The 72089-nt window shown below is 45.1% G+C and overlaps 1 protein-coding gene and 1 long non-coding RNA gene across 2 annotated transcripts; both read left to right on the forward strand.

Moving 5' to 3' along the window:
* Positions 1-270: 270 nt before the first annotated feature.
* On the forward strand, positions 271-27627 carry DPT (dermatopontin). The gene is made up of 4 exons (XM_006112211.4): positions 271-616; positions 9520-9645; positions 19381-19488; positions 27326-27627. Exons 1-4 carry the CDS (start codon positions 312-314, stop codon positions 27390-27392), a joined length of 606 nt encoding a protein of 201 aa, XP_006112273.1. The 5' UTR covers positions 271-311; the 3' UTR covers positions 27393-27627.
* A 27989-nt stretch (positions 27628-55616) lies between these two features.
* On the forward strand, positions 55617-60685 carry LOC112547255 (uncharacterized). The gene is made up of 3 exons (XR_012901130.1): positions 55617-55858; positions 55982-56336; positions 58851-60685. It is a non-coding gene; the product is annotated as an uncharacterized LOC112547255 (long non-coding RNA).
* The last annotated feature ends 11404 nt before the right edge of the window (positions 60686-72089 follow it).

A 72089-nucleotide genomic window follows, 5' to 3' on the forward strand; every position in this document is an offset into this window, starting at 1 on the left:
TATCCATGTGTGATACATATGTACAGTCTTTATAGATAGTAGTTTTACAGTAAGGGATTGTAGAAGGGTTAAAATAGGAAGGTTTACTCAGTTCCTATGCTCTCAAGAATTACTGTGTTTGAAGAATTCCACCTTAAAAGTACTTGAAAGTGTCTGCAGCCAATATTTTAAGTCAGAGAACTTTTGTTAAACAATGACACATTGCACTTGGCTCTAGATATGAAACATCTGGAAGCCACATGTTAGAGGCAATATAAAAGGGCCAGCACAACAAACCAGTGGGGCATTTCTAAGCCAGAAACATAGTCAACATGGACCTTGCTCTTCTCTGTGTCTTCTTGCCGTTGGTGACGATGGCCTGGGGCCAGTATGGCGACTATTACTATCAACCCCAGTATGGAGACTATGGGGGTAATGATGGGTGGGTCAATGTGTATCGTCAGGGCTTCAACTTCCAGTGCCCCCATGGCCAGGTGATAACGGCAGTAAGGAGCACGTTCAGCAAGAAGGAAGGCTCTGACAGACAGTGGAACTATGCATGCATGTCTACGCCCCAGAGTCTTGGGGAACCGACAGAATGCTGGTGGGAAGAGATCAACAGAGCTGGAACGGAATGGTAGGATACTGTTAAACTACCTTTTGAAAGAGCAATTGCAATGCCCAGAGCTGGAAGGTGCATATTAGCTGAGTTCGAATTATGCAAGGGCACATTAATTATCTGCTTAGCCATTACAAATGACTGTCTCAGTAATTAGTAATGATGCTCACTGATGATGTGATAATGATCCTACTTTATACTTCTAGAGCACTTTCCCACTGGAGGAGTCCAATTCATTTTGTGGACATTAAGTGATTTAGCCTCACAGCCTCACCTCTGAGGCGGCTTGGCAGTGTTGTTGATTTTACATGAGGGGAAACTGAGGCACAGAGAGTGAATGCAACTTGTCCTGGATTAAAGAAACAGTCAATGGCATAACTAGGAATGGAACCTCAAATTTCTGACTACCAATCTCCTACCCTAATAATTAAAAAAGTGCCTTTTCCATGTGGCATTGTTTATTCTCTGTATCTTTCTGTTGGTGAAGACTTTGGCTTGGTCCCAGCATAGGACTGTTTAGTACTCACATCAGTATTACAGGGGCCAAACATGCATGCCAATCTATGATGATGATAGTGAATATTAATTATATGATCATGATTGAACATGTTATGGAAAGCCTAAGAGGATCAGCTTTAGTTCATCATATATAATATTGTGCTTGTGAGAAGCACTCTGCAAAAGTGATCAGATTTTGAGAGTGGCAGGGGGCAAAATTTCATAGGAATATCAACGGCTGATCACGGCCCCACACTTTCATTTTCTTATGTTATTTTCGTGAAATGGAAAACCCATGTTGAAATGTACATGTAATTCAGTTGAAATATTTCAAACATTTTAGATTGCTTGGCTTAAAAAACTAAGCGAAGACCAAAATCTTTGCAGGTTTTGCATGAGACAGAAACATTTTCAAAAAATTCAAAATGAAATTCAGAACCCTTGATTTTCAAGCAGTTTGAATTGTGCTTTGAATGATTCATGTGCCTCTGTTCACCCTGTGATAAGTTCCTATGGCTGATGCAATTGCTAAGAAAAAATATTGATCGTTTAGACTCACTTTGGAATAAGACTGAAAAGAAAAAGGGGGGGATAGGAAGGAGAAAGAGATAGGAAAATAAGCAGGAGATTGACATAGTTATGATAATGTTGTATTACCCAGTCCTTTTAATACTTTGATGTAAATTGCATTTATTGCATAATAATTTTGAGTGAGTTCCTTCTATTGTTTAAAAATAAGGGAAACTTATTTTCCTCTCAAACAATCCTTGACAGTAATTGGTAAAGTTATTTCTCACAAACAGGATATTGTGCAATTCTATACAAAATGTTTTCTTGTGCCATCAGAACCATTATTCATCATCAGAGCTCTTGTACCTCGGTTGGCTATACCCTCTGAATATCAACCTTGACTTATTTTTTTCACTTAGATCTTTCTATTTTGTATCTCACACTTTCTCCTCTGTATCTTTCTTTTCTCTCTTGCTTCTCTTTTTTCCTATTAGTTTTCTGTCTTAGATATTTCTCTCTCTCTCTCTCTCTCTCTCTCTCTCTCTCTCTCTCTCTCCTTTTCTGTGTTTACCTACCTTATCTCTCCATCATTTATATATCTTAGATATTTCTATTGAATTGTCTTTTCTGTCCTTCTTATCAGTTTTGGAGTGCCTCTCTTAACTAACGTGTCCTGTCTAACACTTTTATCTGTCTGTTCTATCTTATCTGTATAGTGTGTCTTTTCTCTTTTCCTATGTAATTCAAATGGGATTTTCAAACACACCTAAATGACTGCTGAAAGTCCTGGGGACTTCTGCTCCTATGTGACTTTCTTCGGGCATTTGACAATCCAATGCTTCTGTCTTCTTTCTATTTATCAATCTGTCTCTCTTCTCCAGCTCTCTACCATGCACCTCACCCTGGTATTTGAGTGCCTGACCTAAAAATACATTCTTTCAGGAACTGTGTAGGAACACAAATAATAATAATAATCTTTAGTACAGTGGGTCTCTTTCTGGTGATCTCTGTGTCCCTTTTGGTCTACTGATTGTTCAGTTCCGCTTCTAAGGGACAAATTAGATTCATTTTAATTGGCAACAATCTCTGCAGGATTAGCTAATCCATTTCACATTGTGGCAAGATGATTTTTATTATCCCTACATCAGCCCTGAGAGATGGGTGTCTGGCCTCCCCTTGCGAATCACCAACAACAGAGATTTCACAGCTTCCATTGACAACCTGCTCTATTGACAAACATAAAGCTGCAAAGTTCTTCCTAATATTAATCTATATTTTCCCTGCTGAATCTGATGCCTATTATTTCTTACCTTGCCTTCACTGACTAATGAGAATAAATTATAGGTTAATTGTAGTAGCACTCAGAGTCCATGTTGACTATCGGTATGCCTACACTTCATTCCTTTCTCTCGCTCTCGAGAGAGAGGAATGCAAATGCAGACACCCGAAATTGCAAATGAAGCGGGATTTAAATATCCCGTGCTTCATTTGCATGATCACGTTATGGCACTATTGCGAGAGAAAAAATGGGGTTATTTAGAGATAAAACCCTTCCCTCGAAAATGAGGGAGTAAGGGTTATTTCGAGGGATGGGTTTTATCTCGAAATAACCCCGTTTTCTCTCTCGAAATAGCGCTATTTCGCAATAGCGCCATAATGCGATTATGCAAATGAAACGCAGGATATTTAAATCCCCGCTTCATTTGCAATTTTGGGTGTCTGCATTTGCATTCCGAGAGAGAGCGAGAGAGAGAGAGTGAGAGAAATGAAGTGTAGACGTACCCTATGTTTCTGGCTTAGAAATGCCCCACTGTGAATCAGATGATTCGCTGTCTTCAAGCTCTGGGAGGGAGATTAGTGGGGATGGAGCGTGAATCAGGCAATTTATGGGGCTCCAAGAGTGCTGGGAGGGAGGGACAGGGAGGAGGCGCAGGTAAGTGCGGAAGGTCGGGTGCCCCAGAGCATGAGAGGTGTAGGGGAAGGAGGCATAGAGGCCGCAGTGCACAGGCCGCAGTTGGAACCCCAGTGGCCGCAGGTTGCCCACCTTAGGATTTCAATCTTGTGGCCCACTGAGATGAAGGAGGCCCACTCACTAATCTTGGTTGCCCATCACTGGCCTAAGCATATTGCTGAATAGGGATGGACATAAGCTCAGTACAGGAGTAATAGGATGAAATTCTATAGCCTGTGATATACAAGGGGCCAGACTAGATGATCCGATAGGCCATGGGTTCCCAAACCAGGGGGCATGAAGAACTTCCACGGGGGGCGTGAGGCAACCCAGCCCCACATACCCCATCAATCCCACCCCAAGTTTTGCTGCTATTTTTGGAGGGCGGAGGGGGTGTGAAGGTTTCTCAAAAATCAAAAAGGGGGCGTGATGCCGAAAAGTTTGAAAACCACTGAGATAGACCCTTCAGAGCTTCAAATCTATGCATGTGTTTAAATTTAAGCATGTGCTTAGGGGCTTTGCTGAAATGTGGCCTATTTTTGAAGGGAAAGATTCTGACACCTTTACTCATGCTGCCCCTTACTTCATAAGTGGCTCCCCTGGCTTCTCTGGGACTGTCTGGGAACAAGAATATTACTCAGTGCTTGGGCAGCAGAGTCTGGCCCTTAATGACTGGTTGGTAGACACTGGCAAGGCATTGGAGTAATGAGAAGTCTGGGGGACAGTGTCAGTTTCTAATAATTAATAAGTTAAACCCTGTTTGTCTTCATTGTGGCACTATACAGTGATGTGTTTTGAACAGGGATGTGAAATCTAAGGGTGATGAATGTCCATCCTGTTCCTTTTACAATGGAGAAGGCCCTGGGAGTTCTGGTTTAAAATTTTTCCACCCAAATGAAAGGAAGTTTTGGGTGTTTTCTCTGCATCTGGTGATGTTCACATCTTCTCTGTCCACTTCTGTGTCTTCTCTGGCAGAAATGATTTTAAAAAAAAATTAGGAAGAGCAACCGTATGTATGAAAGGAACTAAATTGCATCCAATGGCAGGGATTAAAATAGCCAACCAAACAACTGTAACCTGGGAGGGGAAGACCCTTGATGAAGTCTTCAACCCCCAGGCCCTCTTCATATTACATAGACTGATTGCTGTGCCTATCCTCAGCAAACTCAGTTTATTTTTCAGGAACAGTGTACAAACTTTTCTCACAAAAGTGTAGTTTAATGTAAGTTTGTTGCCGCTATTTCTGAGGATTTTGAGAATCTGTTTTAGTGAACAGATTCCCCAGTTCCCCCCCCTCTCTCACACACACACACACACACGCACGCAGAGGACTGTTTTTGGGCAGACTCTATGACCGATTCTTGGGAAGCATTAGATTACACAAACCCAGGAATCAGACTGCCTGCCTTTTAAACTGCCCTTTACAAACGTTCCCATTTGCCCTAGCTGCCATAAGCAAGCTGGTTTTCCTCACAGTTGTAGCTTTATTTTAAAGGACAGCAGGGTGCATTTTTACACAGATCCACTGTATTGAATCCTGTGCGGTTATTTGGATAGATGGAAACGGGAGCCAGGCTGCTTAGATCTGTGTATGGTTCTCACCCGTTACCCTGAACAAAGTGTGAGGCTGTGGGGAAGGGGAGCTTGCCTTCTCAAAGGGCAGCGAGGCTGTGTGAGAAACAAGTGGGTCACGTGAGGGAAGCAGGGTTGCTAGTGGCAGCAGGCCAACTGAACAGCCTTGTTGCCCATGGCCACAGGGAAGTGCGTGACAGGATTCCTAAGGCCTTAGAGGAAATGGATGGTGGGGTTTCCTGCAGCCCTGGCAGAAGCAGATGACAGGAAGATGTTGCATAACCTCAGTGCAGCTGAGTAACGTGAGAGCCCCTCTTGGCCTGAGCTGCAGTGCTTCTCATGCTCTCAGCTTTCCCTCTGGCGCTTACCTTTCCCTTCTTGTTCTTAGTGGGCAGATAAAGAATCATGATGTTGGGCCGCATCGCTGAGGTAATGGCTTTCTGTAAAACAAGGTCTCCATCAGCCAAACCAGCGGACACACAACTCTTTCCTACTGCTCCACTTGTAAGAAATCTTGCTTGGGATATTAAAAAGAATAGATCTTTGTGAAGTGCCACTGCAGGAAAGAAAGTTTTTTTGAAAAACAAAGTTACTAAGGCCTGTCTTTTTTCTTCCTGGGAAAATACTGTCCTTGATAGAAGAGAATCCGCTCATCTGCTCATCATAGGCAGCAGTTCCATTATTCTAGGCTGCGACCTCACCTGCTAAACTGGGTCGGGCCTGTTCCCTGCTTGAATGTCTGAGGTACTATAGGAAGTGGAGCCAGGGACTGAGAATGTGGTGCTTTTCCTACTGCGCTAGTTTGTTGTGACTGACGTCTTCCTGGTGAGCGAGTCCATCTTTTCTAAGCTGGCTCAGAAGAGCGGGCTGCTGATGGTATTCGGGTATCAGCTGCTGTACAAGGAAAGCTGAGTTGTTCTGTAAACAGAAGTGGTCAAGGGGAGGGCTCCCTGATAGCTTCTGGCCTATGATTTGGGTACTTACCTGGGATGTGAGAGACCCCTGGTTCAAGTTTCCACTCTACCTGATGCGGAGATGGGATTTCAGTGGGGATCTGCCACTTCACAGGATGCATCTGACAAAGTTTGTTCCAGCACACAGAAGCATATTAGCACTCCAGTCATCTGAAGAAGTGGGTTGCACCCACGAAAGCTCATGATGCCATCTGCATGTCTTGTTAGTCTTTAAGGTGCTACTAGTCTATTCAGTTTTTCCTGTTACAGACTAACTTGGCTACCCCTCTGAAACTTTTGAACAGAAGTATATCAGAAGTATAACAGAAGTTAGTCTTTACAGGACTCCTCATTCTTTTTGTTGAAATAGACTAACATGGCTACCCCTCTGAAATGAAATACTACTAATAGTTCCATTGGAGAAAATGAGGTTGAGAAAATACTAAAGTTAAATGGCTGAGCACTTCCCAGTTGGAATAGACCAGATTTACAGGAATGAGGAGTAACGGTAGTTCAAACAGGAAGCCTAGTTCGAACTACCTAGTTCGTGCCGCGTGTAGCCATGCGGCACGGGGTTCGAACGAGCGGGGATTTTAAAATGGCGGCTCCCCGCTTATGCAAATGAAGCCCGGGAAATTCAAATCCCGGGTTTCATTTGCAATTGCGGTATGCCTACATTACCCCGCTAGTTCGAACTAGCGGGGTAGTGTAGACATACCCACATTGATTAGTTCCCTACTACATATATAGCCTCTTGGCTCTCAAAGATTATGTTCTAGACACTTAAGCCTATGTTCATTGAAGTTAATGACAAAGCTCCCTTTGACTTCATTGCTGCAGGATCAGGTGCCATTGAAATAATACAACAGTTTATTCCTAATCAGTTCTAAGAAGCAAATGATGTACATTACAATCAACACTTCATCTGCTTCTGGATTCTGTGTGCAAATGCTTCTGGGACACACTGCAGCAGAGGTGGTATGTCTGTGATTTAGAGAGCCTGTATATTCCATGAAAAGGACTTTGATTTATTTGCTAATGAACTAAGGGCTGGCAGTCAGACCACAGAGCACAAACAGCATATGCAGCAGGGTTTGTTTCAGTAAATTTAGCAAAAGTTTCATTTTGTAAATCCAAACTTAAACTCTTGAAGTCTTTTAATCCCCAGTTTCCCCCCATGCAAAATAATATTGTAATATTGTTATCAACTCTTGGGACTTCATTGCACAATATTTGATGCTTCTGTTAAAGCTCCAGTTCCCGGAGTCAGGTGATTACATGAGAAACTCAACTTTTCTTTTAATCAGTCAGTTTCTAGCCCACAGGGTTGCAGAGGAATGCTTGAAAATGTGACCCTCCCTCCCCCGAGAAACCTAAATGATCAGATACCAGAGGGAAAAGAAAAAGAAGCATTGATTGAATGTTTTAAAGCCCATCTTCACCTGATTTGTGTTTTTTAAATATTTTGGGTTAGCAATGCTGATATCATTTCCTTGCCTCATATGTGATAATTAGTTAAGTGTTTGCTCAGTGCCTTAGCGATGTAAATTGCTATATTAGTGCCACTTTCTTTTTTAAAATATAACTTAATAATGTACAGTAAGCACATACAGTGTTTTTAGATATAGATCTACAAAATTCATATATTCCGTGCCCCAGGGAGTCTCCTGCTGTAAACAGGAATTATGCTGAACGATGCCGCACAAAGTAAATTCACAGGCATGCTCATCGCTTTCAGCATGCTTGTGAGTTAACAGCAGCATTTTGAAAGAGAAGAGGCAGGGCATTTGAGTCTTGTCTGTATGGAAGCTATTGGAACTCATATTTCAGCAACGACAGATTGGACCTCCCTGGTCTGGCACCCTGGGGACCTAGCTGGTTCTGAATGAGGGAGTTTGTCAGACCCAGGGAGGTCAATTTTGGCCCCCTGCTGCTAGCCTCCAGGTTTTCTTAGGGGAGGAGGTGCCGGCAGCCTCCTGGCTGCTGGGCTTCCCTTGCAGCTGCAATCCTGGCCAATGCTAATGGCCCTGGTTGTCAACCATGGCCATGCTCCTGGCCCCAACCCTGGCTGCTGGCCCCAGCAATGCTCCCAGCTCTGGCTCCGGTCATGGTCCCAGCTGCGGCCCTGACCCAGTTGCCGGCCCCGACTGCATTCCTTGCCCTGCTGCCAGCCCCAGCTCTGCACCCAGCCGCCGGCCATTCTGTCGCTGGACTGCTGGTCAGCCTCGGTACCCAGTCACCGGGATTCTCTGGTCTGGCAACATCAGTGACCCTGCCAGACCACGGATATTGCTGGAGCAGAAAGTCCCGGAGCAGAGAAGTCCTATCTGTACTCGTAACGATGCAGCTCCACCTGTGGGAGCAACGGGGTAAGCGATAATGGTCTTTGTTATCAAACTACCTTGGTAAAAAAAAAATCCTCAGCCCTGTCAAGCTGAGCGCTAAGATAGATTCTCCATAGATGCACCATTGATAGCAGTTGCTGGAATGAATGTACTAATTGTTCTAGGGTAGACAGACTTTGGGAGTATAGCTGTGAGGCTGCTAAAAGTGAAAGGGGCAACATGGAAGAAGCACTCACTCGGGAATGGAAGGAGAAAACCCAGGGAACCGTTGTGATGGAGGCACGTGAAAGTGTTTCTCAGTAATGCCTGGAGCAATGAGTTCCATAGGTTAATGCCATACCACAGACAAAAATGTATTTTTGTGAGTCAATTTTTTATGCATTGCTGTCTCAGCTCTCAAATCCCAATTCTTTTCCTTCTAGGAAAGAATGTGCTTGCTCTACTGCAGAAGCAGAGAGTGGGGGTGAAATTTAGGTTCCAGTAAAGTCAATGAGAGTTTTGCTATTGACTTCAGGAAGTCATGATTTCAGCCATGGTGCTTCTGTAGAAAACTTCCTGAACAATGACACTGGTTAATGTCTGACCCTGCTCACAGGGATGTCAGTAACAGCAAAATTCCCATTAGGGGTCTTGTTTACACCTAAGGCCCTATTACTCCACTCTACCAATGTAACAGGGGTCACCTTCGAATCAGGTCACTGATTTCTATGGTGCAGCATGAGGTGCTACAGTCACCAAGGGGAATGGCGTTAGCAAATGGATCATGGGTGATGCCCAGACTCACGCAACACCAGCTCTGAATTTTGAACGGCATTAAAGGAATATCCATGACACCAGGTACCTCCATTATCTAAAACTAGATTGGAGAAATCATGGGTCAGTGTCCAACAGTCAGGGTACAGTCCAACAGTGTTGGTTTAGGGGGCTGGACTAAATACCACTTTTCCATCTCTGATGTCTTTGTCTTTACAATTTCCCGTTTCCTGTCTGTTGGCCGAGCGGTGCATCAATAGGCGAGAGCGTGGGCTTCAGGAGGTGCTTGAGGATATCGGGGAACTGACGTTACTTATTCTTCTGTTTTGTTTTTCACAGGTATCAGACCTGTTCCAATAATGGGCTGGTGGCAGGATTCCAGAGCCAGTATTTTCCATCTGTGCTTGATCGGGAGTGGCAATTTTACTGCTGCCGCTACAGCCGGAGATGCCCATATTCCTGTAGGTGAGTCCCATAAGATTTACTACAGCCCAAATCCGCTCAACTCTTGCTGCAAAGCATTCAGAAGTGTTGTGTGGCACAACTGACCATTGGGCCCAGGAAGTCAAGAGCTCTGTTGTCTGACACACTGAGAAGAAGTTGGTTCTGTATACCGAGGTGAACCACGTATATTTCCATTCTGACCAAGTAGTATCCCCTGGAGGCTGCATGGCTCAGTGGATTTGGGACTGGGGCAGGGAACTTGCCATTTCTAGTCACCTTACTCAACTCATCCTCCACATTTTTTGTAGTACATGAAAATTGTTCCCATGTGAAAGCCATTTGGGTGCCTCTATGGAAATGAATAAGTGATGACAATACCAGGCCTGGTGAAGAGATGTCTACCTCTCAGAAAAGATCATCACAGCTGGCATTTGCTGGTCTCCATGCTGGCAGTCTCATCAGCAAGGGAGACTAAGGACTAACAGGGTCATGGTGTGGTCCTAAATCAAGGTGAAAGCTTATGAACAGAATTTTAGAACTAGAAGGCAAGCTTGCATTGCTCCTACCTGCTCTGAGGCAAAACAGGGGACTTCCATCTCCATGTTAATGTTAATCCAACCTTTTTTTCGCTGGCACAACCATGTAATTCTCTGACATTTTTTTTAAAGAAACAGTGTGCATATACTTTTGTATACTGAACTAGTTTTTGAGGTGCATTCTTCATTGAGAGGCATGTGAGATGTTCAAGGCTAGCAGGCCTTCCTGTTTGGCTGGCTGGCTATCGACCAAATGCAACAGCAGTGCATTAATTTTCAGGATCCAATCTTCTTGCAGCAAGGAGGACAAGAAACTGCACTTTAAAAGCCTAAGTAACAGGGACTAGAGCAAATCTGTAAACTCCCCTCTGTGCCCTTCCTACTTTCTACAGTCTGCAGATGCTCTGAGCTCACAAATGGTCCTAGCAGGCCAGGCAAGTCTAAGGGCACTTGCCTTGATTAGATCTCATTTTTAGGCAGATTTTAAAGTCTCTGACTGGCAGCAGGAGGGAGGAAGGGAAGGAGAGAGAATTGTAGCGATAAGACTGATTATCAATGACTCTCATTCAAACAGTCTTGATATTGCTAGCCACATGGCTAATCTGAAGGCAGATTAGCTCTAAAATAATAGTCGTGGGTTCTTCATGTCTTGTGGTTCTTTCTTACACTGAAGACTGCCTACCTATTTGAAAAAGACCTGGCATTCTCCGTTTCTTGTTGTCAGCTGTTGTGTATTGTTGATTGCACTATTAAAGAACAGTCATATCCCAATGCAGAAGTGGAAGCATTTTAAAGAGGATGAAGTACTTCCTCCATAAACTGGGTAAAATCCTGTTCGCAGATCTATGCAACAAATCTTAGTTCCCTTTTCTGTTCTGTTCTCTGTGCTCAGAGTCCCCAGGGACTGTGATTAGAGATCCAGAGAGCCCTGCATGGATACAAAATCCTCATCTGTATCTGCAAAAATGAGCCCCGAATATCCACATCCATATGCACGGATGTGGATACCTGTGACTATTAAGTGGATATCCACTCTAGAGAGCCATTCATCTAAACAGAGCAGGGACACAACAGTAGAGAGAGACTGGGCAGACCTGCCTGCAGTTTACTAAAGAGCTTTGGGATCCTCCAGGGGAACAGGGATGATATAAAGATAGCTCTGCAAGTCTGTCTCCTGCCTGACTCAGTGCTTTCATCTCTGGTCATTCACTACAGGGTTCGATTTACTCTGTTTAAGCTACATGTCTAGCCTCCTACTTTCATGTCTTTCTTCCACTCTTCTGCCATCTCCCATGTGGCTCCCTCAGCCTGGAACCCCGTCTCAATCCAGTGTGTCATGCCCACTGACACACTGCTCCTTAATGCTCCCTCCTTAGTTATGTTTTCCCCCAAGTGGCCTATAAGCCCTAGTTCTCCCCTCAAAGTAGTGTTAGCCAGACTGATACAAGCTACAGTAATAGAAGAATCCCACAGAACCAATGCAAGGGCCTTGGGAATTGATGTACTTTGGTCCCGCCTGTCCTCTGTAGCATGCACTAGCTTAATCTCCTGAGGGCTGTAATACTCAGGTCTAATTCTGGGTGTTGGCTTAGTGTGGGGGTGACTAGATGACATTTAGAGGCCCGTGATATGCAGAAGGCCAGTCTAGAGGATCGCGGTGGATCTATTAACCCTCTGGGGGGAGTTATGGTCCTGTGGCCAAGTCAACAGAGCTACCCTCGCAGGCATGGCAGTAGGACCTTATAGCCAGAGTCGGTGGCCCCACCATTCTGCACAGGGCTGTGTGGGCTGACAGCTGGGCTAAAGGAACCCAGACCTCCTCTTCGCTACCGGGTCCCAGTCCAGGGCCACTTCTTACCCTGACTACCTGCTCTAGAGTCCACAGGCTCTCTGGTTCTCTGGGGTAGTTGGCAGGCAACGCTCTAGACAGCTCCTCCTGATAGGCTTTCACAGCCCACTGGGCATTCACCTGTATCTTGGCATGCCTGGCCTCTGCTGTCTGGAGCTCTGGCATCCCGCAGAAAGGAGCCTGCAATGCACATCCACTTCTCAGTCATCAGAGCAGGCTGAGCTGAGCTGCTCCCTTTTATACTCTGGTTCCAGTTGGAGCATGCCCAGCCGCGGCAAGGGGGCCTGGCTTCCTTGGTCCATAGAGTAGGGTTAATCTCTTCTTGCCTGGAGCAGGGCAGTGCTACTCCATCACATCGCCCATTCTGGCCTTGAACTCTATGACTCCAGCAGAAAAAGTGAAACTAACAAGACCCCGCTAAACATCACCGCTCAGCCACTTGTTTTTCCTTTTTTTTTCATCCCCCAGCCATTCGGACTAATTTAATGCATTTGATGCAGGACCATATCTTCTGAATTATCCATGAAGCATCTCGCCCACTGTTGGAGCTACTTAAGTAATAGTAATGATAATGCAAAATTAATTATTAATTTCAATACCTGCCCAATACTGATTGTTTCTCTCTGTAGGAGGCTCCTAAACTGTGGCCTAGTCAATGGAATAAATTCTGGCTGTCATGTGGAGAATTAACTGTTCACATGGCTCCTCCTTCTTGCTTTTAGTTGCTCAATTGCATTAAAAGGCATCTACTAATGCAGGCATATTTTCCTAATACTCCTTTTCCATGTTTTCCATGTATAAATTGCTGCCGCTGCCACATGGACAATGTGCGAGCCACAGGAAAATAGGGTGCACATCCCCCCAAAATATCTGAGAATCCCTCATCTACTCACATCTAAATCAAAATGAACTCTTCACTATGGTACCTGAGCACAGGGAGATCTCTAAGGAAAACTAATAGGAACTAAAAATTCACTGTGTAATTTGAAAATTAAGGTTTTCTTATCTCATTTGCCTGACCCCCTCCCTACTCGAAATGTTTCATGCCCATTTCTCCATTGTACCTTGCAAAGCTATAAGCAATATGTCTATCGTTCATATTTTGGGTTTCACTGTAGACTGCAGCTGTGTTTCACCTGAAGGGGAAAATGATCAATAATCCTATCCTATCCTATCCTATCCTATCCTATCCTATCCTATCCTATCCTATCCTATCCTATCCTATCCTATCCTATCCTAATGCTTCTTGTGAAATGAAAAGTTCTTTCCCAAAAGGAAAAGAGACAGAGTCCTCCCAATATGTGTGAGGCTGGCACACAAGTTGGTAGAATCTTTCCAGCTTCTCAGACCACATATGAAGTTCACTTACCTTTCACTTCTTTGGATCATATACACACCCTATTAGAATACTTGTTAAAGCACCATTGCAATAACTTAGGCTCGTGCTTCAGTGCTTTGCCGACTAGGGGTGGACTAAAGCACGGGCTTAAAGCTGCACTTATGTGCTCACCACCAATGCCCAGTGAAACACATCCATAGGTAAATAGGGTTAAGTTTAATAAGGACAAATGCAAAGTACTCCATTTAGGAAGGAACAATCAGTTTCACACATACTGAAAGGGAAGCAACTGTCTAGGAAGGAGTACGGCAGAAAGCGATCTAGGGGTCATAGTGGATCACAGGCTAAATATGAGCCAACAGTGTGACACTCTTGAAAAAAAGCAAACATGACTCTGGGTTGCATTAACAGGAATGTTGTGAGCAAGACACAAGAAGTCATTCTTCCACTCTACTCTGCGCTGATTAGGCCTCAACTGGAATATAGTGTCCAGTTCTGTGTACCACATTTCAAGAAAGATGTGGAAAAATTGGAGAAGGTCCAGAGAAGAGCAACAAAAATGATTAAAGGCTTAGAAAACATGAGCTATGAGGAAAGATTGAAAGAATTGAGCTTGTTTAGTTTAGAAAAGAGAAGACTGAGGGGGAACATGATACCAGTTTTCAAGTATCTAAAAGGGTGTTACAAGGAGGAGGGAGAAAAATTGTTCTTCTTGGCCTCTAATGACAGGACAAGAAGCAATGGGCTTAAATTGCAGCAAGGGAGGTTTATATTGGACATTAGGAAACACTTCCTAACTGTTGAGGTGGTGAAACACTGGAATAAATTGCCTAGGGGTGTTGTGGACTCTCCATCACTGGAGACATTTAAGAGCGGGTTGGATAGACATCTGTCAGGAATGATCTAGATGGTGTTTGGTCCTGCTCTGAGGTTAGACTTGATGATCTCTTGAGATCCCTTCCAGTTCTAGTGTTCTATGATTCTATGCACCCTTTGCAAGCTCCAACCGTAGCCTGTTCCATTCTCAGATTTGTTAACTTGATATTTTTTGGGAGTTCTTGTTTTTTTCCTTCCATGATAATCCTTGTGCTTGGATTGCATGCATTTCTACCATACTGAAGATAGTTAAATTGATTACAGGAGATGGAAAAAACACAAGTAACTTTACCTGCCTAGGAAAGTGCTATAAAAGTAAAGTACATTTTGCAGTGGGAGACCAGTTGTCGGCCATCTCTTTGGAAGGAACCAAATATAATTTTACTGGAAAGGCAACAAATCCTTTGCAGATGCGGACACGTCATCACTGACTACTCCCATTAGACTTCATATTTTTCTTTTTGCAGGGTAATTGAAGAGTTTGACTCGATACTCTCAAAAGCAAACACATGTCACCAGAACAGCCAAAAATCTGCACAGACTGTTTATGCTTGTTTCCCTTTTCCAAACAATCAGCATTGCTAAGTGCCAGAAGGTTTGGCTTGTGCTGTGGCTGCTTTCTCTCCGTTAGACTGACCAGGCAACGACACCATTTTCCACATGTTTATAGTTTATGAGCCCTAAAAAAAGTGTCTGTTTCCTTTACCCAAGCTGCAATCAAAACCATATGCTCATTCGTTCATGGGGGCTTTGACTGACCCTTCTGAGATTATGAGTAGAGCAGTTGAGAGTCAGAAAAAGATCTCTGCAGAATTGGAAACCCCATTCATGCTCTCAATACCTTCCGGTTGAATGAGGTTATTTTCAGCCAAAAGTCAAGTCTGGTTCCTGACATATATCCCAGTGAATGCAACCTGACACTTCTGTCCTCAGGGCTATCCGTCAGCCTCCTTGCCAGAGAGCTTGACTCGCTGAACATTGAAGAACTACCTAATCTGCTTCCTTCCCCCTTTGCAGAATGGACAGCGATGCTCAGATCACACAGAGGTTTGACTCCTACTAGCAGGCCTTCAGCTGAGACGGTGACTTGCTGAGTTAGACACTGTGCCTACTGCCTACACATTCTCAGACATGGTTCCTGCGCCAATGAATTTATAGTTTAACTAGACAAGCGAGGGGAAGTAATTTGCCTACAGTAACCCAGCAGATCTGAATACAGGGGCAAGGATTCCTGATTCCCAATCCAATGTCCCAGCTATGCTGGCCCCAGAGAAGGCTTCTGTCTTTGCAGCAGTTCCAGGTCCTGGATAGCTCTTGAGATCTTAGAAAGCATTCTTCTCCTGGAGCTCCGCTAAAATCATGGGCTAGGCTAGAGCCTCTCTTGAAGCATTACTGAAAGGAGACCTCCCTTGGCTTTTCAACACAGCCAGCTTGCTAGGAGGGGATATCCATAGTTCTCAACCCTAAAAGCATGAACATCTTCCTCTCTGTTAAACAATTACCTCTCATTTTCTGCAAACATGCCACAAGAAGCCATCGCTGCTGGTACTACAATATTCCCCGGAGTGAAACCACATTATGTTAGCAACTACACATGGCAGCTGAAGCAACATGACCATCCGAGGGCGGCTACTTCTCCTGAGAGATCACAAGGATAAGGTCAAAGTTCATGTGCCCACATAGAATAAACAGCCCCAATTTTTGGTCATGGCTCATTTGGAGGAAGTTCTGCATGATGATGAGAAAAGACCAAGTTAAAAAGCAGCTTCTATCTCATTCACTGGCCATATGGTTGTATAATAAATCTGCAGTTTACAAGATAAGACACCATTAGCCATATAGTCACTGTTTGGAGGGGAGCAGGGAGTCTGTGCAGTGGATAGAACTGTACAATGTGAGTCAAGGACTCCTGATTATATTCTCTGCTTATATTAACTGACTCTGCTATTAACTCTGTGTGTGCATTTAAGTGAGCCATTAAAATCCTTGTGTCCTACTTTTCAAACATGCTGCACACCTGCTGTCCCGTTGACTTTCCTGGGTTTGTGGGTGCTCAGTACTTCTGAGGATCAGGCCATCATCACTATCACATCTACAAAATGCAGATAATGCTTCTGACCCAACCTGGTAAACTGCTCTGAGATCTGTGGATGAGACATGCTAGTAATTATTGTTTGCTATTACAGAGCTCTCCCTATGTCGAGTAAAATCACATTACCTGTATTATTAGCCTCTTCTGCGTTTATTTTTCGTCAGGGAGAACAAAACCCTACTTCCAGACTAAAATAAAAATCCTGTTAAAGATACAGATCTTTAAACATGCTTTTATGCAACCTATTTCCTGGCCCACCCTAAGACTTGTAGAATTTACATCACAATACACCAAAAACAAGCAAACTAAACTCTAGAAAAATATCTGTATGGTAGCATGAAAGACACAGAGAAAATCCATTACAAAAAATATATTAATCTACTCCTGCCATGCTGCACATACACATACATACACTGTTACCTGCTTTTTTTTTGTGCATTTCTACATTCTAACACTGTCCCGGAGATGGATCTCTCTCTCTCTCTCTCTCTTTCTCTCTCTCTCTCTCTCTCTCTCTCTCACACACACACACACACACACACACACACACACACACACACACACACACAGAGAGAGAGAGAGAGAGAGAAAGAGAGAGAGAGAGAGAGAGAGAGAGAGAGAGAGTGGATATCTTTAGCTCAAAAATTGCTAAAAATACCCCTGCTAAAGATATTAATAACCCCTGAAAAACAGAAGCACTAGATATATATTTTAAGAGCATGAAGGCAGATGCCCCTAAAGTAGAAATAACACAGTGTCAGCTCTCAATCACAATAATAGTCCAACAGCATTTGCCTCGGTTTACAGGGGATGCAAATTATGTCACATAATCTAAGACAAGCTGTCATCTCACTTGGGGATGACTGAAAAGAGATTTGCCCACATATACTGCACTCACATTTGTTCAGTCTGGACTGGAGGGGAGGGGGAAGCATGGATCAGCATTTATATCACACTCCCTGTCAGTACCCAGCCCAAGCTGGAGAAGCTAATGATCCAACCAGGGGACCAAATTCACTGATGCACTCTTGAGTAAGTGTCACCTGAGACATGTTGCACATATGCTAAGACTCTGGTCCTGATCCAGATCCCACTGAAATTGGAGAGTCTCTTTAAGGAGTACAGTGGGAGGTGGATTGAAGCCTATCGCCCAAACTCCCTCATCCACAGGGAACATCTCTGTCTTCTTCCTTCTAGCAGAAAACCCAGCTCAGCAATCTCCATTCCTTCAACTGTGTTGTTTCTCCTTTCAAACCAGTATTCTGTTTAGCTCTCTGCAGCAGTTGCCTGTATTAGTGATGACATGGTGTTCTCCATGTCTCACCACTTAACAACATAGCACCACAGAGACTGGACTGATCACCAGCTCCGTGGCTGGAGCACTGACGCTGATGCTGTCACTGATGCTGTCACACTGACCTGATCCCCACTTCCCAGATAAGACGAAGCAGTATCGCACTTATGCTGCAATCACTCATTGGTTTGATGGTGACGTGGAGTTAGGTGGCAGAAGAATGCCTGTGGGGTACAAAGGAATCAACTCCTGATGCCTGTAGGGTTTTAAACAGCAGCATCAGAATTCTAACTTGAGTCTTATTTTCATTTGCCTGGGAATAATATTTTGCCAACTATGATGTTTCACTGGTCTTTCCCTTTCATTTTCAAGAGCAAAAAATGACCTGTAATTAACGCACATCTGCTATGTACAGAGAAAATAAACAGCCCAATAATATGGTAAACAAAGTAATGTAACATGCTTTTAATTATATAGCCACTGGTGATAATTTCAGTGAATTTTTAATCACAGAAACAGCTCTGGAATAAAGCAGCCAAAGATAATATGTGAACACAATCTTTTTTTTTTTTTTGAACAATCAGATACATTTGCCTTAAAACAGTTTTTCAATTTCTGATTGTTCCAATAGTTACAGATTAGTGCCCTGATGCATCACGTAAGCATGTTCTTAATTTTAAACATGCAAGGAATCCCAATAATAATATCCCTATTCAGAAAAAAATCATTTAAGGCTATGCTTCAATTCCATTAACTTTAATAGATTTCAAGCACATAGTTGAGTGCATTGCTAAATAGGGAGGGGGCTAGTTATATGTGTGAGAATGTGCTTAAAGTCTGTGCTGAATTGGGCCTTATATGGGAATTGGGAGTTAGAATTCATGGGGTGAAGTCTTGCTCCTATGGAAGTCAGCAGTAGTTTTGCTATTGACTTCGATGGGGCCAAAACTTCACCCTAATTCTTCACTATGTTACTCCAGATTCACAACAATGTAACTCCACTTACACATGCATAAACCCAGTGATGAATTCAGCCTCTTGTCTCCATTCCTAACCAGAGTCTTGATGGGTGACCATAGGCATGCTACCTAACTTCTCTGTGCCTCTGTTTATTCATCTGTAAAATGGGAATCATAATACTTTTCTACTTCCCAGAGAGAGTTGCTTGTAACTATTATTCAATAATGTTTGCAGAAGCACTTTGAGATCCTTGGATAAATTACACAGTTCACATTTTATCCAGGTCATTCTCTCTTAAAGCCTGAATACAAAGCAGGAAGAAAGAGAAGAAAGAGGAACACAACAGCTGTTACGTTCATAAGCATAAGTCATAAATGGACCGGATTGTATTTATTTGACTTGGCAATATTTAGGACACTTTGCAGTAGTAAACCAAAAAAAACTGATAGGAGGAAAGTGAAAATCCTTGCGACAAGCTGAAGAAATAGACAGGCATTACATTCTAAATTCAGATTGTCTTTCTGTCAGAGTTGCTGCAATCTTTAACAACAGACCTGCTCCACATAAGCTAAATTCTTTGTAATTACCCAAAGGATTCCAAGAACAAATTGCATGCAAGAGAAACAAAACCATATTATGTGTAGGACTCTGCATTATTATGTTGTCAAAGAATAAAAACTTTCAAAGAGTAAAAACTTTCAAAGAAATAGAGGTGAAGATTCTGGCATTTGAGCTGCACTCAGTCAATTCTGTTTCATTCCCTGTTTCTACCAAAAGGTAAATTGTGTTTTCTTTTCCCTTGGTATAAAGCATGACAACGGAACATCCAGGACACTATGGAGAAGATATGGACATGATGATGTACACTTATGATCATTACATCCGGGGAGCAACTACTACTTTCTCTGCTGTGGACAGGTTTGCTTTTTGCTTTGTGTTGTTATTAGAAGTTGTAGAAAAAGTGGGGTCCCTCCCATCTGGAATATAGGACTGCCATACTGGATCTAACGATGATCTATCAAATGCACTCCCAGATAGTGATTAATAAAAATACCTATCTGATTCTTCAGAGATCGGGCCTAAGTCCATCATGCACCAGGGATGTACATGGGGCCAACCTCCCTGTCCTCACTGAGGATCATCTATGAGATCTGATAACTAGGGATAGCTACGAGTGTTATTAGCAGCGAGCTTAGCCAAAAGGTTCACCTGTAGATCTGCCCCTCTTCCCTAGATTGACTGGTATCTTGGTCTAGAGGTTTGGTTCTGGCCTAGCTCTGGATACCATTGTTTATAAAATTATCAAGATCTTTAAAATTCCACATGGGGTATCCTCTACCCCTGGAAGGACAGAGGAGCTTATTTCAGCACATCCTTCAGGAAAGCAAAATGGCAGCCAGCAGGTGTGTAGCTCACTAGGAGTTTCATCAGGCTACACGATACTGCCAACCGCTGTATGCAGTGTGCAGAGAGGCGCAGACACATCTAGGGGTTCACCTGCTCACATGCATGCTCTGTCTTCATGCTGCACACTGTATCAGTTGTAGGTAATTGAACATTAGATATATGTGGCATCCTGACATATTGGAAGCCCTTTTCAGGATGGAGTCCTGATCTCAAGAATACATCACCCTCGATCCACTGTTATGCTGTGTGTTGTAGACTCACTAAGAACACAGGCAGACCCTCATCAGGTGTCAATTGTCACTGAAGACCACATTTGTCATCTTTAGCTTGATTAAATAAACAGGTTTTATGTGCTATCATTGGGGATGCAAGGAGAAGAGGACTAGGACCTTCCTTCCACCCCCAACCCCCTAACCCTTTTATTACTGTAGATATCTCCCCTCTGAAACCTCACAGCAGTCCTAACATCTGATCGCCCCCACTTTTTTATATATGTTGTTGATATGATTCTTTTCTTTGAGACATCGAGTAGAGATTTGAGGAGTGAACCAGATCATTGGTCTGACCCTTTACACTAATTTCTATATTATAGACATGACTTCAGCTTATTCCCCGAAACCAATTTTTATCATTTGCAGTCACTTAAAAGGGACCAAAATGTCTGTGTCTGTGGACATTCAGGGAACTGCTGTTAACAAATTGAGGGTATTCCAATTGTATGTATTTCCATATGCGAAAAGCAACACTGTACATTCAGTCTAAAAGTGGTTTTATTTTAGATTAAGAAAAACAACAGAAAGGAGCAAAAGTAAATTCTTCATGAGAGAAGACAGACAGTATGTGCATCTCTTCCATTCAGGGAGATGGTTCAGTGCATGAATTATACACACAGGGAGAGTTCTTAGGTCTACTCTACACTACACCCCTCTGTTGCTCTAACCTACACAACTTCAGCTCTGCAAATAATGTTGCTGAAGTCAATGAGGCATCTTCCACTCAATAAGGTCAGTGGGGGTTCCTTTCCTGTTGCCTCTGACTACTCTTCTTATCCTGGTGGAGTACTAGAGTTGATGGGGGAGTGCTCGGAGGTCGATTTATCACATCTAAACAGACGCAATAAATCGATCACTGCAGCATTGGTCCACTGACTAGCGTAGACAATTCCTTAGTAGTTTAAAGGTACAGGAATAGAAAGCAAAGGCACAACAACTTAGCTACATAGACCATGATAATGTAACCAAATAGCCCCAGCCCCAGCGGATTGGGTCAAAAAGAAGTGACTATTCTGTGCCATAGAGCAAAGTTGTTCAATAATGTCAGACTGAGTCACAAACAGCATGGTGAAACAGAAGCTGAGTTTCAGGCAAATAGACCCACAGCAAAGGGAAACCCTCTTAATCTACTGAGGAATTAGAAGGGGATCTCCCAAAAAAAGGAGCATAGAACTCTTGGTGTTTCATAAGGCCCCATCTGAAGAGGTTTAATAAAAAGAACTTTACTTATAAGGGGACTGATTCTTCCACCTCTTTGATGTAACTGTTAATGCAGAATAAATTCCCTGAAATCAGCAGTTACTGATAAAAACAAGGCACAAGTGATCAGATTCAGGTCCTGTAGCTTGAAGCATGCTGCAAAGCCAGGCATAGAGAATTAAGCTTAATGAAATAGAACACTGATTCCTTTCCAGAGAATGTGTTAATTACTTTGTTATCAATCATGCCGGACCATTATTTCTCATTAGCATTTGTTACCGCCTTCTGAGCAGGGCTCTGTGTATAATGAGATTATACACCATGCAAATGGATACCACTGGCCTGTTTCGAACTGCTGCATTACTATGCTCCAAAATCTTCAGTTTAAAACAAATGATCTCTCTAGCCATCATGGTTGCAGAGATAACCTTCAAACTATGAACGGGATGTAGAACAGTGCAGTGCTGCTTGCCTGAGCTTGTAGATAGTCTGAAAAAACAGACCTGAGAAGTGTAAACAGTTCCCATTAATCCAGTTGGTGGTGTTGAATTACTCTGAAGTATAATGAGGTCAGTTTACCTGGCAACACTCTTAACTATGTCACTGCCGGATCTTTCTTAAGTGACACCAAGCCAACATGCTAGCCCAGCATTATGGGATACCATGGTAGATACTGAGTTGGGGTGCCCTGAGGCAGCTAGTTGTTGCCACGCCTGGTTGGGGAGGATCATTAGCAATGCAAACACTTCTCCCGCCCGCCCATATGTACAGTAGGGGGTAAAGAAGAGATGGTTTTGCCATGGTGGCCCTCCCAGCTCCCTGGCAGCACACTAGGAATTCCCCCCAGCCAACGTTGTCCATAGGAGGCCAAGGGAGTCGTGGCTTTGCAGAAATGATAATAGACTCCCAGGATTGTACAGTCCCAGAAATGATCATTTCTGACAAAATTCCTGGGGGCTGGTTATTGCTCACTGGCAACCTTGTGCACAGATTATTCCCCACAGAGGCAGAAGTTACCTGTGCAAAAGATAGGCAGTTGGCCCAGAGGTGCCTGTCTCCCTTGTGGAAGAGAAGAGGCAGGACTCCAGCGTCTTGGCTACACTGGGGTCTTCTCTGTCATTTCCCATTGCTGCCGTCCCCACGGATCGTAGCAGTGGGAGCAGCAGTGTAGACAAGGTACTGGCTGGAACACCTTTGAGCAGGGTTGGATGACACGGTGCTTAAAATGGCAGCTACCACAAGAAGCCCCATCCCATTATCATTCAGGCAGCTGAACCTACAGTAGCAGCAGTAGGGGATTTTAGAGAAAAACGGGCTAATGGAGACACAGTCTAGGAATTGTTAGAGAGGCTGTTGGACACAGATGGACCTCACTCACTGGGAGGCGGGTGAAGGCCCAGCTGGGGAAGGCAAGCCCAAGCCCCACCCCTTCTGTCTGAGACCCTGCCCCTGGAGCCAAGCCCCGCCCACACCAGCCTGATCCTCACAGGCCACCTGGAGGTCCAGGCTTGCCCTGCTGCAGCCCTAGCCCTCGACTTCCTTGGGAGCAGGGCTGCCACCCCACTGCCCCATCCCTCCCTGGTGGCCAGTGAAGCCACACTGTGGCCCCAGCCCTCCCCAGTAGACAACAGTAATCAAAATGTTGCATGGGCCGGTAGGTAGTTTTAGGAAGGCTGTGCCTTGCCTTGCCTACATTATCCGCCGCCCATGGCCTCACTGTTTTTTCCAGCTCCCTGCTTGCCAAAATGATTAATCCAAGCTGTTCTGTCAAGTGTTACCAGCCTAGGTCTCCCTAAATCCTGGTTTGGAATCAGCAGTCATGGAGTGGGTTGTACTGCAAGGTGTACATGTTGTACTGCAAGGTGTACATGAAAATGTGCACAGAGCATGCCCTCCTCTGCCATCCTTTGCAGCTGCAGCGCGGGTGGGCGCCCAGCAGAGTTGTGGGGCACAAGAGTCACTCCCTGCCACAGCTTTTCTGGAACACACCTTACACAAAGCTCAAAGATGTGGCATACCAAGGTTTTTGTTATCTGTTCTCCTGTGTCTTTGCTCGAGTGATCTGAATCATGAGCAAGCTCTTCACTGCTGTGAGAATCATGATTAAAGACACCTTGGCATGCAGCTACCTGTGTGGTACCCAGATAGATCAGCTAAACAATCAGCTGTTTTAGGCCTCCATTAGGTTTCATACAAAAACAACAAATCAGATCTAATCGGATGAGAAATAGTGGACAGTTTTCATTTAATTGGAAAAAAATTATTTGAGGATTTAAATATTTCCCTGCAGTGTTGGAACGCTGAATACAACAACACCAGGTACATGAGCGCCAGAGAGTGAAAGGGGCCAGAAAAGCTTCTCTTCCTTACCTAGGGGTATGTCTACACTCCAAAAACTGCTGTGCTCTTACCTCATGTTAAGACACAAAAATTCAGTGTTAACTCAGATTAGAGAAGTTTGGGATTGAATTTGAGCTAGATGTCAAATTACTATGTTCTCACTGCTAGTTTAATTTTCATGCGCTACCCTGAGCTTAAAATACACCTTTTTTTGCAAGGTAGACATACTCTAACCAGTGGTGGGCAGTCTGTGGCCTAAGGGCTACATGTGGCTCATCAGGTTTCTATGTGTGGCCCATGCAACATTTTGATTACTGTTGTCCACGCACAAGGTTGCCAGACTCTGCTGGTTTCCAACCATGTAGGTTTTTTCCCCTACCGGCATTACAAAAGCAAAATGCACATAAAACAAAGGTACGTGAAGCAAGGTACATGCTGATTGCACACATTGTGAGAGCCTTGTGCTCCTTCTGCATCCCTCCCTGAGCATGGCTCAGCTCCCCAACCTGGCACTCTGAGGCTATGTCTACACTACACCTCTCTTGCTCAAAAGCCTATGCAAATGAGGCATGGATTAGCATATTGCCACTAATGAAAAAATGAGGAAGAACGGCTCTTGCGCAAGAGGGGGGTTTTGTGCAAAAAGAAGCCATTTACACAGCTCCTTTTTGCGCAAAAGCCTCTTGTGCAAAAATGGCCCCTAATTAATTATGCAAATGAAGTGTAGTGATATTCTACTCCACGCTTCATTTGCATAAGCTTTTGCAGAAGAAGGGTGCAGTACAGACATAGCCTGAGTGTAGATATGGGGGCCAGCTAGCATAATAAACTCTATAGGAACCTGTCTCTGTACTCCCAGAAACAAACTTGTCTGGTCTCAGTTTCCCTGAGATCTAAGAAAAAAAATGCTGCCACCATCCAAGTGTAATTAAAAATATATAAAATAAACCCTTTTCCAGAGAAGAGATCACTTGGGAATCCCCTCCCTGAGGCAACGCTCTCCCCCCAACTCCAACCTCCATTTCGCTTGGAGTTGGGAGAACTAACAGAAGGAATCCGCAGAAAACAATGGGGCTCTGCTCCTCCCATAAAAACACTTTTATTATCAAAATAAGACTACTGTGGCAATGATAGTAAATGACTAGGTGTTAAAAGCCATGCAGTGAAATAGACTTGGGGAAATCCATGTGTCATAATCCTTAGTTACAAAAGAGAAAAACAATTAACCAGCTCAGACATGATTTCCAAACCCCCAAACAAGAAAAATAATAAAACCTGATGGACTATCTAAATTTTTCCCTACTTATATATTTCAAGGAGTCCATTCCTGGGAGAGCCCATCTCCCTTGTTACCTGGGGAAAACTGCTCTGGTCTCCAAACAAAAGATGTGAGAAGAAAAAACTTCTCTGGGTTTGAAATTCCTTTCTGCATTTCATTGGCTAAATGCCCAAAGCTCCCTCCCTCAGGTGCATTCCCAGAGTTGCTTAACCCTTTCCTCAATTTCCAGGGAAATCAGACTCTCCTTAGCAGCTCCTACTCATGACAGCAGTCAATCAAAGAGCTGCTGTGGTTCAATCAGCATACCCCACAAATTCTAGGTACACAAGTGCAGCTAGCAAAACTACCCTATCCCAAGAAACCAACCGTCAGGACAATCTTTTGGCCCACTGAGATAAGGGCCACTCATGCATCCCTTTTACATGACAAAAGGTACAAAGTATGGCCCTGAGACGTCCCAAATAAAGTTGATGGGGTTTAAAATTAAGTTCATTTCATGGTTTGACAGAATGAGATCTTAAATAACATTTCTGTTTTTATTATCATAGATTGTATTATTAATACATGAACTAAAAGCACATGTTTGTTAAACATGCTTGATTTTTATCTTGGCAATGTTCTTTCATGGCAAAAGTACTGGATCTAAGACTTTGAGTTAAGAGCCTCTGTTACAACAGGTGTGAATTTAATAGGCCATAATGCTGAGCTGTAAAACCTTACTGCAGCATGATTGATTTGTATCTCTGGGTATCCAAGTGACCGGGGAAGTAACAAATGTCTGTGATAGGCACACATGTACCATGGATGATGATTTCTTAAACTGAATCTGAAAATAAGTTTGGCATTGTATTGGCCCTCTGTAAGCAAATAACAATGAAAACTACCTATCAAGGCAACATTGAAAGAAAAAAAAAGAATATACACTGCTGGGTGATGTGAGAGATGCACTGTTCTAAATAACACTGTTAAAATAAGGTAAACTACCAACATAATGTGCACCGTAAATTAAAATTGAATTGAAAGTACTTTTATTTTTATTTATAGAGACTCCAGGGGGCAAAATTCTTCTCTTAGGCTATGTCTATACTTCTGGGGGGGGGGGGGGGGCGTTTTCGGAAAAAGATACGCAAATTGCAGTTTACAATTTGTGTATCTTTTTCTGCTGTTTTTTTCACAAGAAGCTTTTCGGACATTTGGCCCGTCTATACAGTGCCAAATATTGGGGAAAACTCCTCTTTTAGAACATCCCTTATTCCTCATAAAATGAGGAATACAGGGATGCTGAAAGAACGCGCCCACTTTTTCGGAAACTGTTCCGAAAAAGCAGATGTGTTCCCTGGACACAGGGATACTTCCCAAAAAATTTTTGCAGTCGAGACAAAGCCTCGTGTGCTCCAGTGTAAGTCAAGAACGACTCAGCTGAAGTCAGTTGAGTCGTTCTTGACTTACACTGGAGCACGTGAGGCTATGCCTAGACTGCAGAGACAGCTGAAGTCAGTTGAGTCATATCCCAGCAGCGAATGAGAGGTCAGTATCTTCTCTACAACACCTCCTGTCTTCTATGAATGCCCAGAAGCAGTACTTCAGAGGTGCGTGCTGTGTATGGGGTGACCAGCACATGACAGATAGTGCGCATAGATCTGGCAAGGAACTCTCCCCTTCAACTAGCTCTCACAACGTTACGACCACAGCGTTCAGACTCAAGCTCAGACAACTAGCTGCAGCAGAGCTTCTGAAAACCTCCAGACTTTGGAGAGTCACTCACCACTCATTTAAATTACAAGTCCCATCTACCAATATTTTATTCTGTACCTGAATTCAGTTGCCCGCCAGCATATGACAGCTGAAGCTTACCAACCCATTTCACGTACTGCAGCTTACAGAGCAACTCATCACCTGCAGGTGACTTTTGATCATAACCTGCCTGGCTTTTCTCCTCTAGATCACTGCTCTGAAGCTTACTGGAGATAGATCATGATGAAAAGTCATTATCTTCTGATGGGTAATTCGGGGGCTTGATGCTTTTAGTTTGTCGGGGGCAGGGTAGGCATTTATCAATCTTTTGAAATGTTCCGTTGCCTTCTGTCATGTAACAGGTAACACCTGGAGGAAAACTGATTGGGCTAGTGGCAGACAGTCAGAGTTGCTAGCTGGAGGTGCCCTTAGTGAAAAGTTGTCCTCATTTGTATAATTTGTTTGTCCTCTGCGGTTGCCCTTGCCTCATTAATGTCTATCGTTTGTCTCTCTTCCCCCACAGGGATCGTCAATGGAAGTTCATCATCTGCAGGATGACAGACTTTGACTGCCAATTTCAAAACCTGTAGACATATTGACTACACCAAACTTGGGGAGGCTGGGGGGTAGGTGGGAGGGAAAGGGGCCATGAAACTCACATCACGCATCACCAGCTGGCTGCCAAAGTTACAGTTCTTTAGCCTGTGGAGCTGTTAACTGCAGTATCAGCTCACGGCACCTGTGAGCCAAGTAACACGATTGCAGCTGCAACTTTGGAGGACGCCCTTGAATGCTACGTGCCGCTGCATCTCACAGCTAAAATGCTTTTCATACACGAGCCTTTTATTAGCAGTTATTTCTTTTTGTATGTATCCACTTCACACATGTGCAACATTATTTTGCCTAGCACCTTTGTGCCAAATGCTTCTCTTCTCCCAAACCACTGCACACAAGGTTAAAATATAATAGAAGTTCTCCAGTGTGGTCTTTGTTATTCTCTTTCACACCTTCTAGTTGGCACACAACCCCCGCAATGGTCTCTTCCCCACTTCTCACCATTTAATAACTACGCTGTGGAGAGATTTCACAGTGCAAAGACTTTGACTTTGTCCATATTGAGGTTTTACCCCAGTTCCAGGTGCTGGTGTAACTGCACTAGTGCAAATCCCTTGAGTAGACCCGCAAAGCCACTATTTGCAGTAGAAGAATTTACCTGATTGAAATCAGAGTAAGTTCCACCAGTGCAAACAGGAGCTATATCTGTTTATATTAGGAGCCTGGATCTCCTTTAGACTTAGGATATGTCTACACTTCCAACGGGGGCTCTGATTCCCAGATTGAGAAGATAAACTTGTGTTAGTTCCAAATGAGCTACCAGGCTAAAAATACTGATTGAGATGCAGCTAAAAATAGTGTAAGAACAGCAGTGTAAATGAGTGTAGGGTTAGAACCCCGGGTGATCCTAGACCACATCAGAGTCCATGCTGCCATGTCTTCTAGATTGACCATGCTTGCTAGATTAAAGATTGTGTGAGTGTGTCCACGTGAGCTCCAGTCACAACATCCAAGTACAGTGTAGACATAGCCTCAGAGTGATGTTTAGAAATGTTCATCTGACGAAGTGGGTCTTTGCCCACAAAAGCTTATGCTCCTACACTTCAGTTAGTCTATAAGATGCCACAGGACTCCTCGCCGCTTTCACTTTTGAGTGTATGTTTTCCCCTCCCCACAAAGTCGGCAGTTCATGAGCCTGCCAGATTTCAAGAGTGTAGCTCAAAAGGACATTTGTGTAGTTGCAGTCCAGACAGATGACTTTCTGATGACTTCCACCAGACAGGTCAAATATTGGATTTTTCACACTCAGAAAATGAAATCAACAACAAAGTTCCCACTGTCTCCAGGGGTATATGATCAGGTTCATCATGAAGATGTGCACCAAACTCAAGATTCTAAGATTGAGAGAAACATGGATACGTATGGAGTCAATCATTCAATTACCCCATCACAAACATCTCTCTTATGTTAGGTATCTAATAGTATTCTATGAAGAGTTATAATTAAAATGACACTTTTGCGATGTGATAGCCTGTGTTATTCTCTTTTAAACAGCTTGTTCAATTAACTCACTAATCTGCAAAAAAAAAAATCCTCCGAGCGTGGTACAGTAATTAGTGAGGTTCTGTGATAGCCAGTTATTAGGCCAAATAATAAGTAGCAGAGAGGAAGAGAAATCTGAGAGGCACAGGAAAGGGAAATAAAGTTTTAGCTGACATCGTAAGCATTGGGGAGATGCTGAAACAGAGTGTAACGCACATCAGAGGAAAAAAGCCCTCACACCAGAGCAGTGATGGGAAAGGTTATGAAGTTAAATCAAGCTCATAGAATTCTTGGTCCTCTGCAGGAACATCTCTCTTTGAGAGACACCTATTAGTCTCGTTTATGTCCAATCTGCTTCCACCCACCTTTGTCCCTCTTGTCTATTTAGATTTTAAATTCTCTGGAGCAGTGACTGCCTCTTACTATGTGTATGTACAGCAACTAGAATAATTAGGTCCTGATCTGTGCCCCCCCATAAGTATCCTGTAATACAAACCATCATCATCATCATCATCACAGTCTCCTACCGCTGTCTATGCTCACATTTTAAAGGGACGCTAGCATCGTACATTTCCAAATAAAAGGTTTGCAGAAGCCAGTGCAAAGGGTAAAATGAATCTATGTGCTGGGCTTTTGGGTTCCCCTCCTTTCCTACCCACAATAAGATCACTGTAGCGTTCTACCCACCTTAATCTCTTTTCTGTGCGGCAACAAGGTTTTTGTTTCTGGCCATCTTGTACCTATTAATTTCATTTGGAGACCCTTAGTTCTTGTGTTATGAGCAGTTGTAAATAACACTTCCTTATGTACTTGCTCCACAACAAGCCATGATTTTATAGACTTTTATCATATACCCCCTTAATTGTCTCTTTTACAAACTGAACAGTCCCAATTTTATTTAATCTCGCCTCATATGGAAGCTGTTCCCTGCTTCTAAACATGTTTTGCCCTTTTCTCTCCCTTTTCCAAATCCTAGATATAGATATAGATAGATTGGATGATCGGATCTGCACACAATGGTCAAGATGTGGGTGTACCATGGATTTATATAGAAGCAGTATGATATTTTCTCTCTTATCTATCTCTTTCCTAATAATTCCTAACTTTCCATTAGTTTTTTTTTTTTTTTGGACTGCTGCTGCACATTGAGTGGATGTTTTCAGAGCACCATCCACAGTGACTCCAAAATCTCTTTCTTGAGCAATAACAGCTAATTTAGACCACAAAATTGTATATGTCTGGTTGGGATATATGTGCATAGTATATTTTCCAATATGCAGTACTTTGCGCTTTTCAATTTGAATTTCATCTGCTATTTTGTTGCCCAGTTATCCAGTTTTGTGATATCCCGTTGTGGTCTAGTTTGAACTTAATTATTTTGAGAAGTTTTGTATCATCTGCAAATTTTCCCACCTTACTCATTGCTTCCTTCTTTCAGATCATTATGAATATATTGAATGGGGAGGGACACTGGGGGACACCACTGAATAGCCTTACAGATACTCTAACTTACCCTCTACTTTCCAGTATAGGTCATGGGAAGAAGAGAATAGCTTAGTACAGTACATTGCAGGCACCTTCCTGACATAGTCCTGATCTGCCAGGGGCTGGGGGAAGGCAGCAGACTCTCTTGCTAGTTTTACACTGGCTAAGCAAACCACCTGCACAGGAGCTATTTTCACACACGTAAGAACTTAAGAACATAAGAATGGACCAAAGGTCCATCTTGCCCAGTATCCTGTCTTCTGACAGTGGCCCATGCCTGGTGCCCCAGAGGGAGTGAAGAGAACAGGTAATCATCAAGTGATCCAGCCCCTGTCACCCATTTCCAGACTCTGACAGAGGCAAGGGACACCATTCCTACCCATCTTGGCTAAAAAGCATCGATGAACCTAACCTCCAAAAATGTATCTAGTTCTTTTTTGAACCCAGTTAAAGTTCTAGTCTTCACAACGTCCCCTGAGTTCCACGGATTGACTGTGCGCTGGGTGAAGAAAGATTTCCTTTTATTTTAAACTTGGTGCCTATTGTTTTAAACCTGATACCATATTGCTTGATGGTTCCCTTTTGCTGCTGGAGTGGTATAAAAGGCCGAAGAGATTTTTCTTAGTTCAGTAGCCTCTACCGTGTTCTATTCCATGATGGCTACTGCCCTGTTCCCCCAATGTGGTTCTAACTCTATGTAATGTATGGCAAAGGGATTGGAAATGGAAGCTCCTGCAGAAAACAGAAAATCACATTGTATCATATCTTACCCCTTTATCTTTTATTTTCCTGGGGTCCATTTACATTTTAAGGTGCATTTTCCATTTGGTCCCATCTCTTTATAATAATGCTTAGCCCTCCTAATTGGCAGCAGGTCTCAAAGGCAGCAGCCATGATACCTAGAGAGGAAATTGAGGCAGAGGTGTAATGACTTTACCAATATCGCACCGAGAACTTGGAATAGAACCCATTCCAGCACTAAGTCCTAGCCACCACACTCCATATTTAGCTCATACACCCTAGTGGGGGAGAGGCCTTCTTGGCAGGAGAGATGGGAAGATTGTTATGGAGAAGAGTACCTTGCTACCAGGTCTCTTTGGGTATTTCTGTACACACTGCAATCCTCCCTCTGACAGAAGAAACGGTGGCAGCAAATAGATTGTGGTACATGCAATGTCAAATCCATGCATAACAAGATGATGGGCTTGCTAAAGACACACTTCAAAAGGTGCAGAAGTTTGGTTCAAATAAGTGCTTGAGGTTTAATGGAGTGTTATCTGAACAACTTACACCTGCTACTTCTAGCTGCAGCTGGAAACTAGAGATTTCAAAGCTTTGCACCCTGCTAGAATCAGTGAGCATAGAGAGACATAGAAACTGCGCACAAACAAGGTCATCCTGACATCAGAAACTGATCAGAATTGCTGGGTGCTCTGGGTGGCTGTTTGGGAAAAGAAGAGCTTTTATTGTCACAATCACAGCTGCTTAGCTCACTCTGACTGTGTCCACCCCAGGCTCATTCTCCTCTCGCCAACACTCATCGTAATCAGGAGTCATTCCATTGATGTCAGTGAAGCTATGTCAAACTCAGCCCTAATTCAGACTAAATTCCGTTGTAATGAAGCATTGTTCATGGCCTGTGATATTTTATGAAGAGAGATTAAAGAGACTGGGACTTTTCAGCTTAGAAAAGAGGAGACTACGGGGGGATATGATAGAGGTCTATAAAATCACGACTGGTGTAGAAAAAGTGAATAAGGAAAAGTTATTTACTTGTTCCCACATATAAGAACTACGGGTCACCAAATGAAATTAGTAGGCAGCAGGTTTAAAGCAAACAAAAGGAAGTTTTTCTTCACTCAATGCACAGTCAACCTGTGGGACTCCTTGCCAGAGGATGTGGTCAAGGCTAGGACTTTAACAGGGTTCAAAAAAGAGCTAGATAGATTCGTTGAAGTTAGGTCCATCAATGGCTATTAGCCAGGATGGGTAGGAAAGGTGTCCCTAGCCTCTGTTTGTCTGGAAATGGGCGACAGGAGAGAGATCACATGAGAAGTACCTGTTGTGTTCCCTCCCTCTGAGGCATCTGGTATTGGCTACTGTCAGCACACAAGATACTGGGCTGGATGGACAATTGGTCTGACCCAGTATGGCTATTCTTATGTTCTGGTGTTGTCCTCATGAAGATATAGACAAGAAAGATGGCAGGGTGATTGAAGAGGATATGAACAGTATTGCCAATCCCCAAATCATAGAATCATAAAATACTAGAACTGGAAGGGACCTGAAGAAATCATCAAGTCCAGTCCCCTGCCCTCACGACAGGACCAAGCACCATCTAGATCATCCCTGACAGATGTCTATCCAACCTGCTCTTAAATGGAGTAATCTTCAGTGATGGAGATTCTACAACCGCCGTAGGCAATTTATTCCAGTGTTTAACCACTCTGACAGGAAGTTTTTACTAAATGTCTAACCCAAACCTTCCTTGCTGCAATTTAAGACTATTGCTTCTTGTCCTATCCTCAGAGGCCAAGGAGAACAATTTTTCTCCCTCCTCTTAGAATCATAGGATCATAGAATACTAGAACTGGAAGGGACCTTGAGAGGTCATCGAGTCCAGTCCCCTGCCCTCATGGCAGGACCAAATACTGTCTAGACCATCCCTGATAGACATTTATCTAACCTACTCTTAAATATCTCCTGAGATGGGGATTCCACAACCTCCCTGGGCAATTGATTCCAGTGTTTGACCACCCTGACAGTTAGTTAGTTTGTAACACCCTTTTAGATACTTGAAAACCGCTATCATGTCCCCTCTCAGTCTTCTCTTTTCTAAACTAAACAAGCCCAATTCTTTCAGTCTTCCCTCATAGCTCATGTTTTCTAGACCTTTAATCATTTCTGTTGCTCTTCTCTGGACATTCTCCAATTTCTCCACATTTTTCCTGAAACGTGGTACCCAGAACTGGACACCACACTCCAACTGAGGCCTAATCAGCACAGAGTAGAGCAGAAGAATGACTTCTTCTGTTTTGCTCACAACACTCCTGTTAACACATCCCAGAATGATGTTTGCTTTTCTTGTAACAGTGTAACAGTGTTGATTGATATTTAACTTGTCGTCCACATGACCCCTAGATCCCTTTCTGCAGGACTCTTTCCTAGACAGTCACTTCCCATTTCATATGTATGAAACTGATTGTGCCTCCCTAAATGGAGCTCTTTGCATTTGAACTTTACCCTTTTAGCCTCTGTCAATTTCTCTAGTTTGTCCAGATCATTTTGAATTATGACCCTATCCTCCAAAACATTTGAAACCCCTCCCAGCTTGGCATCATCCACAAATTTATAAGAGTACTCTCTATGCCATCATCTAAATAGTTGATGAAAATATTGAACAGAACTTGTCCCAGAACTGATCCCAGCAGAACCCCACTTGTTTTACCCTTCCAGCAAGACTGTGAACAATTGATAACTACTCTCTGAGAATGGTTATCCAACCAATTATGCACCGACCTTATAGTAGCCCCATCTAGGTTGTAATTCTCCAGTTTATTGATAAGAAGATCTTTTCCTATTTTTGCTTCTGAACTTACGCCATTTTCAGTAGCATTTACTGTGTTAGGCATCCAGTCACCACCAACCTTCTTGGTGAAAATCAAAACAAAGAAATTGTTAAATGTGTCTGCCATTTCCACATGTTCTGATATTGTTTCTCCCTCTTCGTTGAGCAATGGGCCTACCCAGTCCTTGGTCTTCTTGCTTCTAATATATTTGTAGAATGTTTTCTTGTTACCCTTTATGTTTCTGCTAGATTGAACTCATTTTGTGCCTGTGGCTTTCCAATTTTGCCACAACCTACTTGTGCTATTTGTTTATATTCATCCATTCTACTTTGACCTAGTTTCCATTTTTTATATGACCCCTTTTTGATTTTTAAATCATGCAAGATCTCTGGGTTAAGCCAGGAGGTCTCTTGCCATACTTCCTATCTTTTCTACACTGTGGAATAGTGTGCTCTTGCACCTTTAATAGTGCCCCTTTGAAAAACTGCCAACTGTCTTCAATTGTTTTTCCTCTTAATCTTGCTTCCCATGGGATCTTACCTACCAGCTCCCTGAGTTAACTCAGCATTTTTCTTGCTTATGGAATGCTAAGAACAGGAGCGAAGAGAACTATCAAGCGAAGCGGACAGGGGACTGCAGACAGGGGAGTTGAAGAGGGATAGCAAAGCGACCCCACCACTGAAGAGGCTACCCGGTGAGAGTACTAGCTGTGGTGTGAGTGTGTGTGTGCGCCTGACTGTTTGAATTTTAAAGTTTGAAGTGTGAATTGTGAGACTGATTCCAGGTGAGTGCTAGCAGTTTCAGTTTCAGCTTCCGTGGCAGTTGGGACTGAGAGCCTGCCATTGTTCCCTTGATTGCCTCTGATTAGCCTCAGGCTCAGCCTTCCCCTGTGTGACTCAGAAGGGGGCAGGCCTGACCTAGGCAAGCAGGCTTTAAAAAGCCAGAGCAGAGCGACCACGGAGCGAAGCGGACAGGGGAATTGAAGAAGGAGTTGAGCAGAGGGAGTGTCTGATGGTGATGAAGACCCGAAGCGCTTGTGCCAGTACTTCTCCTGTCTCCTCCACCTGTGCCTGTATCCAGACAGAGAACCTGAGCATGGATGCCTCTACCCAGGTCCTGGTGTGGTGTTGCAGTATTTGTGGCTTGCAATTCCCAGTGACTGATATCCAGGCTGGGGGAGACAACCATTGTGAAAGGTGCCTGCTGGTGGAATCTCTCAGGCAGCAGGTGGGAGAGCTACAGGAGGAGGTGGCCAGGCTGAGGAGCATTCGAGGCCATAAGGAATTCCTGGACAGTATTCCTGTGGAGTCCACTGAGGTCACTGTCCTAGGATGTGGGACTGCTGACCCGCCACTTATGGAGGAGGAGGTGGTGCAGGGTGAGCACTGGCAGCTGGTTACTTCTGGCTGCAGGCAGTGTTCCACCCCTGCTCCTAACCCTCCCACTGTGTTGTTACATAACCGTTACACTTTACTTTCTGCAGGAGACAAGGAGTCACCCCCCACAGTGGAGGAGACCAAGCCTTGCACCACCAAGGTTGAGCAGTCTCCTGCCACCACTGCGAGGAAGAAACGTAGGGTAGTGGAGGTTGGAGACTCTCTTCTGAGGGGAACGGAGGCGCCCATCTGTCGCCCTGACAGTTCATCTCGAGAGGTATGCTGTCTGCCAGGGGCCCGTATCCGAGATGTTACGGAAGCATTGTCGAGGATTATCCGGTCCTCTGACTACTACCCCATGCTACTCATCCATGTGGGCACAAATGATACTGCCAGGTGTGACACTGAGCGGATCAAGTGTGACTACAGGGCTTTGGGAGTACGGGTGAAGGAGTTCGGAGCGCAGGTGGTATTCTCTTCGATCCTTCCTGTCAAAGGTAGGGGCCCGGGCAGAGAGAGGTGCATCCTGGAGGTGAATGCCTGGCTGCGAAGATGGTGTCGCCAGGAGGGCTTCGGCTTCCTTGACCACGGGGTGCTCTTCCAGGAAGGACTGCTTGGCAGAGATGGAGTTCACCTTTCCAGGAGCGGGAAGGCCTTGTTTGGACACAGACTGGCTAACCTTGTGAGGAGGGCTTTAAACTAGGTTCGACGGGGACAGGTGAGCAAAGCCCACAGGTAAGTGCTGAATGTGCGGGACTGGGAGATGGGTTGGAAATGGGGGGGGGGGGACTACGGTCTATAATGGCAAGGAGAAAGGAGGGTCAGGGCACAACAGGGAGGCAAGATCAAATCAGTATCTTAGATGCTTATATACAAATGCGAGAAGTATGGGTAATAAGCAGGAAGAACTGGAATTGCTAACAAATAAATACAACTATGATATCATTGTTATTACAGAAACCTGGTGGGATGGGACGCACGATTGGAATGTTGGTATGGAAGGGTACGGCTTGCTCAGGAAGGACAGACAGGGAAAAAAGGGAGGAGGGGTTGCCTTGTATATTAAAAATGTGCACACTTGGACTGAAGTGGAGATGAACGTAGGAGATAGCTGTGTAGAGAGTCTCTGGGTTAAGCTAAAAGGGGTAAAAAATGAGGGTGATGTCATGCTAGGAGTCTACTACAGGCCACCTAGCCAGGTGGAAGAGGTGGATGAGGTCTTTTTTAAACAATTAACAAAACTATCCAAAGCCCAAGATTTGGTGGTGATGGGGGACTTCAACTATCCAGACATATGTTGGGAAACTAACACAGCGGGGCACAGGCTATCCAATAAGTTTCTGGACTGCATTGGAGACAACTTTCTGTTTCAGAAGGTTGAAAAAGCTACCAGAGGAGAAGCTGTTCTGGATTTGATTTTAACAAATAGGGAGGAACTAGTTGAGAATTTGAAAGTGGAAGACAGTATGGGGGACAGTGATCATGAAATAATAGAGTTCATGATCTTAAGGAAAGGTAGAAGGGAGACCAGCACAATTGAGGTAATGGATTTCAGGAAGGCAGATTTTGATAAGCTCAGAGAACTTGTAGGTAAGGTCCCATGGGAAGCAAGACTGAAGGGAAAAACAACTGAGGAGAGTTGGAAGTATTTCAAAGGGACATTGTTAAGGGCCCAAAAGCAAACAATTCCGCTGTGTAGGAAAGATAGAAAATATGGCAAAAGACCAGCTTGGCTTAACAAGGAGATCTTGCATGATCTCAAAATAAAAAAGGAGTCCTATAAAAATGGAAACTAGGACAAATAACAAAGGATGAATATAGGCAAGCAACATGGGAATGCAGGGGCAAGATTAGAAAGGCAAAGGCACAAAATGAGATCAAACTAGCTACAGGCATAAAGGGAAACAAGAAGACCTTTTATAAATACATTAAAAGCAAGAGGAAGACCAAGGACAGGGTAGGCCCACTGCTCAGTGAGGAGGGAGAAGCAGTAACAGGAAACTTGGAAATGGTGGAGATGCTCAATGACTTCTTTGTTTCGGTCTTCACTGAGAAGTCTGGAGGTGTGCCTGACGTAGTGAATACAAGCAGAGAGAGGGTAAGTTTAGAAGATAGGATACACAAAGAACAAGTTAAAAATCACTTAGGAAAGTTAGATGTCAGCAAGTCACCAGGTCCTGATGAAATGCATCCCAGGATACTCAAGGTGCTGATAGAGGAGGTATCTGAGCCTTTAACTATGATCTTTGAAAAATCATGGAAGACGGGAGATTCCAGAAGACTGGAAAAGGGCAAATATTGTGCCCATCTATAAAAAGGGGAATAAGAAGAACCCAGGAAACTACAGACCGGTCAGTTTAACGTCTGTCCCAGAGAAGATAATGGAGCAGGTAATTAAGGAAATCATATGCAAACACTTGGAAGGTAATAAAGTGATGGTGGATAGCCAGCATGGGTTTGTGAAGAACAAGTCATGCCAAATTAATCTGATAGCTTTCTTTGATAGGATAACGAGCCTTGTGGATAAGGGAGAAGCGGTGGATGTCATATACCTAGACTTTAGTAAGGCATTTGATACGGTCTCGCATGATATTCTTATTGATAAACTAGGCAAATATAACTTAGATAGGGCCACGATAAGGTGGGTGCATAATTGGCTGGATAACCGTAGTCAGAGAGTTGTTGTTAACGGTGCTAAATCCTGCTGGAAAGGGATAACAAGTGGAGTTCTGCAAGGGTCTGTTTTGGGACCCGTACTGTTCAATATCTTCATCAATGATGTAGATATTGGGATAGAGAGTACGCTTATTAAGTTTGCAGATGATACCAAACTGGGTGGGGTTGCAACTTCTTTGGAGAATAGGGACATAATTCAAAATGACCTTAGCAAGTTAGAGAAATGGTCAGAGGTAAACAGGATGAATTTTAATAAAGAGAAATGCAAAGTGCTCCACTTAGGAAGGAACAATCAGTTCCATACATACAAGATGGGAAGCGACTGTCTAGGAAGGAGCATGGCGGAAAGGGATCTAGGGGTCATAGTGGACCACAAGTTGAATATGAGTCAACAGTGTGATGCTGTTGCAAAAAAAGCAAATATGGTTCTAGGTTGTATCAACAGGTGTGTTGTAAGCAAAACTCGTGAAGTCATTCTGCCGCTCTACTCTGCACTAGTTAGGCCTCAGCTGGAATACTGTGTCCAGTTCTGGGCGCCACATTTCAAGAAAGATGTGGAGAAATTGGAAAGGGTACAGAGAAGAGCGACAAGAATGATTAAAGGTCTAGAGAACATGACCTATGAAGCCAGGCTTCATGAACTGGGCTTGTTTAGTTTGGAAAAAAGAAGATTAAGGGGGGACATGATAGCGGTTTTCAAATATCTAAAAGGGTGTCACAAGGAGGAAGGAGAAAATTTGTTCCTCTTGGTTTCTGAGGACAGGACAAGGAGTAATGGGCTTAAAGTGCAGCAAGGGAGGTTTAGATTGGACATTAGGAAAAAATTCCTAACTGTCAGGGTGATCAAATATTGGAATAAATTGCCAAGGGAGGTGGTGGAATCTCCCTCTCTGGAGATATTTAAGAACAGGTTAGATAGACATCTGTCAGGGATGGTGTAGACGGAGCTTGGTCCTGCCTTGAGGGCAGGGGACTGGACTCGATGACCTCTCGAGGTCCCTTCCAGTCCTATAATTCTATGATTCTATGAATATTACAAATATCTGGTGGTGAAATTATGTGAAATCACATGCAATATTGTATGCTCGGAGTCAAGCTGTGATGACTAATTCAATAAACAAGGCAAGAAATTGGCAATAACATCCCGCGTAACTTTTCAAATAAAAAAGCTACCACAGTATATCAAAAACCTCCAGAAAGACAGGCACTGTACCTGGTGAATCCAAGCCAGCTGGTAATGTCGATTTTCGTCTGTGTTAACAGTGCTTGTCCACAGAGAAAAGAAAAATGGATAGAAAAAAGAACAGAAAGGAACCAGGCAACAAGGAGGTGTGCATAGAAGCAGGAAGAATGATCATAAATCAGGAAAGGACACATGAACAGATAATAGAGAAATGAATTAAAATGAAACCCTTTACCAAACATCTCCAGCAAGCAAAAGAAATGGACCTCAGCTACAAAATTAGATACAAATCTGAACTTCCATTTTTGTAAGAGAATGCATCCAGGGCTTGATTCAGTCCACTAGAGGTATATTGGGCCAACTACAAAATTCAAACCTAGACTTAGATTCAAACATCTTCATAGTTTGGAGTGGTTGTCCAGGTCTGAGTTTTGGGTTCATCCCATCCCTGATGAGCAAACACTGACCCAGCAAACTGATGCGTTCAGTCAACCAAAATAATATGATAAAAGCATAAATCATCCACTATTAATCATCTCTACGCTCCAGCATGTGGTAGTAGGTTCCATAGTTGGTTACATGGGGAAATGTAAACCCCACACTCCTGATGAAATGATGAAGGGCAGTATTCACAAGGGGAACCTCCCAGAAATTTCCTCCTTCTTTCCCCTACCTCCGGATTTATTGTGGGAGGCAGGGAATCTGGGCCATTAAAGATGATGTGAATTGTATGGGTCTCCTTTCAGGAGTCATTACCTGGGAGAATGAATATCATTCCAGACCCTTTCCCAAAGGACAAGCAACCTCTTCCTTGTCTCCCATCAAAATATCCATCTGTTATTTAGCTTCACAAATTTCTGCTCTGGAAATGCATGCACCTACTTTCTCAGTGCATTCGCTATTTGCATTTTAGCTCATGCTGATTGCAAGGTTTCTGGGGCAGTGACCCAGTCTCCCTTGCTTTGTTTGCCAAGAACCACATGCGCCTACTTTATGAAACTATCTAAAGTAATAAAAGGCAGTGCCTCAGAAATGCATGTCATGTTTCCTCTAATTTGGGACTCAATTATCTACATGACCCCACTGCCTGAAGGCCTGACCCAAAGTCCACTGAACTTTCCCTTGACTTCAGCGGGCCTTGGATGAGGGAGTGGAGCCACCAGCCGTGGAGAAATTTTCCTTCCCCTCATCAACTCTGGCCCCAAGTTCTCCACCAGTCCTCTAAGACTTTAGGGTGTTTTTTGGTTTTGGAGTAGAACAGTCATAACCACACACTGGGATATTGACTTCAACTATATATTTTTCATAATAATAAACAAATCAGTTTGGTCCTATAGATCATTTCCTTATTTTATTTTAGATGTTTGGTGTGATTCAGCACCAGGGAAAAGTTCAAGATGGAGAGCCGTGGCAGTCTTATCCCCAGAATGGGTACAGCGTGGGCAGTAGCATTGTCTGCTTTTCCTATGATCCACCAGCCATACCTTTCAAGACTCACCTAGGGTACGTCTACACTACAGCACTAATTCAAACTAACTTAATTCAAATTAGTTAATTCGAAATAAGCTAATTCGAATTAGTGCATCTAGACCTAAAAACTAATTCGAATTAGCGTTTTGCTAATTTGAAATAGCATGTCCACATTGAGTGGACCCTGAACCGAAGTTAAGGCTGGCTGGAACCAGTGCCAGCAGGGCATCAGGTTAGGACTTAGAGTGTGGAGCTGCTGCCTCAGACTAGCCGAGGGCTGTGCTTAAAGGGACCCGAACCCCACAGGCAGTTCTCAGGGTTCCCTGCTTGTTTGTCTAACTCGATGAGGGACAGCAAAGCAGTCCTGTCTTGGAGTGCCCTGAGTGCCCGCACTCAGCACATCACAGCACTCGGCCATTAGCCCAGCTGCACTTGCCACAGGCTGCCATCCGGGGGAGGGGTGTCAATCGGGGGGCTGTCAGGATCCAGGAGGCCCTGCAGGAGAGCTTCCACCCGAGGAGCCCGCAGAGCCACCCCAGTCCTCCCCATCGGGGGCTTGTGCCCCATTCCTCCCTCACCTCCTTCCACTTACCCCTCCTTAGCCCCCCTTCCTGATATAAAAAATGAAGGACACGTGTGTTCAAAAATAGAAACTCTCTTTATTTAAAAAAACTGGGGGGGGGAGGGATTAACCTCTGGGGAGACTGGGAAAAGGAGGTGGGAGAGGGGAAGAGAGAGGGTGAGAGAAGGGAGGGGGAAACTTGGGAGGAAGGAGATGGAAGGGGGAATCCAGGGGAAGAAGGAGGAGGGGAACTATAAAACTATAGTACGCCATATCTTCAGTACTGTGCACAGATGTGGTCTCCTCACCTCAAAAAGATATTTTGGCCTTGGAAAGGGTTCAGAAAAGGGCAACTAAAATGATTAGGGGTTTGGAACAGGTCCCATATGAAGAGAGGCAAAAGAGACTGGGACTTTTCAGCTTAGAAAAGAGGAGACTGAGGGGGGATATGATAGAGGTCTATAAAATCATGAGTGGTGTGGAGAGGGTGAATACAGAAAAGTTCTTCATTAGTTCCCATAATATAAGGACTAGAGGACACCAAATGAAATTAATGGGCAGCAGGTTTAAAACTAATAAGCGAAAGTTCTTTTTCACACAGCATATAATCAACCTGTGGAACTCCTTGCCACAGGAGGCTGTGAAGGGTAGAACTATAACAGAGTTTAAAGAGAGGTTAGATAAATTCATGGAGGTTGGGTCCATGGAGTGCTATTAGCCAGGGGGTAGGAACGGTGTCCCTGGTCTCTGTTTGTGGAAGGCTGGAGATGGATGGCACGAGACAAATTGCTTGGTCATTGTCTTCGGTCCATCCCCTCCGGGGTACCTGGTGCTGGTCGCTGTTGGCAGACAGGCTACTGGGCTAGATGGACCTTTGGTCTGACCCAGTACGGCCATTCTTATGTTCTTATGTTCTAAGCTCAGGGCTCAGGGTCGGGTGTCTCACTGGACCAACTTGATTTTCATGCAAACCTGCTCCTGGGTTCGCATGTGGCCTTTGGTGGCCAGGCTAGCAGCTATCCTGCCTTAGACAGCCGCTTCCTGTGGCTAGTGCGGAGATTGTGGACGTTGGAGGCCTCCCCCCAAACCTTGATGAGGTCCACGATCTCCGCACTAGACCAGGCGGATGCCCACCTCTTGTGGCCCTGGGCAGGCTCCTGGGAGCTGCCAGCCTGATCCTGGGAAGAGGCAGAGGGCTGGGTGGCAGTGGGTGGCTGGCTCATGCTGTGCCAGGTGCAGGGTCGGCTGGGTGCTGGCAGGCTTGCAACTGGCACAAGCACAGTAGCCAGACCATGCCCCTTTAAGGGCTCCGGGGCTGGGAGGGGGGCAGAAGTGTTTCCCTGGTTGTGCCCAGAGTGGCCACCAGGGCAACCTGGGAAGGACTAGCCTCCAACTAGTTTGAATTAATTGGCTACACAGCCCTTAATTCAAACTACTTAATTCGAACTAGGCATTACTCCTCGTAGAATGAGGTTTACCTAGTTCAAATTAAGCGCTCCGCTAGTTTGATTTAAATTCGAACTAGCGGTTTGTATGTGTAGCCCCTATTAAAGTTAATTCGAACTAACAGCTGTTAGTTCGAATTACTTAATTCAAACTAACAGTTGTGTCTCTATGATACATTCACTCACTACATGTTCTACTGATTCTAATAACAAAGGGCCCAATTATTGCAAGTTGTTGTGGTTTATCACTAGAAACTGCCTTGAGATCATAAATTTATTTCACATAAGCCACTAAACAGCCATTGAATGTTAGTAACTTGCAGCTATTGCAGGTCTTAGGCTGGATATGTAGCAAGAATGCTGTATTTTTTTTCAGGGATATTATTTGCTGTATTTTAGCATTGATCCCAGGGTGCTGGATTTGGATATGTTACCCTGCCTAATTCCTTTTATGATGCCCCAGGCACAGAACTGGAAGACAGCATAATTCAGCCTGCCCCCTCCCATACATTTGGAAACTGTTTAAAGCAGCATCCCTGGCCACAGCGTTGGTGTATCTGATTCCATGTTATCAGCTGCACAGACTCATCCAATTCTCATCTGCCCTTGCAGACAGAGACTAAAACATGGCCTCAGAATCTGTGTTTAATATGCCAGCCTGACACACAGTGCACAAAGGCATTCAAACATCAATCCAACAACAAGCGCTATCGTTCTTTGTACAAGGCGGGTTGGAGGATGAAGGCAGGGAGAAATGAAAAGCAACTTGGCAGCTAGCATAAATGCCTGGATCACTGTGGCATTAGTCTTTACCAGTCCCATTTTTGAAGAATGGAACATATGTGCTTTGAGATTGTACTTTGGGCTCTGTTTCATAGGAATACCAAGGACTTATAGGGCCGTGTTATAGAACAAAGGATGCAAGCGAGTAGTCGACTATTTGATAAGCATAAGCTTACTGGGTAGTCGAATGCAGTATCGACTACTTGCTTCCCCCTCTTTGCTGCCTCTATCAGAGGCAGCTGGGGAAGGGGGATAGGGGAGGCTGCTCCGGCAGCAGCCCCTGTCCGTGGAGGTTCCAGCGAGGAGCTGAGCCCATCCCCCCCACGGACAGGGGCTGCTACCACCAGCCCCGGTCACCACAAACAGGGGCTGCTGACCTGGTGTGAGCTGGGACCGAGCTGTCCCAGCTTGTGTCGGTCTGGGACACTGCACCTCTGCATTTTAAATGTAGTAAGAGCTCAAGCTAGCTCCGGGAGATACCCATGCTGCAGCTCTGCAGAGCGGCCCTTATTGACTTATCATGTAGTCGATACAAATTGTATCGATTACACAATTAGCCAATAACCGCTCCTTAGCATCCTTATTTAGAATTGAATTTCCACGGGGATCGAATGGCACAGTTCATTCGCCTCTCACTTCTGTAGTCCTTACAGTAAGTGGATGTACATTCACTGATGCCAATAAAGCGATCCTGTTTTGACCTAGCTGATGACTGGCCTCTTGACCTCTCTGAGTTTTCTGTTAGTTCCCATTTGTCCACATCTCAAAGCAGCTCCCCAGCTAGCAAGGATCCAGGACTAGACTAGCCGTCGGCGCTGCAGGTCTGGAGTGAGTGCACTGTTTAGACCTGGGAGGGTGTAGGACTGGAACCAAAGTGTAGTGGCGATCCTGAGGAGGGTAGGAGGATGATCTGTAGATCCCGTATATTGATGTCTCTGTATAGGCAAAGCAGCTTCCTGACTCAAGCCACTGTTATTTGCTCACCACTTTCCTAAAGCATGTACTGATTTTCAGAGGTGAAGACCACCCACAGCTCCACCTACCATCAGAGGAAGCTGTGGCAGCTCAGCACGTTCACTAAAGGGGATATAAATGCTGACTTCACCTATATTTTGAAAGGCACACAAGTAAACTTACTTCTTCCATATTGCTGGGAAACATCCTTCCTAGGACTTTAGCCATGTCCTGCATCTGTGGGACAGGTCACAGATGGGATGGGCCCTCCCGCCTCTGCTCTCTGTCATGCCTGAGCTCATTGCATGCGTTAGCCGCAGCCAGCTGTGCCTCCAGACGTCCCCACAGCCATTCATTAGCAAGGGGATCCACAAAGACACTGTGTGCTCACAATAACGTGAATTTGCATAATGGGTTTTATCAATACATGCAAAGCTCTTGAAACCGTGACTGTGGCTTTATGACTGTTTAACCCAGGAATGGATTAACGCTTCTGATGCCCCCGAAAAGAGAGACTGTCACTAAAATATGCTCCTTCCTGGCCTGTTCTAACAAGGGATAAAAAGAGTGATTTCACCCCCCTTGCGGGCTGCCTTGGAGACTGTGGCATATAGCCACGCTGATGACGATAGGGCTGATAGAGTAGTGGGGAAGGGGTGGTGAGCAGCCTGAGAAAAAGATCCTAGGATGTGCCTGTGGTTTTTTGTGGCCAGACCCTAGAAGGGAGGTCCAATGGCCAGAGCTCAGTGCTGTGCCCATCTGTACCTCATTCTCCATCCAACAGCAGTGCCTTACCTCACATGCATACTGGGAGGACACATACAAAGCATGAGGAGCTCAGATGCTGTGGTGATGGGGGCCACACAAGTGCCTGAGGGAAACTGATGTAAATGCTAACTCCTTGCTGAGGGCCTGTGTGATTGTCAGTGCCTCTGCTCCCAGTGTTACCTAACTAGCTCATACCGTGAGTTCCTGTGCTCCGGGAAATGCATGAGGCCTGAGGGGGATGAGGGAAGCCTGCCAGTGGGGATGCGGAGAAATCTGCCTCAAGGAACAAAATGTAAATGAGGTCAAAGTGGCAGCGGGAAGGGATTTAATGTTGTCTTTAAAGGTCTCACCCCTGGACAGTGAAATGTCCCATTAAAACCAAACGGCAGAGGCATATGCATCACAGGTCCTGGCTAGCAATGCTTCCAATTGTCTGAAGCTTAAGAACAAAAGACAGAGTAGCTGGGTGGGTGGGGGTGATGAAAGTAAAGTAAGGCCAATGAAAATAATCAGAACTTATTGCTACCCAAAGGGCAGAGGCACCAGGTCATGTCTACAATCTTTGCCTGGGCTTGAGGACTGTTGGTGGCTTACTCTAGCAGAGAGAACCATTATTCTGTCAGTGGATCCTGCAATTATCAATGTTCAGGCGGCATTTTGTGTTCCATGTGAGGAGCGATGAGAACGTCCGTGTGAGTCATGCCACAGGGCACAGGGTGCTGCGGGCGGGTTGGGGGGGAGGGTAGAGAATTGCTGCAGAAAGGAATCCTCCCCACTTCCTCAGGGATTCCTAGAGGGCAGGCTTCCACAATGGCCCTGAGAGGTGATTGTTGCCCTGGAAACAAACCTTTCCCTTTGTTAATAGCCTGACTGGAAAGGGTGTTGCAAGGATTAGTGCACTTGTCTGCAGTTGGCCAATCCCAGTGCAATGATTTGCTCTATCACAGCCACCCAATGCAACTGTAGGCCATGGGTGGGCAAAGCCTGGCTTGCGAGCTTCAACAGGAGCAGGGCTTCTGCTCCAAGCTCCCACAGGGATGAAACCCCCCCAGACCCGCATCACACCTAGCTGAAGCCCCTGACTCTCAAACTTCTGAAGACTGTTGTATCAGAGGGCCAGTAAGTTTGGCCACCCCTGCTTTAGGCAGCTCATCTAGTCTCCCCGCACCTCCATCTCAAAATGGAAGTGATAGTCTTCACCAGCAAGCTGCAAAGATCAGTGCATTTAACACTGCGAGCTGTTCAGATTCGATGGCAATGGGAGCTGTACAAATGCTGACGATAGACAGAATAAGTCCCTCAACTTCTGGGGTGGTGTGCAGGAAGGCTACCCAGGCGAACATGTCATCAAGAAACCAGAGGTGTGGGCATATGAAGGGCAAGAAACCAAAGGTGCGGGCCCAGGGTAAGATGTGTGTGGGGGAAAGTGGCTCTGCACCCCAAGAAGGGATGAGCTCTCAGGCGGAAGGGCCGTGCAGCTGAGGGCAGCCAGTCCTCAGCACTGCCCAGATCATGATACCCAGGCCTTCCTTCCCCCTAGCCCTCAGAATCCCACAGCACACATGGTACCTCAGAGCATGCGGTGCTGCGTTCCAGCAACGAGCCAAAGGGGCCCAGGGCAACTGTCCCTTCACTTCCCCCCCCCCCCCCCCCCCACACACACACACATTGGTGGGCCTGGTGAAGGGAGGTTAGTAAATAAACCTGAGTTTTGCCATCTGTCCCAAGTCTTTGGGGTTTTCCAACAGGCTCTAAGATTTCCTAGCTCACGAGAGCAGTTCCCATTGACGTTGGGCCCAGTGTGGTTAGAAAGGGACTTTACAGCCTGTTGTGTTGGGATTTTACTCTTTTCCAAATCAGGGCTTGGAATAAGAGCCAGGAAAATAGCTACAGACCCGGGCCCAGAGCCTCGAAAGGATGTAGACACCTATCTCCCATTGACTTCAATGGGCCCTGGGCTGTCTGAGGTTACTGCAACTGACTAAATCCTAACATGGGCACTGGTAGATGAGTGGGCCCCAACATGGGACATGACGCTCTGATGATGCTTGTGTCGTATCATCACATTCTCATGTCAGGGCAGTGCTCCGGTACTTTATGCCTGAAATGTGAAGGACAAGCAAAGTTCCTGAGGCTTTGTTCATGGTGCAGCTGAGCCGGCAATGCGGTGGCATCCGTGCCACGAGGTAGCTCAGTATTCAGTGCAACGTGTCACACTGTGTACTGCTCCCTGCTTATGTGATAGGTCCTCTAAGATTAACTCCGAGAACTCGCCCATTTCTTTTAATGATGTTTTACGTGCCATAACCCCGTGTTTCGTTTGGATATATTTAGTGCCGTGAAAGATGCCCATTGACACCTGTGTGCCTCTGTATTCTAAAGGCCAGCTGGGGACATGCCCAGCCTGCGCATAGGGGCTGCTCTAACTTACATGTGGCTCTCTGTGGCTTCAAGGTGTCATGGTGGCAGACAAGGGTAGCTGGAGTGCAGCAGCCCGTGCCCTGTTTTCTTCCCCCACCCTTTATGCCAGGAGCTGCAAGGACAGCAGTGTGAAGCCACTGGGTGTCCTCTAAAGGTATGTCTTTGCACTGGGGACGTGATCAAACCTGTCCTAATGATGATCAAATTAGCGCACTAAAAATAGTGTGTAGCTGCGGTGGTGGGAGTGGCTAATCATCCCAAGTACCTGTAATTTTCCTTAGGCTGCTCATCAGTCTCATCTAGTGTCTCATTCTCAGAGTTGAGAATCGCTGATGTTGGTATATATTGATGCTACACAAATGCAGGCTGAGCTAATATGTACTAGTTTTTAGTAAGGAGAGGGGAACAGGCACAGCCATCAAGAAAGGATATTTTTCTGGATCTCCTGTTCAATAGGTGTCTGCTACAAACACAGTGCGGCTGAAAGTTAAATCAATCTATTAATGCTGGAAGCCTGCCAAAACTCTTAGGAATTCTGCTGAGTCACACATTGTGCCTAAAAGGTGGCCACAGGATGAGCATGGGGAGCCACAAAGCTAAGGATCGCAACAACAGGAGCTTTAAAAACAAGTTATCTTTTCAAAAGGATGATAGGATCTTTACAGACACTTTCATCCAAATCACTTCACCCACCACTAAAATGCAGCTACCTCTAGGGTGGGATGCATCATCTGTTTAACAGTCCTTAAAAGGTATTTGCTTAACAGGGTTGGTTGGGTGGGGGAACCTTTCATGGCACACTCTCCCACATCTCCCAACATGTGGGGGACTCCTCCCATATGGGAAAGATCCTTGGCCTAGGAAGCATTTCTGAGAGGAAATTGAGGACTGAGTCTGTTCTGGCCCTCAAAAGAAAGGGAGCTTGTATGACCACAAGAGTAGTGAGTGAACTGCCTCTGGGTACATGTACATTGCAACCCTATTAAGAGCTATCTTGTGTCTTCCCAGCAAGCCCATTATTTCAGGCTCACTATTCTGACACCCCTGTAAACCTCATTCTAAGATGAGTAAGGGACGTTTTGGAATAACGCTCTAGTTGGAAATTTGATGCTGTGTAGACAGCACCAAATGGCGAAATAAGCTATTTTGAAATAGCATCGAAATAAGATACACAATTTGCGTAGCTGAAATTGCTTATCTTATCTCGAGTCAGGGTGCAGTGTAGATGCACCATCTGAATCCAATTCCAGCAGTAAATGGATGAGGTTTAGCATATTACCTAGTACGTGCATCATGCTTGTGGGCATTGTGTCTTTTCATGCTAGTCCACCAGTAAAAACCCTTGAGGGCATGTGAGGTTGGTACCAGGAGGCTGTGGTGTTCCAGTGGAGTATTGGTGGGAATTGGTAATGAAAAGTAGAAGGTGCAAGATGGGGTAGGGGACTGGAGGCAGAGAAGACTTGAAAGTGCCTTCTTGTGTCAGTGAGTCCAGAAGCTGCCCTTGAAAAGCCAGCTGTATCAATCTGAAGAATTCCACTCTGCAAAGTCCTGAGCCCGATGGCTAAGATCAATGCTGGTGTGACGCTCACACACTGACATAAAGCTGCTTGAGTTGGCAGCTAAGACCACTTGAGCTTATTTTGCTTGCAGTTTTCAACAGGTCTGTCTTCTCCGATAGGCAGGATTAGAGGAGATTTGTCCTTGTTTTGGAGAACAGAGCACTAGATTAGGCTTTGGGAATGCATCCAGCAAAACTGAGAGCTATTAACTGAGAAATGGCCATTGGTTAGTGGTTTATGGTAAATATCTGAAGAGAGAGTATAACTGAGCAATATAGTCAGAGACTCTGTACTGACTCATATTCTTCAATGGAAACATTTGCCATGTCCTCATATGGAAGGACTTCCACTTTTAAACCACAGAATATATAAAAGAGGATGTTTTATTTAAAAAATAACAGCAAAGCCTGGGGAATAAAGTAGCAACATGGGTATTTTAAGAAGCCAATCTACGAAGGTATTTCCAGTGTTTAGTTTGCTTATACCAGAATGCCATAACAATGCATCCCAAATGGCAGCTATCAAACGAGTATATTATATTTAGCGATGCTGTTGGTCCCAATCCAGTGTCAAAGGAAAGACTTCAACAGGCACAGGCTCAGAGTGAGTGCATGAAAGGCACAGCTGTAGCACTGTGAGCTGATGAGCTGGGAGTTTCCATACTGCAAACCAGATAGTGTCAGATATGTCCAGACCTTGTGCAGGAGACTCCAAGGAAACCCCCCTAGTATGGCAGGAATTGTGTTGGTGATTGGAATATTATGGCATGATTTTCAGACCTGGGTGCCTAAAGTTAGTTGACTAAAGCTACATGAAATAGACTTGAAATAAGATAACACAATTTGCGTAGTGCAAATTGCATATCTTATTTCGAGTTTAGGGTGCTGTGTAGATGCACCATAGCAGAGCACCCACAGCTGGCAGCATGTGTTCCTGTTGGTGGTGCACATCTGCACATGTTTCGTGCACATAACATTTATTTTGCACATGGATGGAAAAAAATTAGAGGGAGAACTGATCAGAACAGGTAGCTACTTACTATCTGAAGAGCCTAATTCTTTGTGTAGTCAATTATACCAGTGCAAAGTGGGTTTAAAACCTGCCAAAACATAATAGAAGTGGTTCACACTCACTTTGCACAGTGTGTAAATGAATGCACTAAAGAACCATCTGACCACAAGTGGTAGCTCTTACTCTAAAATAGGAATCTCTGTGAATTAAGTAGAAAAACGATAGGCGTGATTCTCACTTACACTGAAGCCCCGTTATGCTGTAAAGGCATTGTGACAAAAGCAGGCCCAGTGTAGCACTATTCCTTTCTGCACGTTCTTTTGATTGCTTCACCTTTCTCCCACCATTGTGTTTCCAAGACAGAGGGGATAACTAAGAGAAATGGTGACATAGAGGAAAATGTAGGGTGCAAAGCAGTAAAACATCCAGTCATTGAGATCAATTAGACTGCCTTAAGAGCAGCGTTGAAAGCTCCAACTCTGAAACTTTTAAAACAAGACTGGGCAAGAGGAAACTAGAATTACATTGGTCCCTAGGTACCCGGAATGATCTTGTATTTGTTCTCCATCTGTGATTTCTGTGTTTTTATGTCCATTTTCAATAAAGGGTGTGTCCGCTCCTTTTTGCAAGGAAATAAAATGATTCATTCCTTGGCTGTCTCTACTTCCTGAAATGTCTCCTGGCCACTAAATGAGCAAAAATTCTCCTTTCACATTTGCTTGACTCTAATATTCTGTTTTTCCTACTTCTGAATGAAGACTAAAGCCTATTTAAGTCAATGCAAAAAGACGCCCATAGAAATCAGTGGGCCTTGGATTAGCAGGACTGGCCTTACCAGGAGGCGAACTGAGGCAGCCACCTCAGATGCCAGACTATGTGGGGGGCGCCACTAGGACCCAGAGAATTGAGACCTTTCGAAGTTTTGGCCCAAGCGAGGGGACATGGGGGTGTCATTTGAGCTCCCTGCCTCAGGTGCCAAAATGTTGTGGGCTGGCCCTGTGGATTAGCCCATTTGTATGGTTGGTGTATACAGTCATGCAAATTTAAGAGAGATGTGATGAATCGGCTTTACATGTACTGCATCTTTAAATGTATGACATCTCCTTCTGTGGTTTCTGAGGGCATAGATTCTAGAACTAGGGATGCGGGGGGGGGGGGGGGGTGCTGCCACATGCCGTGTCTTTAAGTGGTTCCCATGATACACAGAGTTTCCACTTTGATTCAATGGCTCTCAGCACCCCCACTATACAAATTGTTTCAGCATCCCTGTCTGGGGGCAATATTTGGAGACAACCTAAGGCAGGGATTATAGAGAGAGTAACATCTCTCCCCCCCCCCCCCCCCCCCGTCTCTCTCTCTCTCTCTCACACACACACACACACACATACATGGAATCCCATTGCTCATCCTTTTATTGTTTGTTTTCTTCTGAAATTAGGCACATAGACTGATTGTACATGATTTTCTTATTGTGTAGAGAAAACATAACAACAGGGGGCTTGCTTTTACAGATATTGATTGAACAATCACATTGGCTGGGAGCACTGCAGACACAGAGAAAGCAAAACCACAGAACTGTGTTGTGTGGATGCAAGAGGAAAATTTTGTCCATCAGTTGGAAATAAGGAGAAATAAAGATCTGTTATTAGAATTAGAAGAATTATGAGCAGTCCTGAGGCTGAACTAAGCATAATTTGTTAGTGTTTCAACATGAATAATAATCACTGAAATTATTATGAACAGTACAAAACGTACATTAAGGGATCCTAAACTGTGGGCGGTGGTCTGCCGGCCCAATTGCACACTCCAGTCAAGCTCTTACGTTGGTACATCTTTAACTCCATGGGATTTGTGTAATCTAAATAAAAGTGATATAGATGTAAAGATTGGCTAGACAGAGTACAGAAAAATTTATTTTAAAAATCCAAGCTGCAGTATGTCAAGTTTAATTTTCACAAATTCAACACTGTGTTTTACTTTATGGTAACCAAGCAATGTATACACAGTCTACCATTTACAACTGTAAAAAATGGCAAGCAGTATTTTAATCTGAGATGGAGTGATATATTTTTTCAAAACAAGGAAGCTGTACTGGTGGAGAAGATAATGAAAGTCCTGGATCATTTACAGCTACCAGAAAATAGCCAGCCAAACAAATAAAGTGGTGAGAAAATATGATGACACATAATTGAAGTTTGGATTCTACTTTACCAGACTGGATGAGTACCTATTGCCTCAGTGTGTTATAATGCAACTGTTATTTTATGTTGGGTTGAGTCTTTACATACACAACTCAGAAATTTAGATTTTACATAACACAATTGACAATACAATATAGTGTTCAAAGTTGAACAACTACTTTGTTTTAAAATCAACAATTAATCGCACATGTTTGTCACAATTTTGCTAACATTATGTTACGTTATTGTTTGGTTTTATACAGAATTGTGTTTTCCTTGTTTGAACACCACATTTTGCTCTCAACTTTTTTTTAAAGTTCAGTTTTACTAAATTTGTTTGGTTTTAAAGGTCTTGAAGCTTTTCTTTCAGTGCACATTGCTAGGGACTTCTCTCGTCACAATTGCTTGTGTTAAAATGGAAAGGGAATGTGCTGTGTTTATTCACAGTGTTGTAGTTTTTATATATATATATGTAATTAAAATGAACAATTTTCCTCAAAAAATATTACTAATTGGCTGCAGTGCCTATTGCAGCTGCACAGCTAGGCTTCAGGGAAAAAAGTTTGGGAATGCCTGATGGGCATAACTTTCTTTAGCTGTACAGTTTGCAGGATCAAATTCTCAGCTGGTGCAATGGCTCCACAGCAGTCAATGAAACCATGCTCAAAAAAATGGATGATGGATGATCATAGATTAGCTGTGGTAAGCGTGCTGAAAATAGCCTTTTCTTCTTGAAAACAATGATTGTTAGTGTCAGGCGTAAAGGTGTGCCCCATTTAAAGAGCACCAGTTAGAACTACAGATGTGCAAAGGGCAGCGTGTGTCAGAGCAGATGGGAAAACCAATGGGAATGAGTGATGAGATGCTGTCTCTGAAGACTGCCTTTCCCCCACATAAATGGAGGAAATAGGAACTATGTGATGGCTTCCCTTGCATGACTTCAGTGTCTCCTGCCCACTCTGCCCTGGTCTACACTAGGGAGTTATTTTGAAATAACCCCCCTTATTTTGAAATAATACGTGGAGTGTCCACACTACCAACCCTGTTATTTTGAAATAAGGGGCTGGTTATTTTGAAATCTGTACTCCTGCTTTCTATGGGGAATAAGCTTATTTTGAAATAGTTATTTTGGGAGCTATTATTTCAAAATCATTTCCTACTGTAGACATGCCCTTTCAGTGGCCTATTTCAAAGCCCATTAAAGACAATGGAAAAGGGGGCTGTTAACTGCCAGGAGCTTTGGACCAGACTTTAGGAACTCGGTTGAGAAGACTGATGATGATGATAGAATGTCAGGAGGCAAAGCTTCGGGCCTGAATCTCCGTTTCCCTTAATCCCCATGGGCTTTAGTGGGAGGTACTCATATCTTGTGGGAGGAGAACTGGGCACGAGGTGTGCTCACAGTCACCACGGTTGCATCTTGATGGAGTTTGATTGGGCATCAGGTGGAGACCCTATTGTGTTGGAGCAAAAAAGATAAATAGCACCTCCTGTGAGGGGCTTCCAGTGGGACAGCTTCAGCTACAACCCAGCTTAGTCCACTGTACAGGGGAGAAACTCAGACACCGAGAGGTTAAGTGACTTGACCGGAGAGCCAGGATATAGAACCCGATCTACCTCACTTCAGGTCACATGCTTTAGTCCATGTTACCTCCTGTCCTTTCAGCACAGACATTCTTAATAATTCAGCTACTGCAGAAATGGCCTGGCAAATGAAAGGAAGGGAAACTGTTTTGCTCTTTCCTTGAAACATGTCCGAGAGTTTTCTCAGTACAATAGTTCTGCTTTAAGCCACAAACGGGCTCCAAACATTGATCCCTGGCCTCAGCGCCACATATTTTCCATATTAGAATAGCCCGGCAATGTAGGAAAAATGACCAAGGGATTTTTTGCCCCCACACTGCATGTGGAATCTCAGAATGATCACGTGGCATCTGACTCTGTTGTGACATAATGATTAAAGTTGTCACATTCCGAACCTGGACTCTGACCTTGCAAAGAATGGTATCCATATGATGCCAAGGCAGGGCCGGCTCTAGGTTTTTTGCCTCCCCCCCGCTTTTTTCACAGAGGCATGAGTGGAGTGGGACTGGGGCTGGGAGGAAGCAGCACTCTACACTCACTCTTGTTCTCAGGTCCCAGTGTGCAGAAGAAACTGGCTGCAGGGGCTGCCCTCATTTCCCAGCGCTGCCCCCCCCCCCTCGCCTGTGTTCGCCCCCAGGGAGGCATGCTCCCCATGTGGCCCTAGTGGTGGGGTGGGAGTAGGTGGAGGGAGCCATGGCAGGGAGCTGAGGCACTGATGGAGCCTGGCCCAGGGTGCTGTTCCACCGCACATTCCGGCCCGAGGAGGAGCAGGCAGGGAGCCCCACAGGTACCATCCCGAGCTGAGAGCCCCGCACCCAGCTGCTCAGAGCCTGTGACTGGCCCCAGGGTGCTGGGAGCTCTGCGCCGGCAGACCCAAGGTGCGGCCTGGCTGGGAGGTTCGTGGCTGCGGGCGCTGGCAGCTGCTCCTGGGGGCCACCTCGGGCTCAGCCAGACACTCATGCCCCAGGGATCTGCCCCTGAGGGGTGGCGAAAGCGGCACCTGCCCCCGCTGCCGGGTCCCCGGAGCACAGGGCCGGGGTGGCTGCAGCTGGAGGGGTGAGGGTGGCGCTCTGGATGCCCTAGGGCACAGCAGCCGGCCCAGCCCTGCAGAGCTTCCAGCCCTCCTGGGAGGAGCCACCACTCGCCCAGAGCCTGAGACCCTGGCCCCGGCACAGTCCGCTCCCCCCCGGCCAGCCGAGGAGCCTCTCCTCCCCTCCCCGGCGGAGGGAGAAGGGGCGGGAGAGAGGCAGGGAAGGGGAGCCAGGCAGCTGGGCTCCAGCAGAGGGGGGCTTCCTCCGGGGCTCAGCACAGCCTGGCACCGGGGTCTCTGCAGCTGGAGGAGGGATTCACTTGTCCCTGGTGCTTGAGGGATGGGGCCCCGCTGCGGTGGGGCCCCAGTGCCCACCAAACCCCTGAACTCCGCGCCAGGGAGCCGGGAGCCAGCTGCCAGGAGCAGCCACCATGGCTGCGGCCTGCCCCGCCGGGCTCAGCATCACCAGCAGCAGCCACGACCGCCTCGCCCTGCCTTCCAGGAAGTGCCCCAGCAGGGGCCACGCCTCGGGGCCACCCGCGCAGAGCTCCCAGCGCCCCGGGGCCAGGCGCAGGCTCCAAGCAGCTGGGTGCGGGGCTCCCAGCTCAGGGCGGCCTCCACGGGGCTCCCTGCCTGCTCCTCCTCAGGCCGAACGCCACCCCTCGCAATGTGCCGCCCCAAGCATGTGCTTCCTTTGCTGGTGCCTAGAGCCCGCCCGGTGCCAAGGGAGTATCAAGGTCCATTTGTGCCGCTCACCTTTCAGGACCTGGGGTTTGATACGCACCTTTCTTTCGGGGGTACCTTAGTGACTACATTACCATGCCCCATGCTGCAGATAGGAAAATACTAATGCGGCCATTCCCAACCATTCCTAAGATCTGCCCCACGCCTGCCTGAAAGCAGGTGAGGTCTAAATAAGACTTTTTTTTTTTTTTCCTGAGGATCAGCATATTATTTTGCTTCTTTCTTAAAAAAAAAAAAAAAAAGACCCGTAGGACAAAGTCACTGGTGCACTCTGTCTTCCAGACCCACGGACATGACAGTGCAGCTTCGGAGGAACCAGCCAATCAGGGGCCAGGAAGGGCTACAAAGGGAGCTGCAAAGCAGTGCTGCAGTTAGTGCATGGCAGAGCTCAAGCAGTGCAGACTGTGAGGCTAGCGAAGGAAGCAGTCCCCAGGAGGAGAAGCCCTGGCGGCACCACTCTTGCCACGTGGGGAAATAGAGTGAGAGACACTAGACAAGAAGGCACCAAGATGGGGCCCTGTTACTGGTGTACCCTGGAGAGGTTTGTGTTGATTGGCTCACACTAGGTGTGACTCAGCTGCGTTGCTGAAAGGGCTTTGGACTTGGACTTAAGGCCAGAAGGAGGTGCTCGTGGCAGGTGAGTGCTGCCCCATTACACCACTATTACCACATTACCCCTGAGAGAATTAAATTGCACGCTAGAATCTTGATATCTTTGAGGCTGAGTTTTGGGGGAGGGGAATGTTTAAACACTGGGGAGCCAGAAGGTTCAGCACTGTGCCCAGAAGAGCTAGGGTTGAACACTTAGGCCAGGGGTGGGCAAAAGGGCCTGATCTGGCCTGCCAAATGGGTTGATCCATCCCACAGAGGCCCTGCCGGTCCCCTGCACCCAGGCCAATTAGGACCTGGGGGTGGGGGAGTATGCAAAGCTTCCTCCCACCCTGTAGGCAGCATGCAGTGCTTTGAAGCACCACACGCTGCTTGCAGGGCAGGAGGAGATGTCTCATGCTCCCTGCCCCCAAGCCCTAATTGATCTGGGGGCAGGAGGTGCATGCAAAGTTTCCTCCGCCCTCCCCTCCACTCTGCGAGGAGCACATGGCACTTCAAAGTGCCGTACACTTGCACAGGGTGGGAGCAGAGCAAGCGAAGCTTTGCACAGCTCCTCCGTCCCCAGGCCAATCAGGATTTGGGGGTGAGAGAGCATGTGATATCTCCTCCCATCCTGCGAGCAGCGCGTGGCACTTTGAAGTGCTGCATGCTCCTCACAGGGTGGGGGTAGTTCAGGAGGAGGCTTCACGCGCTCCACCCACCTCAGGGTCAATGAGAGCCTGGGGGCAGTGAGTGTGTGAAGCCTCTTCCCACCCTGCCAGGGACATAGGTGCCTGGTGGGAAGGGGGAGATAAAAGGGCTCCCTGACCCCCAGACCAATTATGGTCTAGTGGTGGGCAAGCCCAGAAGCATTCTGGCCCCACCCCTTCCAGATTAGGCTCCTCCCCTTCTGGCCTGGCACCACTTTAAACATTTTTTAAGTGGCCCCCGGCCAAAAATTAATGGCCACCCCTGATTTAGAGGGTGGTGTGAGAAGGTCTGTATCTTGATAATGTTCCTAGAGACTCTGAGATTGGGGTAGTGGCCAGCCTCCATTCAGGCTCCAGGACCACAGCACACCGCAGGGTGTATTCCCTTCCCAGCCAGTACTCATGGGTGGCCAAGAAACTCTGTAACACTTACACATTGCCTACCCCTGTGGTATCTAAGCCCCAAGTGCATTTTTCAGCAGAGCAAGGAGCCAGGGTGCAGAAAGGAATGCCTAACAGGTGTCAGTGAGGAGTCAGGCTGATCCTAGAAATGGTTAGGACTAATTAGCTTAATGACAGTGCTAAGCATAATTGTGTGGCATTTAAAATGTAAATGTAGATTTAAATTACTCCCAGCTGTGAAGAAGAGATTGAAAGGCTTCTCTGTTTCCTTCTCATGGGTAGATGGTTCTGTGTCAGTTTAAGGGGTAACCATGGGGTTGGATTCTCCATTGCCTAGCACCCTGTTTAGTCATTTACCTCAGTGCAAAGAGAGTGTAAAATTACCAGGCTACTTAGCATGGGCCTATAGTGCACAGGGTGCCAAGCCATGGGAGAATCAGGCCCAGCTCTTGCAGTGGCACCTGCTAAAATCAAACTGCAGGGCTGTGTCTAGACCAGCAAGCTTTTCCAGCTGCTTGAAAAACTTGCCAGCTGTCTACACTGTCCACTTGAATTTCCGCAAGAACACTGACGATCTCATGTAAGAAATCAGTGCTTCTTGTGGAAATACTATGCTGCTCCTGTTTGGGCAAAAGTCCTTTTGCGCAAGAGGGCTAGTGTAGACGACCCGGTATTGTTTTGTGCAAAGAAGCCCCGATTGCAAAAATGGCGATCGGGGCTTTCTTGCACAAAACCGCATCTAGATTGGCACGGACACTTTTTTCCGCAAAAAGTGCTTTTGCAGAAAAGTGTCCGTGCCAATCTAGATGCTCTTTTCTGCAAATGCTTTTAACGGAAAACTTTTCCGTTAAAAGCATTTGCGGAAAATCATGCCAGTCTAGATGTAGCCCAGGAGAATTAGGCTGATACCTTTTGTTTCAGTTGAGGTCCAAAAGAAACTTTCCCCCTCCTCCCTCAATATTAATATGGCAAAATAAAGTACATTCTGGGAGGCTTACACTTTCCTGTCAAGCATCCAGCAACAGCTCTCTGGGAGACAAAACACCGGATGAGCGCGACCATTGGTTTCCTCCAGCATGGCGTTGTCTTTGTTCTTACTGAGACTTTCAGTAAGTGAGCCAGAGGGTTGGGGGCTGTTACAGCAGTGGGTGGATGAGGTTTTGAGGCCTGCAAATACATGTGGGTCTAGGATGTAATTTGTCCTTTGAAAAAAATAGTTGCTGGAATGTTGGTGGTGTTATTGAAATGGAAATTGTCTGTTTTCACACTTTTTTTTTTCAGGTTTTCATTGGAAAAAAAATGAACTTAATTTTTTGTGGTGTTCATTTGTTGGAAACTGACAAACTTTTACCTTTCCCCCTTCATTTTTGTCAAATATTCAAGAACATTTCCCCCCCCCTCCGCTGATTGGCTCTGCTATCATGCTGACAATTACTTTATTTAATCCATAGGGCTATAGGTGTTGAATTCAAGCTGGAAGAAATCTAAATACAGCACTACATTTGTCATGCTATGGTTTCTGATCAGAGACTTGTGCTAGCTGAGTCAGTGGGTGTGGTATTTCCCATGGAGAAAGGAGCAACAGGTGTTGAACTGTTTATGTGATGTCGCTATTAGAGGAGCTATGTGACATGATATGTTTCATTGGCTTCTCTCACCCCCTTTCGTGTGTGTACACACAGATTTCAGTCAAACCTCTTATCTGAATTTGAATTAATTGAAAATCTGGGACCCAGAGGAATCAGTCCCATAGGTCATGTGAAGATTGGCTTTATCCCCTGAAAATTCAGCCTCATGGAGCTCCTATGCTAAATTCTGCAGGGCCTGAGCTTTCATCCTGCTGAGTGTAGGAGCTCCAAAGACTAAATTGCACATAATCTCAACCCTGCATTGCACAGCTCTGCAGGACCAGAGCTCTTGTTCCAGTGAGCCCACCAGAGCACTAAAGTCTACATAACTGCAAGTCTTACATCACTGAACTTCTAAGCTCCGCAGTACTGGAGTAAACTTCAGGAAGCTCCTAATCACTGCAGGAGTGGAGCTACAGAGCAGTTGCTGAGTTGCTATTATCATGAACCAGAGTACAGTTCTTAAACAAAGCCTTCTGAAAGTACCAAAGACTGTTGGATACCTGATTGTCTACTGAGCAGTGCAAGGTGTTTCTTTTTTTTTTAAAGAAAAAGCCACAGCCTTAATTTCACATGTGAGAATGGTGAGACATACGTCATTCCTAGGTTATAAAGGAGTTGAAGATCACTTGGTACGTTGTTAGGTTATTTTTTTCTTAGATGTGGAATAAACAGTAATAATATGGTCTCTGATCTCCATCTCACAAGATTTAGTTATCATTAAACAGGTAATGCACAAACTAGACACTAGTCTAACATTGTCCTCTCTTCTCTCCCCTCTTTGTCTTTATCAATCTTTGTTTCAAAATATGTGAACATTGTAAATTTTTTGGTGCATACACTATCTTCTCCCACATACACACATTCATTTGTACAGAGCCTGACACAATCAAATCCTCATTTCTATAGTGAGCTTTAAGTGTTATCACAATACAACTGATAAATAGCAAGCATAATTTTCTTTTCACATTTACAAGGATGAACTCAGTGACACCTAGAACTTGTTATGCTCCAAAATTCAATAGTTAACACTTAATATACTAGTGTTTTGATGGGGTGCTGAAGGATAAAGATTTTAATTTATGGAGAGAACCAAATGGTCTTCTGATACCTTGGCTAACTTACCTTATTTCTTGTAGACTGTGTTGCTATTTGAAAGAATAAACCTATTCAGTGTGCTTTTTAGGGGTCTTATACAATAAGCAAGCAGATATTAATATTTAAATGAATGTGTCACTAATGCTAACACAACTAAAATTTCACTAAGTTAATTAGGAATTACATAATAGTTATTAAATCACATTTGCAACTGAAATTGAATCACTGGGTTAAGAACAATATTGAAGTAAGACATCAAGTGGTCAAATTATCAAATTACTACAGCAAGTAATCAAATCACAAGGTTATTATCATAAAGAATTACTTTTTATTAATCCAGTGGCAGGAGACTGAAGGAGGTAGCTATGCACACGCACGCGCGCACACACACGCCTACCTTACAGAATAATGAACAGTTCTTTCTGGAAATAGAGGGAAAATAAAATACTTAAAGCTTTGGATTTCTTCTGGTTTGTACACTTGGTGTCACATTGCAGGGTTGTGGCTACAGTTTCTGGTGGGTGACTACAGCCACAGATGTAGTAGCTTCCGTGTAGAGCTTGTTCCCACATGAGTCTGTGCTGGTTCACAGGGCACCCATGGCTGTGAATCTTCTTGTTACCCTACTGCCTCCTGCATGAGGGATGCTTTCTTGGACTTTACTGGGTGTCAGATCTCTGACACCACCAGGCTGTGAGCCACCCAAGCACTCCCCTCTGGTCTCTGCCATCCTTATTGTTGTCTTGCGATTAACAGTAGTTAGAGCCCTAGTAAATTTCCTCAGCACGCTCAGAAATATCAGGTATGCTTTCCCCAAAGAAACAGTGCATGCACCAGTTTCTATGATTCAACTCAGGATCAGCTTCTTATGTAATGCCATAGCACTGAGATATATTTCTTTATCTTACTATATACATTAGAAATGTGATAGTAATTTCTAATGTATATAGTACATTATATACTATATACCATAGTTCATCCATTTGTGAGTCTATTTGTTCAAGAGCTAGGTAAGAGCTAGGACCACCAAATTTGCTATACAGTTTCCTCTTATAATGTAAAGCAAGGTCAGGATTTGATTGTGGCAGGACAATGGGATGTGCCTGGAATGCAATTGTTTCTCATAAAATGGAAAAGGAGGGGGTCTGGCAGGAGGGACAGTTATATTTCAGAATGACCACAGGGAGGCAGCAAGGGACCAGCGATGAGGGCTGGGACAGCTATAACCCCACTGGGCCAGCAAAGGGCAGGGGTGGAGAAAGGTACAGCTATCTAGTATATATTTCAGAAAGTTTGTCTGTTTGTGTGTCTGGCTGTCCTCCAGCCAGTACATACATGCACCCCACTCCCAACTGTGCCAGCTGCAGTTGTAGGGACCATGGACCGGCACTTCTTACCTGACTTCAACATGCCGTGGTGAGAGAGGTCTGGTGTTGTCCCCTCTCCCTGGGGCAGCCTGCATACTGTACCTCTCATCCCCCAGACCACTGATTTAAATGAAGAAAACCAAAACTTATATAAGGACCTGAACAAGACCAGGTAATCTTCTATTTACTCAAGATGCAAGTGAGATTGAGAGAGGATAATGGAAGCAAAAGATTGCATAAGAAAAATCATAACATGCTTTTAGAGGCTGAACTTAACAGGCTAACTGCCTCTCTAAAGTAGTTTCTCACCCCAAAAGTCATTTGCAGTATTTCAACCAAGGTTGGTTGAGATCCTGTTTTCATGAAACCTGTGTTTCAGTTCTGCTTTGATTCAGACTTTAGAGCATTTTTTAGTATATGTACACAAGTCTCTGCATAGTATCTGTTCATACATTTTGTAGTGATTTTAATGATCATTGTGACCCTGGCTTTCATCTGAGACCTCACATGACATTCATTAGTCATGGGAATGTAAATGCCAGAATCAGGAAATTCTTGTAACCTCCTTGCTTGTTGGCTTTGAGGGGCTTCATATGTGTGATGGGGGTGGACTAGGCTCAGAGGACCCTTACTGGAGGCCTCAGTGTCCTGCTACACTTGTCCCAAGAAAGGATCAGTAGAGAGGTCCTCCAAGCAGGCTAGAGTGGCTGCAGGGAGCAGCCAATCAGGATCCCCACAGGCCTATATAAAAGGACCTTCTGGTCCAGTGTGAGTTCAGCCTGCTAACAGCTACTGAGGAAGCAAAAGGTGCTGGTGGTTGGCTTCAGGGTCTGCATAGGCGAAAGCAGGTAGTTACTGGGGGAAGCAAGGAAGGAACTAGCTGGCTGCTGGGCCTCAATGAAGGTGGGCTATGGGAAAGTGGCCTGGAGAAATGCAGAGCAGCAGTTGGTAAATGTAGCACAAGGCTGCTTTACTTAAAGGGTCCCTGTGTTTGTACCCAGAGCAGTAGGTGGGACAGGATCCTAATGAGCAGCCCGTGGGGGAAATGGCTGGGTTCCAAGGAAGGGAATTAGAACTGTGACACCCTAGGGCAGTGGTCCCCAACCTTTTGAGGTTGTCGGGTGCCGGGGGCGTGGCCACTTGCCCGCCGGGCGCCAGGGGGTGGGGACACTTGTGCGCCCAGGGGCGGCGGCCCCCCCTCATAGCCGCGCGCCTGGGGGTGGCGGCCCCCCCCATAGCCGCGCCATGTGCCCGGGGCTAGGCTAGCCCCGAGCACCTGGCGGGCGCATGCAAATGCCCCCGTGGGCGCCATGGCGCCCGCGGGCACCGTGTTGGGGACCACGGCCCTAGGGAAAGGGGCTACGCTGGGGCTGACTCAGTGGAGAGCAGTGGTCAGTAATGTGGCTCGGCAGAAGGGCTCGAGTCAGAGGCCCCAGGGAAGAAGCTCTTGGTGTGCTGCTCAATTCCAGGGTAGGAGCCTGGCAACCTAGCTGGAGCAAGCGAGGGAATCCTAGTGAGCCCTATTGGACAGGTCAAAGACTAAGCCTAGAGAGGGTTGTGCAGAAGGACACAGCAACTGAGCATTTCACAATGGGCTCTGTTGGATTCTTTAAAAAGACTGATCCCCAGGAGGGACATTTTGGACTGTGTATCCCAGCGGGGTCTTTTCTGTGTCTCACATGGACTGTGTGAGACTTGGCTGGAGGGTTGAGTACACAAAGACTCACCTGACAAGTGCAGCAGCTGAGGCGGGCACTATGAGTGGAGGAAACCGAGGAAGAAGCTGCAGGCACGCACACACTCAACTGGGGCTCTCACGAGAGGTGAGTGCACCCATTACACTGTGTCAGTCTCTGGGAATGGGGCCAATCGCTTGAGCTGGAGGAGCTGAAGGACCAAAGTATTACCTCTTCCTCCCTGAGAGGGCCTGCCCAAGGAGGCTAAGAGGGGCACTTGCTTCAGATGATGTTGGTGGCCTGAGAGCCCTCAGACTCCCCCTTTGACTTAACTCCTATAAGGAGCAACTCTCCCACTTACTCGGTCTTAGGCCCCTACCTCCATAATTTTCGGGCCAGCTAGTTGGTTCTGACATCTGGAAACAGTCAGTGTGGCCCTGTCCTCATTAATGTGGGCAGGCTTCAGGCTGTGGCTAGTGTGGAAAGTCCCACTTGGGATGACATAGTGTGTGGGAAGGTCACTGTTGCAACAGTGTGCTGTCTGGTCCCGCAAAACACCAAACCAGACGTAATGTAGAGCTCACTTTAAACTGCCTCAGTCTTCTGTCTGGGCCCACTCTTGTCATCAGTGGTCAGCATAGGCCTAAGTAGTCTCTTAAAATTAGCCCACTGCCTAGTCATGATCTTGTCACTCACCCCTACATCCCCTTGCACACTGGGAATAGATGTCACTGGCCTGTGACAAGTTGTCACATGACATCATGCATCAAGCAAACGTAGGGAAATAAAGGGTGGGCTTCCACTAGATAAAAGATTGACTTGCATCAATAGCATTTGTCCTAGTAGCAAAAGACTTTTTTTTTTTCTTAGCAGCATCTGCTCCATTTAACACAAAACAATAAAGTTTAAACGCTGCCAAAATTCTCACTTGGGTTATTTCTCTTACAGGGGGTGTTCTGCTCATATGCATGTGAGGTTTTGCCTTCACTGCGAGTTCTTCCAGCAGAAAATACACTAATGAGACTCGTTAGCATATTTTCTGCTGTTTCTTTTTGTGCAAGGGATTTTTATGCAAAAAGAAGCAGTGTGGACAGGTTTTTTTTGGGTGCAAAAACCCTGTTTTGCACAAGATCCTGGTGCCTGTCCTGTAGAGGCATAAGGATCTTGTGCAAAATGGGGGGTTTGTGGGGGGGGGGAACCCTGTCCGCACTGCTTCTTTTTGCACAAAAACCCCTTGCACAAAAAGAAATGGCAGAAAATAGGCTAATGAGATCACAATTTATACTATTTTCTCTCTCTCTCTGATAAGGGAAAGTTTCAACCAGTGTATACAATTAAATGTTTAATAAATCATACAAAGTCAGGTATGTTTTCAGATTAAGAAGTTGATTCACACAGCTAGGCTATGTCTAGACTGCAGGCTTTTTTCGAAAGAGGCTCTTTCGAAAGCATCTTTCGAAAGAGCCTCTTTCAAAAGATCGCGTCTAGACTGCAGGCGGATCTTTCGAAAGAGAAATCCGCTTTTTCGAAAGAGAGCACCCAGCGAGTCTGGATGCTCTCTTTCGAAGACGGCCTCTTTACATTGAAGAACGCCTTCTTTCGAAAGAGGAACTTTCGAAAGAAGGCGTTTTTCCTAGTGAAACGAGGTTTACCGCCATCGAAAGAAAAGCCGCGTTCTTTCGAAATAATTTCGAAAGAACGCGGCTTGAGTCTGGACGCAGGGGAAGTTTTTTTGGGAAAAGGCTACTTTTCCCGAAAAAAAACCCTGAGTCTGGACACGGCCCTAGAGATTGCTGACTGGTAATAGAATTACCGCAGGTCTTGGGTCACAATTTTAGAGGTATTTTTGCATTTTCTGAATCTCTTATTTTTTGCTAAAAGTGTCATTCAACTTGATTACATTATAACCATCTATAAGTGACTGCACTATAAGTAGCAGAATGGCGAGGGGCTATTTAAAGAAATCAAAGACGATCTATAGAAAAGAAATTATAAAGAAATTAGAACTCACTTTTAATAATGATGAGGCAGCTAAAATTAAACACAGGTATGTGGAAGGGAGAGAGGGGGAAGTCTGAATTTCAATGCCAGACAACCTTTTTCTCATTAGGAAGGGAACAAATAGTAAAGTTATTTGGCGTACTAGATGGGTTATTGGACATCTCCAGCTGAGCCCCAGAATTATTAGCTGCTTCCTTTCGATACAGGTATTTGAATGCCTCCAAATTTCAAGCAGTGGTTGCACATAGCTTTCAATTTTCTGTAGTTTTCAAAAAAGCTTTTAAAAGCGAGTGAACTCCCTGAGGGAAGAGTCCTTCTGTCTGTGCAATATTTCCCCTGCTCATTGGGGGGCTACACCTACCTAAAGTAAAAGCCTAACCAGCCTATTAAACTCTGTTCAGTCCTACTTTGTTTTTTATAGTCTGCAAATGCCCCAGCCCAGAGTTGTAGGCTGTTTAAAAGCATTGTAAATGCTGCTGGAAGCAAGGGAGAGAAAGAACACGTAAAAGACTGGAAAATCTGGATGCACCAAAGAACATTAAGCACAATGTGTTGAATTATCCTTGTGGTGGCCCCTGGCACATGCAACATTTCAAGTGGGCCCCAGGGCCACATTAAAGTGTGGTTCTGCCTCTGAAATCACTCCCCTAATTATGGCACGTTTTGATTTCATGTTTGTCTCTCAGTAACTCCAGATCTGAGCACTTCTGAAGTAAAAAACCTATTTTTCCCAACAGCTGGCCCTGCAAATTCAGTCTGGAACCTGAATGTCAAGATGAGAACGTTCTGGTGTATGTATCATCCTCATCTATAACGAGTCAATGATGAGAGGTCCATTAACAAGCTGGTGATACTGTGTGAGCCAAAATAGAATCCAATTCCCTGTCCCATGGCTCTGTTGGTTCTGAAAGTCAGTGGGAATAAATATCAGTAACACTTCTGGTAGTCACTGATGTCAGTGGATATAGAGCCAGCCTGCAAGTATTAAGGCACCATGTTATTCAGAGAAAAACAGGGCCTTTAAAATACCTCTCTAATCCACAGAACCAATGCCACCTAATCCAGTCATTCCTCATTCAGCCAACATCTGCTGAAAATAGCTAGTAGAAGATAAAGCATTTATAACATACCATGCAAGTCAGTAAAATCTCTCGTCAGATGATGGAGGAAATACTTTGTAGCATCAAAGGCCCTCTTTTGAAATTGCCTGCCCTGATTCACCGGCAAAATACATAGGAACAGTAAATTCAATATCCCAGTTAATCCCAAGTGCCTGGCCAAAATACAAGGATAAAGCAGTCACTTAAGGCTGCTGGCTTGGGTAACCCTGCTTAGGCCAGGTTTACACTCACCCCGAGATCAACGCTCTGGAGATTGATCTTCCCTGTTTTGATTTAGCGGGGCTAGTAAGGACCCCTCAAATAGGTTGCTGATGGCATCCCCATTGACCCCAGTACTCCATGGGGTCGCTAGAAGTAAGGGAAGTTGATAGGAGAGTTTCTCCCATCGACCTCCCACAATGGGAATATTGCAAAAATTTGACTTAAGGTACATTGACTCCAGCTACGCTATTCTTGTAGCTGGAGTTGCATATGTCAGGTCGAATTTCTCCGGTAGTGTAGCCCTAGACTCAGTCCACTCATCTGAACAGCCACTGTGTAGCACAAATACCCTAGGCCCAAGCCATCCATCATCCTACCTCAAGTACAAAACTTCAGAAGGTAAAATTACACCTCTAAAGTTGTGCATTGCACATCTGTATCCTGGTAGGCAGTGCAGAAGCCAGTCTGAAAAGTCAGGGGCAATCTGAATATGGCAGAGAAAAGCAACCACAACTGAGTAGGGAAAAGCCGCAGTGGGACTGGCTGATATTGAGGCTACCTAATAATCTGATATAAATTCCTGCCAGCTGTAAGGTGGAGAGGCTAGGGTAAGTTATCCCACTATTCCTGGGAGATCACTGTTTAGGTACACAGTGTCTACGGACAGAGCACACGGTGTCTATGGACAGTGCCAGATGTCTGAGCAGGTGTGTAATCTATATGCTGATAAGAATGAGATGTTCACTGCTATGAGGACAAGGAGAAAAGTCAGCACTGTGTATAAGTGCTTCCTAAACTTCTTTGGCCAGCTAATATTTTACTAGACTGGGGTACCAAGCACTGCCTGGTGCCCCCATGCATTTGCACATGCATTCACGTGTAATGTCATTCGAACTATGCCAGTCTCACACACAATTGTACCAAAGGCAGATAACAGCAGGGAACATAAACGGTCATCCTTAGTGTAGGAAGAAGGAGCCAGGGGCCACCACAAGGATAATTCAATACATTGTGCTTAATGTTCTTTGGTGCATCCAGATTTTCCAGTCTTTCACGTGTTCTTTCTCTCCCTTGCTTCCAGTAGATGAATCAGCAATAATACATGTAACTACTGCTGTGCCCATCTGAAACACAAGTAAAAACGAGGAGTCCTGAGGCACCTTAGAGACAAACTGATTTATTAGGGCATAAGTAGTACACACAAGTAGTTCAGCTTTATGTCTTTTTGGCCAGCTGGCCATCAAGCAGCCAGATTTTTTGCACAATCAACCACAGAGGTTTCATAGAAAGAGCAAGAATGTCTGGCATTGTTCTCCAGCAATAATTACAATACACATCCTGTTCCGTAACAGCTCATTTACTTGCCACTGTTTTGACGTCAATTCCTGACTCACTCCCCACCAGTAATGTCCACTCTTCTCCACTGTGTTGTCTGAGCATTGGAGATACCAGCTGGTGGACAACCTTTAGAGCATGTTGGTATGTCAATAGTTTTTGCTTTGGTCTTGTATTTGTTCATTTGGCAGCTGAAAGGACAAGTCATTGTTGTTTTACAATGCAGGTGGTGTTCCCAGGCTGGCTGCTAATATAGCTGCTTTGCTGTTCTTTGGAAGGTATATTTGAACTTTCTTTCTATGAGTGAGCGTGGAGTCCACCAGAGGTATATATGTGCCACAGAAATACATACGCATGTTCAAAGGGTGGAAGGTAGAAATGGTATTTCAAAGGAGTGTTTGGGATCTTCTAGTGTGGCAGTCTATTGAGTTACAGATATTCACCTCTATTATGTCTACACTGCAATCAGGGATGTAACCATACCACATGTAAGCCCTACCTGGCCTAGCTTCAATCTAGCTAGCTTGGCTACTGCTCATTGTGCAGCAGGGACTTCAGCAAGGGCAAGATGTCCAGGTAATTACCCTGAGTTCCAAGCACGCCAGTACAGCACAAATTGAAGTCCTTGCTACCACAGCTTCACTGCTACTGGAGCTAGTTAGGTGAAAGATAGCTTGGGTGTATCTAAACATGTTGCAGTTACACACCCCGACTGTAGTAACCTTAGTGACAGGCTGCCCTGTGTGCCAAGACAGCAACTCAGCAAGCACGTCTCTTTCCACGACTGCTACTATTATTATTTATTGTATTGTTTATTTATTTGTAATGTCAGAGCACCTATAAGCCTTAGTCAGGGGCCAGGACTTTATCACGGTGAACAAACACAGGACAAAAAGACAGTCCCTACCCTAGAAAGTTTAAAAGTATAAGACGAGATAACTGAGGGAAGTGGACAGGAGAGAATATGAGGAAACAATGAGACTGTCAGTTAGTATGATAAGCAGTGCTCTTTGCATAACTGTTAAGTTTTTGATAGGCATCATGTTTATTCAGAACTGATTATTTATTTTGTCCCATTTAGAGTCTTACATCTTGCTTAATACCATGGTGTACAATAATGCATCCAAGGGAGCTTGTGGGAGTTGGATCCATCAGTTTCAGACAGCTTTGCACTGGAAGATGGACACAAAGTAACTCTATCGACCTCAGAAAGGGGCCCTGAATTCTAAACTTAATGGACACTGTCCAGAATATGTATTATTCAGTGATCAGAATTTGCATTTGACTCAACTCAAAAGTTGCTCAGTTTCAGTTCTGACTCACTTTCCCCAACCAGTGAGAGTGGTGGCATTTCGATTTATGTCAAGGCAAGAGCAGAACTAACCATGCGCATTTAAGTGAGGGTCAGATGTGCTAAAAAAACTCAAGGGGATGAAAATGAGAACCGTTGGCACAGTAACCCGAAGCAGAATGCAGAGAAAAGCCTTTAGACAATCACAGCAGCATCAACATTTCATTTTAATTTACCTGAAGGAATTGCAAAAAAAACCCTTGAAGACCGACAGTCATATTTTCTTCTTGGACAGTGAAATTAGGACAAGTGGTCAGACCATTTTGCCAGTGTGCTTCAAGGCATCTGTTCTCCTCTCCAGGAAGCCCAACATCAATATGACCCTAGTACAGTGCCCTTTAACCCTTCTGATTCCATGTCATATATTTTATTCCAATAGAGCTCTTAGCCTAAGTTTTTTAGTGTTTGGGTGCAAAAAATCTTTGATCCTCAGGCCATATACTGAAATATCATCCCAACACTCATGGGACTCTAAGAGCAAGTCTACATAGTGCTGCATAGCTCAAAATAAGCTACACAATTTGAGCTATGCAAATTGTGCAGCTTATTTCGAGAGAGGGCCAAATTTCGAAATAGACCACTATTCCGACAAGTGCCTTAATCCTCTTGGAATGAAGTTTACCTGGACGTCAAAATAGTGTGCCTGTTATTTTGAAATATTTCAAAATAACTGGCTTGTTGCTAAAATGCGGAAAATGCTATTTCGGGATACTGGATGTATCCCAAAATAGTGCTGCTGTCTAGATGTACCCTAATGGATGCTCCTCAGATTGGTGACCCTGGATCTATAGACAATGTTCCCTCAAGCTCCTTTTCCTGGTAGCTAAATGAATGAGCGATGGAGGACAGGTTAAAACCTCTATCTCTGATCCAGCAAAGCACTTAAGCCCTTTGTTTAAGTGTTTGGCTGGAGTGAGGCCCATGGGCACAGTCTTAAACAGGGGTTTCAGACTCAATTTACCTTGGGACTAGTGCCAGTCTTCAAATCTTCTTAGCAGACCAGTAGACAACCACCCCCTGCCCTGAGGCAGGCCTCCAGGGTGGGGTGAGTGTGTGTGTGTGCAATTCCCCTCCCTCCACTTGCATCTCCCAGCTGGTCCTGGGTGACTTAAAACCTGCCAGGAGGCCCCCCCACCGTCACCACCAGCAGCACAGCGGGACTACAGTGGCTTCTGGCAGATAGCTCCATGCTGCTGCTGGCGTGTCCCTGTGGCCTGGGGGAGGTGTGTGAAGAGCTGTTTGTCCATCGGTGTAAGTTGTGAAATTATCAATTCATTTTGTGAAACTGACTAGATATCAGTGATGTTAAGTCTCCTGATTTAATCACAAGCGTCCTCATAATTGAGGCTTCTTTTTTTTTTCTTGAAAGCCCCAGCCAGGTTATGAGAATTAAACCGGATCTGGGAACTTCACTACCTGATGCCTCGTGAACTGCTATCACCTGTGATCACTCTGACTTGGTAGATTATGCTTGTTTATTGGGGCATGGTGTTAGATGAGAATCCCAGCCCTTTTTTTCTTTTCTTTTTCCAAAGGAAGACTTTGGGTGTTATGGTTTGTGGAGAAAAGCTAGAAAACCTGCTCCAAGTTCAGCCAAGGACCTCAAACACGAGATGCCAAATAAAAAGTTCCCCAAGTGTATTTTTATCTGATTTCAAGAAGCCATTCTCCTTTTGCAATGTAAGGGGGGCCGATTCATGAGTTTTGAACTCTTGGGATTGGCAACACAATACATGTATGTTGATAGCGTCTTCCCCTGTGTCCAAGAAACCAGGATCTGACAAAAGATACGAAACTGAGTCCGCACCCTGACACCCCCATGTCCTCCCACTGGGATGCTCTCCCCCTGCTAATATCCATGTCCTTGCGCTGGGATCCCCCATCCCACGCACTGGCTGTGAAACCCACTGGCTGCACCCCGCTCACTGCAAAAGCACATCAGCTCAGAGGGGCTCCCTGGCCAGTGCAGTTTGCATCCTAGAAGAGGCAGCGCAGCGTCCCAGACAAAGTGCCCTCTGTGGCCAGGGCTTTGTGAGTGCTGGGGTTCTGGATGCAGCTGGGAGACGGGTGCACCTGCATGCCCCCCTCCACTCCTGGGCTGGCAGCTGTGTGGGCCTGACTATCTTTTTTCAAACTCTTTCGTGGACCAGACTGGGGAAGTACTCAGGCCATAGATGAGCTGGAAGTTTGAGACCTCTGGTCTTAAACATGAGGCCAGACAGCCTTTTGCTCTGCATACCAACAGGGAAAGGGAATGAGAGAAAGGTGAGAAAGGATGGGAAGGCAATCAAAAAAGGGAGGGAAAGGAATAAAAAGAGAGAGGGTGGCGAAGAGGAGAAAGGTTAGCGAAAGAAAGGGGAAGGAATGGGAAAAAGGGAAGTGGAGGGAAAGTGGAAAGGAAAGGGAATGGAATAATTGGGAGAAAGAAGGGAAGGAGAGCACTGGAACTCTTTCCCTTTGTCTGGTTGGGAGACTCAGGCCGCATCACTTCCGGATGCAGTCAGTAGCAGGGACGGGGGGAGGCCAGGCAAGCGACCCTCCTCCAGCTTGGAAGAGAAATCTTAGCTGCAGGAAAGTTCCAGATCCCACTACCCATGTAAATCAACAAGGAAGTGGCAGTTGCTGCTGTAGAAGGGGATTCCTGTCTCTCCTCCCCCTCCCCAATGTCTCCCATGCTAGCAGTTTAGAGGAAGAGCAGACACAGTCTTGGAGGGAGCTATGATCAATACATCCACAGCAAGAGAGACAAACGGCCATCCGAGTCCACAGAGTTGCACCAGTGTATGCCAGCAGCCAGTTGGTTCAAACGGTGTGAGGTGAGGAAGCTGAGGGGCAGAAATAATTTGAAAATCTCAAGAGACGGTGCTGACCTCTTGTTCCTAGAGTATAAATCCAGAAGGGATTGTAACCAT

This window comes from Pelodiscus sinensis, chromosome 1, assembly GCF_049634645.1.
Source record: "Pelodiscus sinensis isolate JC-2024 chromosome 1, ASM4963464v1, whole genome shotgun sequence".
Lineage (NCBI taxonomy): Eukaryota > Metazoa > Chordata > Testudines > Trionychidae > Pelodiscus > Pelodiscus sinensis.

Bases quoted from the DNA above. Each gene is read 5' to 3' on its own strand.
- DPT (XM_006112211.4), top strand. From the start codon at position 312: ATGGACCTTGCTCTTCTCTGTGTCTTCTTGCCGTTGGTGACGATGGCC. The intron at 617-9,519 runs GTAGGATACTGT...TGTTTTTCACAG, and splicing joins AACAGAGCTGGAACGGAATG to GTATCAGACCTGTTCCAATA. The intron at 9,646-19,380 runs GTGAGTCCCATA...CTTGGTATAAAG, and splicing joins AGATGCCCATATTCCTGTAG to CATGACAACGGAACATCCAG.